This window comes from Crinia signifera, chromosome 2 (genome assembly GCF_055691185.1).
Source record: "Crinia signifera chromosome 2, ASM5569118v1, whole genome shotgun sequence".
NCBI lineage: Eukaryota > Metazoa > Chordata > Amphibia > Anura > Myobatrachidae > Crinia > Crinia signifera.
The window spans coordinates 217787110-217843465 of NC_139218.1; the positions used below are offsets into that span (position 1 = coordinate 217787110).

General features: G+C 43.8%; 1 protein-coding gene and 1 pseudogene across 1 annotated transcript; both read left to right on the forward strand.

Moving 5' to 3' along the window:
• Positions 1-18477: 18477 nt before the first annotated feature.
• Positions 18478-47500, forward strand: PPM1D (protein phosphatase, Mg2+/Mn2+ dependent 1D). Its single transcript, XM_083173739.1, has 6 exons — positions 18478-19097; positions 30989-31214; positions 31643-31767; positions 35744-35931; positions 42474-42713; positions 44860-47500. Exons 1-6 carry the CDS (start codon positions 18704-18706, stop codon positions 45391-45393), a joined length of 1707 nt encoding a protein of 568 aa, XP_083029865.1. The 5' UTR covers positions 18478-18703; the 3' UTR covers positions 45394-47500.
• A 5400-nt stretch (positions 47501-52900) lies between these two features.
• On the forward strand, positions 52901-53020 carry LOC146060907 (U2 spliceosomal RNA; annotated as a pseudogene).
• The last annotated feature ends 3336 nt before the right edge of the window (positions 53021-56356 follow it).

Below are 56356 nucleotides of genomic sequence, written 5' to 3' on the forward strand. Positions count from 1 at the left end.
GATAGTGTGTATATTGCATCCAATATATACAATAGAATTATTACTGTACATGTCAACGTTAAAAAACCAACATTTCAAGAAGGAGGCACCATGTAACTCTCCAGTTATTATGGAACTAAATATCTAAATATTCGCTGCAAATATCCTTGCCATACTGGAACCAGTAGTACCTGAGATATTACAGGTGTCATGGCCTAAGGGCATAACTATTATTAATATACGTGGCCAGCCGCCAATAATTAGGGTTTCCTGTCTGTCTAAATGTGTGATTACTGTTTCGCCCAGGGATCGATACCAGCGATATAATCGCATCCACAGGACAGACTTGCGACATCTAAAGATCGCATTAGCTGTTGGCAGTGCCGGGCTGGGGCATGAAGGACCCATGTGGCGAATGCAGTGGTAGGGGCCCCCCATGCTTATGGTGTGTGCAGACTACAGAGGGGGTGTGGTCAGCCACTGCAAAGGCTCATCTAAGCTTTTGGCACATGCGTGGTCTGGGCAGCTGGTTAAATATAGTGTGTGCAGGATGATGTACCAGGTAGACATAACTAGTGCTGCAGTTTTATAATAGTAACACTAGGGGGTGCACAGTTAGTAAATACTGTGTATTGTGTGCGCTTCACTTGCTTTAGCGTCAACAAAATGGCGTCAGCAGTGGGGACATGACATTTATGTCAATTTACATTATATTTTCATTGCTTTCCTCTGACGTTACACTGCTAGTGCAATCTGCAAAAGAGCAGCGGAGCGCCTTCTCTCCTCCTCGGCTACTGGAGCTCATGCTCAACTGGAGCCACTCTCCCTACACCCAGGGCCGGCGCCACCACTAGGCAGCTCTAGGCCACTGGAGGGCGGCATTTTTGGAGCAAGTCCCCCCGCCGCCGCATCACCTGGAAACCCCCCGTGGAATGACGCTGCACCTGGAAACACCCCCCCCCCCCTGTGTGGAGCGGCACCCCTTCCCCCCAGGAATGAAGCTGCGGCAGCACAAACACGGCCGGGTCTTCAATCTTCAGCAGTTTCTCCTTCAGCGGCGGTTATGAGGCAGACCCCGGAGCTGAGGAGAGAACAGCAGCGGACAGTCCCGGCAGACAGTCCATTACAGATGGGTGGCCCGGCGGTGAGTAGGGAGTTGATACAATGACACCCCCCGATACAATGACACAGCCAGGGCACCGGAGCGCCCCCTTCCCATCCCTGACTAGGGTGCTCCGGTGCCTTGCACCGGCCCTGCCTACACCCCTGTCTATGACAGCTGCACAGGAATCTCATAACCTCTATTCATAGGACCAGAGCTGGAGTAAGTGCCTTATGGGCCTGGAGCTAAAAATGTTCAAGGGCCTTTTCTGGAGAAGACAGGGGCAGATTGGCCCTAGACCTTGCAGGGAAGACTCCCAATAATAAATGGTAAAAAAACAGCAGGGCAACATATTCTATTTATATATACATATTATGTGTAAACAGAATATATTGTTTATTTAAAAAAACAAAAACAAAAAACAAGCAGTGCATACATCAATACATAAAGAGTTTCACTTCACCCGACTAAAGCGTTATGATTGAGAATGGCTGAAGTCTGGGAGGGAGCTTTGTAAGGAGGGTTGTGATATCATTGTAAAAGCTGTAGGCCAGCGCTACCATTAGGCAGCTTTAGGCAGCTGCCTATAGTGCTGGCCACTGGAGGGCAAACTTTGTTCAGTCTAGAGATGGCCATCATTGCCTTTGCCATCGGTGGCAATAGTGCAATAATGTCACTCTATGCAGTGGATGACCATCAATGTTTTTACCTATCGATGGTCATCCATTTTCTTTGACTGATTGACCTGTGGGCCAATCAAAACATGGGGCAGGGCTTCACAGGCGACAAGGGCAGAGCAATCCTCCCTTTCCCAGCCCCTATGTGAAAAAAAGAAAAAACAGAACTATTCATTTAGGCTTGTAGGAAACCATCTGGTTCGCCGTCATCGATGGGGAAACTATTCTACAACATCCATCAACCATCAATAATTTTGAATCATCAATGGTCGATGGCCATCCCTAGTCCACTCAGCCCAAGTGGGTCCCAATTTGTACAGTTTCCGCCTGCACCCATTACGTCCAACAGCAGCCAGGCAACTGACCCCAAACCCTCCACAAGCACAGGGTAGGAATAGCTGGGATAGAAGTGCGTGCGACGAAGCCCCCTGCACCGGCGGCATCGCATGTAAAACCCCCCCACCACCACCTCGATCCCACCAGTTACTGTAATTCTGAGCTGCGCTCTGCCTCCATGGCCTGGCCACCTACAGGAAGCTTAAAGCAGGGAACTAGCGGCCTCCCGCTGTGGTACGTTTACCACATTGTCTAGAATTGGCAGCACTCTGGACTAATAAAATAGCAACATTAATTCAATGTGTCAGCATTTTATTGTGCTTTTTTAAAGTTCAGCTGAAAAAAGCACAATAAAGCACTGAAACATTCATACCCCTTTCACACCAGCCACTCTGCAATTTCCCAGAATTTTTGAGTGCCAGGTCATTTTGCCAGGTGCAGTTTTATTGCGGGTGGTGTGAATGGGGTCTGCCCCATTTACACCAGCCGCAAATTACTGGGTTAAAACTTTTCAACCCGGTAATTTGTTGAAGAACCCGGGTTTTTCGCCCAATATCCACAATTGGCATGCTGGACTAATAAATACTCTTAAAACAGCATCAGCAAGTGATACCCCTTTCACACCAAGAAGCAAATTACCGGGTTAAAGCTTTTCAACCCAGTAATTTGCTGAAGAACCCAGGTTTTTCGGTGGTGTGAAAGGGTCAACACGGGTCTTAAAACCCAGCACTCAAACCCTCGTCAAGAGCATTTTTATAGCTAGTGGCTAGTGTTTCTCTTCCATTTTGGATAAGACACTTGTTATTCTGGAATTTTACAGTAAGTCCTTTTTCTGCTAAATTCTTTACTGACAATAGCGCCCCTTCTAGCTTAGGAACGTATAGTACATCTGTTATTGGTATCTGTGTGTAGTTGCCATTACCGTTGGAGCATAGGAATTGACCTTCCCCTTTACCTTCTGCAATGATGTTTGTTCCATCTGCCAGGTAGATAGTTTCCTTATGGTTCAAATCAAGTTCAGTGAAGAAGTCCTTGTTATTTGTCATATGACTAGTTGCTCCTGAATCTACATACCATTTGTCTGACAATTGGGTTACTGTCGCTTTAAATGTCCCATTCCAGTTATGTACACATGTTTCTGTGAGTGTGGCTTTGGCTCTTTGTTTGTGAAATCTTTACTTAAATGACCCAAATTCCTACATCTAAAGCATGCTCTTGCTTCTTTAGTGTGTGGCTTAGTGTCCACCATTTTAAGTGTTTTCTCTGTATCACTTTCAGTATTACACTCTGTAAGCTCCTTTCTGCGCTGATACTCCTCTATGAGCCTGTTCTTCACAAAGTCTAGTGTGATTTCTGCTTCAGGTCTCGTTTCTAGTGCATTTATTAGAGCACTGTATGTGTCTGGTAAACTGCACAGTAAAATAGCTACTATATGGTTGTTTTTAATTTCTTCTCCCATTGATCTGAGCTTTGTAGTTATCTCTAGTAGTGCATTAATGTGTTCTTGCATTGTCTTGTCTTTGTTAAACCTCATCTGGTATAACTTTCTTAATAGGAATAGTTTGCTGTTCAAACTTGACCTTTCATGCACTCTCTGCAAAGCTGTCCACATGTCTCTAGCTGTATGTTCATCACGGATGTGAATAAGTTGATCATCCTCCACTAGTAAGCTTATGGTTGCTCTAGCCTGTCTGTCCTTCTTATTCCACTGCTGATCCTCTCATGCAGGTCTGTCTGCACTTATGACTTCCCATAAATCATCCCTTGTTAACAGCATTTCTATTTTAAACTTCCATGTCTGATAGTTTTCATTAGAAAGCTTGCTTGCAGCTAGTCTGAGATCTGTGTAATTAGCCATATCCCCTTTTGCATGAATCTCTCTATTCTTCTGTAGTATTAAACTTGTTTGTACTCACAGTTTTCCTCAGAGATTCTCCTGGGTGATTCTTGTGTATTTTTACACAGTCTGCTGTCAGCGTCTGCTGGGACTTGTAGTGCTGCGCCTTCTCTAACTTGCAATACACTCTGGATTTCTTTTATCTTGTATATGCTTCAGCTTGTGTTGACTCCAGTCTGGGCCCATAACCTGTTGGCGTTTCTGCGATGGAATCTATCAATGATGTATGCAGCGGTCAGCTTCACATAAAAGATGGTCACAGGTGTTACCTTGCAATCAGATAGGATGAGTCTTGTAAAGGTATAACTTCTTTATGTATAACTTAGTAACAGGATCAATATAACATTACATAACATCAGCATTCAGTGGTATCTTGTTCACACAAGATGTCTGCTACATGTGCTTCTCCATTCCTCTTCTTAAGACAACAACAAACAGGAAACATCAGAGAGATACAGGAATATACCAGCAGAGAAACAATACATATGACAGTATATCGCCATCGACTGTCCCTCCAGTGTACATACATATGTATATGCATATGAGTGAAACCCACAGTCTGTTGCACATATTCCAACATCATTGAGCCCAAAAATATGGGGGGCAAAAAGCGTAGGGGTCCACCGTATTTCTCAAACCAGCCCTGGACTCTTGGACCAGTCCTGGTTCCAAATATATGAGGAACAAAAACACTGTGGGTCCTCCATATTTTGGAACCAGCACCGGTCTCCAACAGCCCCCCGGTTGTATCATGGTCACTGTGGCTGGTCAGCCCTGGATGGGGTACCTGGGAGAGTGGGGCCCCCCAATAAAGGTGTCCCCCCAGGCTTCACCCATCCAGGGCTGTAGCCGGTATCCGTGGGCGGTGGACATCGGGCTGATACGTGTGAAAGTGTAAAATGCTTTTTACAGGTAAACTACAACTCCCAGTAGGCCTCCCCCACATGCTTGGACTTGGTGCACCATTTTCATTCCCCATCTATGGCACTCTCTTTCCCCATCTGTTGCACTCTGTCTCCCCCCCCCCCCCCCCAACTGCATCACTCTGTCTTACCTCCCCTATATGCACCACTGTTTTCTGCCCATCTGTGTTGTTTTGTCCCCTCAACAGTGTTGCTTAGTCTTTCCCCTATCCAAACATTTCTGTTCCTCAATCCACACTGCTCTGTCTCCTTACGCCAATCAACACCACTCTTACCTCATCTGAGCAGCTGTCTTCTGCTAAGACCTTCAGTTGCATAGACTGCATCTGTGAATTAGCTGCTCCACCATTGTGTGAGTGACAGCAATCTCACTCTGCTGAATCTGCAATTTATCACAGGCTATGATGGCGTACTATATCTGTATTGTGCAAGGAACACATCTTCTTTTAATGATCAGAATTTCATTGTTTATTGGAGTTTGAGTGGAAAAGTTACCACAGGTTTCTGAAATGCCAGATCATGTGTAAGAAGCCTTAATGCGACATGTGAAACCATAAGTTTTTTTGTCTGTGGAATTTTATTGCTCTTTTTCAATTTATATATTTAACTCAGAAATGTAAAAATTCAGCACCATTATCCCCCCCCCCATAGCCAGGACAGAGTTGCACAGTTTTCTCCACCCCTTATAGACAATAGCACCATTATCCCCCCCCCCCTCGCTCCCCCTCCTTATAGGCAGAGTAGCACCATTATTGTACCCCCTCCCATAGCCAGGGCAGTGGGTACTTATGTATTTGCAGGGCGCCCGGCTACGCTACGCTGACAACTTACCTTAGGCTACGTTGTCAGCACCCTGCTAATATGTTACTTACTCAGTGTGGGCGGCTTGAGCAGCGGGTTTGGCGGCCTGAACGGCGGGCGGCGGGGCTTCAGCGGCGGGCGGGTGGAGTGGGGAGATCCCAGCAGCAACCGTAATTCAGTGCTCCCCCAGCGGCACTACGCTAATTGCATACATTGCTGCCGCCAGGGACTGTCATGGCGGATGCGAGTTCGGGGAGCCGAGTGCCGGAGGAGGGCAACACTGGCGCCGGTGACATCGTTGAGGGTAAGTATAATGCACTACACACACACACACACACACACAACACCCACTAACACAATCAACTCTCCACTATCCACATCATACCCCCATTATCCACGTGGGCGTGGAGTTAACTTATAAAGTGTGGCGAGTACAGCGAGCCACCGAGCCTGCCACCACGCTCGGCACACTTTATAAAATTAACTCCACGCCCACGTGGATAGTGGGGGTATGACGTGGATACTGGGGATATGAACCATTATGTATTAGCACAGCTCCAGTTACGTAAATTACGTAGTTTGCATAAGTTACATAGTTTCCGTAGACAGCATAGTGGTGTATTGGTATTCTCAATATACCACTATGCAAACTACGTAATGGGCGCCATGCTAATACATAAGTACCTGGCAGTGTAGCACCATTATTCTTCCCCCCTCCTTAAAGACAGAGTAGCACCATTATCCCCCCATAGTCAGAGCAGCATAGCACCAGTATTTTCTCGCTCCCCCAACAGACAGAGTAGAAATATTATTCCCCCCTCCCAAAGTCAGGGTGGCATAGCACCTTTATTATCTCCCCAACCCCCTCATAGATAGATTAGCACCATTATCCCCCCCCTTCCCTTAGCCAGGACAGCATAGCACCATTATTCTTTCCCCTCACAGACAGAGTAGCACCATTATTCCCCCCTTCCCATAACCAGGACAGCATAGCACCGTTAGTCTCTCCCAGACCCCCTCATAGACAGAGTAGCACCATTATTCCCCCCACCCCCTCATAGCCAGGACAGCTTAGCACCAGTATTCCCCCACCCACCCCCTCATAGACAGGGTAGCACTGTTATCCCCCCCAACACCCCCATAACAGGACAGCATAGCACCATTATTCTCTCCCCCCATCATAGTCAGAGAAGCTGCCCCCACCATATGTCTCATCTGGCTCTGCTCCACAGAGTCACAGAGAGACAGTGATCATCTGGCCGTGTCAGTGAAGAAGCAACAAGCAGTGCTGCTATCAGTCATATACTCACTCAGCGCTGCTCCGGATGTCTCCATTATTCTCTCCCCCCACCCATCATAGACAGAGTAGCACCACTGTTCCCCCCTTCCCATAGCCAGGACAGCATAGCACCATCATTCTTCCCCCCCCCATCATATACAGAGTAGCAACGTTATTCTCCCCCACCCCCACCCCATGGCCAGGGCAGCATTATCATTTCCGACTCATATAGACAGACATAACACTAATGTAGACCACATAAGAGGATGCACAACCCAACACATGTCTGATGTCATACCTCTTTTCCAAGTGGGGATGTTTAAAACTTTTACAGGGCATAAGGATTATCCATCGTACTGCAGCACCCGAAATGTCCTCCTGCTTAAGCCAGCACTTGTCCAGGCCCATCTAAAGTTTTCCAGTGACCATCTGGATGATCCAGAGGAAGATTGCAGGGGCAAACGCAGCATTTTCAAAAGGGGGTTTCCAGAGGGGCGGAGCAAAGCACAGAGATATACACTTAGGTGACCCAGTACATGCCGGGTCAGTTAAAGTATTATAGATAGACCAAATATATATAAATAATAATAATTACATATATATATATATATATATATATATACATATATATATGTATACACTAACACATATATATATTATACACATACATATATATATATATATATATATATATATATATACATACAGGGGCGTCAACAGCAGTGTAGACCCCTGGGCATAGCAATGTATTGGGGCCCCTACCGATCCTCCAGTGGTAGGGGTGGGGGAAGCTTTGATGTCCCGCGGGTGGTAAGGGGTATTATATCAAGCACTCAGCATGTAGGGCCTGGATCAGTAATTTCCACTAAAATTAACTAAATACCCCTTTACTGCATGGGGTGGGAGATGGGGTGGAAGAAGGGGGCATTGGGCTGAATGAAGGGGCCCTGATACATAACTTCCAGGGTGGTAGAGGATGTTTAATACGCAGAGGAGGGGTGTATAGTGGAGTGGGCTTATTATTCATAATTTTCTGGTGGGAGGACAGCTTGCTTGACTGCAGATATCTCCAGTTCCCGGAAATAGATTTCTTATATTTTAATGGAATTAAAAACTAGAGAATCCCACCTACCAAATGCTGTTGGGGACGAGGGGATCAGAGTTCAGGAGACAGAGCTATTTGCCAACGAGTATATAAAACTACATACCAGGTGTGTGGAGCTGGGGCAGTAACCAGCTGCTGGAAGGCTGATATCTCTGGTTTTGGGAACAGTAGAGACAAGCTACAAAGGGGGAGAGTCCCAGCTTTTGGAATATATCCTCAGAAAAACTATAAGTCAGACAGAACATGAAATATTTGACTGGGGAGAGCAATTAACAGGCTTGGATGGGGACCACTGCTTTGAAGTCAGATATCTCCGGTTCCCAAGGGCCGATTTTTAAATTCTTGTACCCATGGAAAGAGGGGACCATCAGCTTTCAGCCTAGGGCCCTTAGACTCATGGGGGGGTTTCTGGGTACTCAGAACCCCCCCCCCCCCCCCCCTGCGTGCGCTACTGGATTGGGAGAATGACATGTGATTAGATGAGAGCAAAATATAACTTTTTGGTATAAACCCACTGTGAAGCATGGGGGCGGAAACATCATGCTTTGGGGCTGCCTTTCTGCAAAGGGGACAGGATGACTGATCCGCATTGTTCCGAAGTGATCCAGGAATAAAATGTGGAAAAAAATCATAATGTGTAATACAAATTATAATAAAATTATTCAAAAAAATGTCTCTTTGTCTATCTGTGAAGAAGAGGGTGTACCCCACTCACACAAAGGATGTGAATAAAATGTGTTGAAAGGTTTATTTATTCTGTGATTTTCCTTTACCCAGGATATATTTCAGAAGAGTGTACCCTCACTAACATGAACACTGAATAAATGAAGTATAAAAAAGGTTTCTTTTAGGTCCCCTCAAGTGTCACAAAAAGAATGGTGTACCCCACTCACTATTGGACAGGATGTTGCACTCCCATAAAGGTATCTTTATTCTTAAACCACCAGGAAATAGATATTCTCAAATCACAGTGATGTGTATCTATTTTGAATCTTTTTACTGGCAAGTGAATAAGGCCACAAGTCAGCGTACCCCACTTATTTTTGTTATTCAATTTCCTTTTTTTCACTATTGAGGGTTTTTGGTGTTAACCCTACCAAATTTCATAGCTGCTTTAGCGCAGACTGTTAGTCACACATTCCACACAATTTTCGATTTTGTAAGTTTTTCACCTTTTTGTGTTTCTGATCATTTGCAGCACAGTCCATTCTTTGCAAGATTTTTGCATTTAGAGACAATAGGTTGTCCACATTTCAGAAAGCGTTCAATGAAGTACAAGATTAACTTGAGTTAATTGATGAGGTCCTGCTCGTGTGTCAGCAGTTCTTAGGCTCCAGGCTACCCAGTGCTTCCAGCGTTACCATCTTCGACTCCATATTTCTTATAAATTATGTGATGTGATTTATTCAGACAGACAGGTAAAGCATTGGAGGCATGAGAGCTGAGCTTTTATGCTTGCAGCCATCGTTCAAACTGGTATCATAGCTCCTCCCATCTCAGTTACAGCTCTCAGCATAGCTCAATTCATTTTACCAATATATACCTTCTAACCTGTAGCTATGGCCACAAATAGCATGGGGATGGTTTCATATATGGGAATATGCTAACTATCTATTTAAATAATTTACATATGTGGTGGAACACTAATTTCAGCAGTTCTGTCGGCTCTCTGAGGTAAAATATCATGTTGTAATGTATATATTTAAATACTATTCACTAGCCCTTATATTGACAGAAGCAGATGAGAAGGTTTCAGAATAGCTTGTTGTTGGTAGTCTTTGATTGACAGGAACAGAATATGCCAATGAACGAAAGCCCCATTAATATAAAATCTTCATATGGCTTAGAAATAAAATAAAATTCAATCTCAACAGCATCAGTGACTATGAACTTCCTAGTCCTGATAACTGTCAGTCACCGTCGACATCCCAGGTCTACCACCAGCTATTATGCTCTCCAGAGTCCTGACTGTCGACATCACAGGTCGACCCATGGCTATTGTGCATTACCAGAGACTTTCACCACCAGTGTCCTGGCTGTTGACCAGGGGTGGCCAACCAGTCAGAGGTAAAGAGCCGAAAAATATCCGTAGTCAAGTTAAAGAGCCAACATACGTGCGCCGAAGGCAAGCGCCCAAAAAAAGGGGCGTGGTCTATTTGGAAGTAGGCCAAGCCCCATTTTTGTGTCTATGCCAAGCCAGATCCACACAAAAAAAAAACACTGAAACAAGCCAAATCCACATAAAATACACTGAAACAAGCCTGATCCACATAAAATACACTTCGAGAAGCCAGATCCACATAAAATACACTGAGACTTGCCAGATCCACATAAAAGACAGTCCACATGAAAAAAGCGATCAGCGGGATGCAGCGAGCGGTAGTTAGAGCAGCGGGGGGAGCGGGCCTGCCACCTATGGAACTGACAGCTCCTCGGTTAGGGGGATGCCACGGTGGGCAGGATGTACTCACCCTGACCCTCCGTGGTATTTTCACAGCACCATACTCCCTGATTCCTCAGGCAGAGGAAGATAGGGGAGTGCCCCAACTCAGAGGAGGAGCAGATTAAGATAATCCTAACACAGAAGTATAACCATCTTTGACCCATGACTGCAGATAAAGTGCCCAGACATCAGCTGATCTATAAGGTGGTGAAAACTAGAAGATTTTAATATACCCTCAATTGTCTCTGTTTTAGGGATAACGGCATAAACATGACACTGCAATAAAATAAATAAAATGGAACAACTAATACAACTTGGATAAAGAAGCCTGATGCCCACGATACCTATGTCCACAGAATGCTCCTTCCTCTGTGCAGAGAGGAGTGGCACCAGGGTAAGAACCGGCTACATCCTATTGAAGTCATAGTCACTCTGGGCCAAACGTCCTGTTCCTTACACAGTGCAAGGGCAGCATATCTATTCAGTAGGATAGCTTTCCCCCCCCCGCTGCCGCTCACTACCACTTGCTCCCCCCCCTGCCCTCCGCTGCAGCATGGACTTAAGAGGCAGAGGAATACTTACCATTCAACGACGTCCTCCAGGCCCGCGATCGCGTCCTCTCCTTCTGTCATGCGGCAGCACCTCCCACCTCTCATACGCAATATGACGTTCTGACTTCACATCGCGCAGAGCGGAGCCAGCGTAATGGGCTGCTGTGGGGAAGGCTGCCGGGAGCCTCATCAATGTATGAGATGGGAGTGGGAGCAGGAGCCGCACATTAGCAGGGGGAGAGCCGCATGCGGCTCGAGAGCCGCGGGTTGGCCACCCCTGCTGTTGACTATCTCCAGCGGCTCCCAGGACATCAGCATCTCCAACCGGCTCCCAGCTCCAATATATTTATTGGAAGTTTGCCAAACTGTAGGCATGTGAACCTGCAGCAACAGTAGGACTAACTGACGGATGTCCTTTGCTTTGGATTCTGGATGGAAAACATTGCAAAAACTGTGTTGCTATGGACAAGTTTTCCACCAACTTGTTCTCCGACTCTGCTTTGAATAGCAGGTCATCTAAATAGGGAATGATCACAATCCCCCTGAGTCTCAGTGACGCCACCATTATCTCCATCACTTTTGTAAATACCCTTGACGCTGTGGCCAGACCAAAGGGTAGGGCCTGGAACTGCAAATGAGTCTCCCCTATCGCGAAGCGAAGAAGAGACTGATGTTCCTTGCATATTGGTATATGTAGATATGCATCCTGGATGTCCACGGATGCTAAAAATTCCCCTGGCTCTTTGCTGCCAAGCACTGAGCTTAGAGACTTCATTCGGAAATGATCCACCCATAGGTGTTGATTTAGTGATTTCAGATTTAGAATGGGTCTGACTGACCTGTCTGGTTTGGGTACCAAAAAGAGTATTGAATAAAAACCCTTCTTGTGTTCCTCCTGAGGGACCGGAACCACAAAGCCCTTCACTACGAGAGACGAGGCCGCTTCCAGAAGAACCTTGCGTGCCTTGGCCTCCCGAGGTAAAGGGGTTGGCAGAAATCTCTTTGGAGGACTCCCCCTGAGATTTATTCGATAACCTGTAGAGACTATGGACAGAACCCACTGGTCGGCTGATGGAAGATTCCATCTGTCCCGATACTGCAGGAGGCGACCCCCCACTCTGAACCCAAAACAGGGAGCCTGTATCGTGTCATGCGGAGGACTTATCCTCCCCTTTTGACACTTGCTTCTTACTGAAGGCTCCAAACCTGGATTTGCCAGCCTTACCTCTACCTGCCGGGAATCTACCTCTTCCCGCCTGTCCTCTGCTGGAAGCTCCACCACAAAAGGAAGAGCGAAAAGTAGGTTTAAACGCCCCAAACTTAGAACCTGTGGCCTTAGTGGTGGTAGGCAAGAAGGTACTTTTACCCCCCCGTGGCCTGTTTAATAATGGCTTCTAGTTCAGAGCCGAAAAGCAATTCCCCTTTAAACTCCAAAGTTTCCAGGGCTTTCTTAGATTCTCTGTCAGCATCCCAGGCCTTCAGCCAAAGGGCTTGCCTTGCTGACACAGAAGTAGCGGAAACCTTATATGCCATCTTGGCACCTTCCTCCCCAGCCTCAGTGATGTACTCTGCAGCACATCTTTGTTTTTCTGTCAGGAGATATGCCTTCGGATCAGGCCGCAGCTGAATAGCTAAAGCCTCAGCCCACTTAATCATAGCCTTCGCTACCCAAGCTGAGGCAAAAATAGGGTGGAGTGTAAATCCCACTCCCTCAAAAACAGTTTTTAGGCAACCTTCCACTTTTTTATCCACCGGATACTTAAAGGCTGCTCCACCTTGGACCGGTAATGCTGTGGCCTTGGATAGTCTAGCTACCGGTGCATCCACCAACGGGACTTTCTCCCACAGTTTTATATGTTCCTCTGGCATGGGATACATATTTGCATACCTCTTGGACATAGACACCTTCTTGTCAGGAACTTTCCAAGCCTCCCCTAACAATGAGACCATACCAGGGTCCGAACTGAAAGTAATGGCTTCTCTGCGCATTTGTTTAAAAATGCACTGAGCTTGAATTTTATCTTCCTCTGACAAATCCAAATCCTGTCTAACAGCCAGGATAAGATCCTCAATTCCCGGGACAGAAGCCTCAGCCTCTTCCCTAAGGTCACTAGACAAATTGTCTGCACACACACCATCATCATCTGAATCTACCAATAACATAGGTGGTGTAACTGAAGGCTGTCTAGACGATTTTGGACTATCAGGGGCTTTAGCAAACTTTTCCATGACTGCATTAATTTTAAGCACCCCATGTGCAGTGTCCTGCATTACCTGCAACAACATGGGGTCCCCTTGCGCGGGAGCAATGGACCCTTGAGAGGAAAAACTGGGGCAGGAGATCTGATTAAACTGTCCCTCTGTCTATTCAGTGCCTCAATCAGAGCATTCATAGACCTCCCCAAGGCTGCAGCCCACGCTGGCTCTTGCACCCCGGGCCTGTGTATTGCCCGGTACAGACTGACAACCAGGGCAAGGCTCCCCTTGGTCCATCTGTCCACATGAATATTTTACCCGGCAAAAATTGCAGTTAAAAGACATGTACTGCGCCCCCTTACAGCAACAGCCTCATCACCCATGTCAGTCATTATTAACTCATGGTGCAAAATGTCAGGCAATGTACAAAACAGTATATCCTGTTGTACTTAGCTGTCTGTGCCTCCAGCGACTTCTCTGCTTCAGCGGGGGTAGCGCTTCCAGGAGACTTCAACCTTGTGTGCAGCAACAGGTTAAGCTAGCTTTATTCACTCTTCGGAGAAAGAAAATAGCGCCCGCACACAAGTGGGAAGGGACCAAGTCCCTGCTTCAGCGGGGTGGGAAGCCTGAATTGGCACCCAAACCCCCTTTAGCCGCTCCCCAATCAAGTCTCCTCACCTCCTTGTGCCTCCCCTCTGCCGGGATCACTTGGAGTCGCCCGGCACCGCCAGAAACCTGTGACAGCCTTCACCTCCCCGGAGGGATTTCAGGCTGTAAGCCCTTCCAAGGTGGCGGCCGCCATCGCGGGATGTCCTTCCCCCACAATCCCCTTCTGCAAGGAGCCGGATCCGGAGCGCTCCCAGGGCCCAGGCAAACCCCAGCAATGCTGGGGTTAAGAGCTGTGCAGCAGGTGCAGACAGACACCCCTGCACACAGAGCGCTTACAGGAAGCGCTTCTGTCAGCCTCTGCTGCGCTCTAAAAAAAAACCTGCACTAACACTGTTGTTAATAAAATAATAAAATCCTAACTAGTGACAAAACCAGAATAAAAAAGCCAGCTGCAGCAGCAGCCTGTCAGCCAAGCACCCACTCCTGTGGGCACCTAAAACGAACTGGAGAATGCTGGGGATGCAGAAGGGGAGGAGCCTGCAGCTAGAGGAAAAAGTTCAGCTATATGTGCCTTGGCTCCTGCGGACCCTTTTACATCCCAAGGTTAGATGTGTCACCGGACTGGACGAAAAAGAAAAGATCTTACATATATACACACCACCTCCATCTCCAGGACTGAGTCCATCAGCTTCCGGCTTTGGCCCGGTCTGTGTAACGACTCACCATTGTGACGCTCACTAGCCGGTCCATGCCGTGGGGATAGAAGCAGTGAGGAGACTCCTGAAAACATGTAATCTCTATGAGGGGCCAAGCATACAATTTTTTGGGTCCCAGCCCGCCCACTCTGTACACAGCAGCCAATAGGCGCTGTGTATAGCCTTAACAAATGGAGCGCTACCTTGCGCCTTGAGCCACATGACACACGTCGCCGTGCTGTCACTCACTCTCACTGCTGACGAAGCAGCTTAGTTTTATTTAGGGTGCCCCGCAGACCCCGCCAGTTTTGGCTTCCCCAAGACGCTATTGTTACGCCACTGGATGGAATGTTGCTCATAATAACCAGTTTCTACTAGGGATGGCCATTGACTATCGATGTTCCTAAAACATCGATGGTCAGGACCTAGTACTTGATGTCTTGGGCAACGATAGGCGAGGGTTGATTAGTTTTACACCATCGATGGATGGCATCCGATGGTGATGATGGCCTTGTGCGCATGCGCTGGCTGCCGCTCGGCTCTATGTATTCATAAAAAACACCCCCATGATGGTGGACCCTGCCCCCCTCTGTCCATCATTCAAGGTCCACCGCCGATCCTGCTCCCTCCTCGGCATGCCCCACCCCCGCCGCTACTCAGCTGGGTACCTGAGACTGGACTACGTACGGTTCCCCCAGCGGCAGTGTCGCAGACAGGAGGTGCACACATGCGCAGAAGAAACTTTGCTGAGATCATTCTCTAGTTAGTTTCTACTGTACCTGTGAGCACCTCCCAGCGGGGCAGCCTGCCTCGTACCTCTGTGCATGTGCGGCTAAGCGATGGCAGGAACCATTGATGGCCGGTGATGAACAATGGCAACCATCGATGTGGGATGTGTCAATGGCCATCCCTAGATTCTACTTATTTATTTAGCACCTTCTAGAAGATAACAGATCAGTGGCGGTTTTTACCTACGGGCTGCAGCCCCTCCAGGTAAAATCCACCCCTGTTCTCTGCTTTAGTGAAGCCAGATGCTCTGGCTTAACTGTGACTGGCAGTGACTTCCCATTGGAAGTCCGACCTGTTTCCCTCCCCCCAGGTCACCTCTGCATAGGCTGCTGAGCAGCAGCCCATAAAAAACAGTTTCCACGCATTTGCAGTACAAGGACGATACTGCGCCGGACCCGGGACCATGAATATGCTTCTGTGGGCTGCTGCAAAAGTAGTACCAAACAAAATACTGCGCATGCCCTGGCGGATAGGAGCGGCAGTGGTGGGGACCATAAGTGCAGTGACAGCAGCGGAAGGGGAGGCCTGCATCTCAGCAGCCCCCCTCCTCCGCAGAGGTAGGAGGCACCGCTGTAATAGATCATATAAGCTGATTGGTAGCTATGAGCAACATTCCATCTTCAATAGAACGCCCATCTTACTATATCTACCTGTGTCTAATCAGTATGGCTATAGAAACCAGGTTCTGCACCTGGAATAAAAACTTTCTGCTGTACTGACCACAAAAAAAACATATGTATACCAGCTAACGGTACAGTATAGATCTTTGTATAGATCTGGTATAAATCTTTGCCCATGGAATTGACCATATATCGCTGGTTCAAATCATTTCTCGCTGGCAGGTCACAGAGAGTTTCATTGGGAGTATACTCTTCACCACCAGTGCCTTTGTCTTGTAGTGTCCCACAGGGTTCTATACTATCTCTCATGCTTTTTGCAGTATACATGCTTCCACATAATCAGACATCATGGCCTGGTCTACCACTGCTATGCAGATGATACCCAACTGTACCTGTCCTTTGCTCCAGGCACCGATAACACAAGAACAACCTTAAATGGCTGCCTAGCTGAGCTCCGGATAAAACAGAAATCCTGATATTAATTCACAGGACAAGACGGCAGCATAGCCAACTGACAGGTCTTAAGCTGGGGGGCACAGCACTAAAAAAATCTGATCATGTGCGGAATCTTGGTGTTGTCCTGGAAAATGGCCTGACACTTAAACATCAGGTGTCAGCCACAATCAAATCCTCATTCTTTCATCGGAGAAACATAGCCAGAATCAAGCATTTAATTCCCTCAGAAGACCTGCCTAAAGTCATACATGCATTTATATCATCACGACTAGACTACTGCAATGATCTCTACCTGGGTCTTTCAGCAAAAGAATTGCACCGCTTGCAGCTGGTACAAAATGCAGCCACCAGACTATTAACTAACCAGCCCCGCTCCAGCCACATAACTCCCATTCTCTATGCCCCTCACTGATTACCTGTAAAATGGCGAATTGTTTTCAAGATTGGCTTACTCACTTTCAAGGCCTTACATGACCAGGGCCCAAGGTACCTGCAGCAGCTGCTGATCCCTTACTGTCCTACTCGATTACTACGATCCACTGAAGAAGGACTACTAACAGTACCCAGAATCTCCCTGAATTCATCTGGGGGTCGAGCTTTCAACTTTTTTGCTCCAACTTTAAGGAACTCTCTTCCTCACACAGTGCGAGAAGCCCCCACTGTAGAATCCTTTAAAAATAGACTAAAGACATACTTATTTAAGCAAGCAATTCACTGACATCTACTGTTAAGTTTGTTTTGTATTTCGAGCTGTAAAGACAATGGTGAAGCACTTTGAGTCCTATTGGGAGAAAAGCGCTATATAAATATCATTATTATTATTATTATAATGTCGAAACAAAGAAATGTATACCCCTTTATATTCTTCAAAAAAACATAATTGTTTTTTTCAAAGCTATGTTACACCCAAAGCTAGCATCCCTGCCTGACATCATACACGAACCTTAAGGTGGGCATACATTGAAACGATTTGGTCCGATTGCGATCAATCGGCCCGTTAAATCGGACCAAATAGTTTCTTCATGACATGGTGTCGGGTCCGATGAGCGGTCCCGTGCGTATCGGACCCGGCCCCAGGGGTCGGACCGGCGGGACATAAGATCCGTCGCAATTGGTGGGGCGGGTGGCGGTGACCAGAATGATCATCGGTGTCCTCTGTGTCCAGCGCCGTAGCGGGCGGGCAGCAGCCGCGGCAATTACAACTTTAAAATAGCATGTCAAATGACTGCCCGGCTAATGATTGGCTGAGATAGAGCACTCTCAGCCAATCAGTGGCCTCCCTCTGCAGCTGCTGATTGGCTGAGAGTGCTCTATCTCAGCCAATCAAAAGCCGGAGAGTCATTTGACACATTATTTTGAAGATGTAATAGCCGCCGCTGCCTGCCCGCTGAGGCGCTGGACACAGTGAGTCTGATTAATGCTGCTGCCCCACTCCTTCCTCCCCAGCCGGCCACTCATTTGAGAGCCGCTGCCGCCCGCCCCCACTGCTCCTCACCGCCCTGCAGCTCCCTGTTATTTTTTTTTTACATGTGATAAATCGCATGCGATTTATCACATGTATAAAATGGCACCTCAAGTCCTAATCGTATGTGAGCCTCCCGGGGAGCTGCCGGGCGGCTCGGAGGAGAATTGGGTCCGACTTGTCCTAAAGATCTATGTATGGGGGCCGTTAGAAAGAATAAATACAATTTTTCCACAAATTATCAGATTCTCACAAAAAATGGTTGACATTTTTTTTTTTATTGTATTTAAATATATTTGCAACGCAGACGTGCTCTGTGAATGGGAACAACCTGCAACACAGAAAATAGAATTGCCTATTTTGGGCAGCAAACATTTTAAAATGGACATCCATCACCGAGAAAGTTCGAGAACCGCTCTCTATGCAGAGCTCCCCCACTCACACCCGCCTGTGCCATGGCACCAGCAGCAGCTGCCTCCCCCACTCCTGCATTGGCACTGGCAGCCGGTGCGCATGCGTCGGGGCGGGGCTGCGCGCGACACACACACACAGCTGATGCTGGCCACAGGGAGGTGACGTCACGGCGGCGGGGAGACAGCGGCTCGGAGCGGTGAGAAACATAAACAATAAGAAGAAGCGCGGGCGGCGGAGGCAGCACATCCCGGAGACGCGTTACTCCCTCCCGGCGCACTGATCCACAAAGCATCATTGCTGGTAGAGGGAGCGCATAGTGGCGGCTGTGTGCGTCGACGTTCACGGGACACGGCAACAAAGGAGGGAGCGATGGAGAGGCCCTTCACCCTGCGGGTTAGCGTCTCCTCCGATCAGGGCGGAAGGAAGTACATGGAGGATGTCACCCAGATCCTGGTGGAGCCGGAGCCCGGCGAGGGCGAATCACTGTGGGAGGAAGATGAGGAAGAAGCGGTGCTCCCCACTCGTACTTCCGCCCACGGCCGGGGGACCCCACTCGGAGCAGGTGCGAAGAGCGGCCAGTCGGTGGGCTTCTTTGCCGTGTTTGACGGGCACGGAGGGCGAGAGGCCGCTCATTTCGCCAGGGACCACTTGTGGGGGTTCATTAGGAAGCAGAGGGGCTTCATGTCCCGGTATCCAGAGGAGGTGTGCTCCGCCATACGCAAGGGCTTCGTTGCCTGTCACCATGCCATGTGGAAAAAGCTCCGTGAGTATTCTGGGTCTAAGAGGGTGCCTCCTGTCATTTGTCCGATGCCTCTGTGACGGGAGGGGATCCCCCACACACATCATACTGAGGAACGAGGTGCACAGTGCCTCCCCTTATCACATCTATTATGTGCCCCATCCATCCATGCCAGGGGGTCCACCTAATACGGTGTAGAGAGGTATATAGTGCCCCTCTTTATCCCATCTATTATGTGCCCAACACCTCTGACAGGGGATCCCCTACATGTATCCATCTAAGGCGAGATGCGCCTAGTGCTTCCTCCTATCTCTTACCTCTGTGACAGGGGATCCCCCACACACATCATACTGAGTAGAGAGCATCTATTATGTGTCACATCCCTCTGACAGACAGAGAGCGAGAGCGGTTTCTGGCTGCAGCGGGCACCCCCTATTTTGTGTACTGCAATTGAGGCTCTTCAGCAGCTCATATTACTGATAGTTGTTACATTATTAACCCAATTTTGGGAGGTAAACTGATGCTACTGCTTACAGTACAGTTTGGTTAAGGGGCAGCTGTTTTTAGCACCATGAACATTGAAGTGAAACAATTACTTTACTATGGCTGCATTGTGTTATTGTTTGCTTAGAGCTGAACTGTCCCTCATTGTGTTATGAAAATACAACCTCTAGTTTTAGGAGGGGGGAGTTACTAGTAGCAAAGGTTTCTCCGCACACTGTTTTAATCTGCCAATATTTCACTCAATCCTTTTCTTTGGAATTGTAAGATTGACAGTTCATCTTTCCCTCTGTATACACGGGGCGATGGGAGCTTTGTGCTGAGCGCTCTGTCACTGCCTGTGTTCTCAACTAAAAGAACAGGGGCAATGGCTAGATCTAGCATGCAGTATAAATGGGCATACATATGGGCAATTTCACATGGCGATCTGACTCCATCGCTAAGCAATGGCGCAGGGATCGCTTTGTGTGGATGCCCTCCCAGCGATGGCGATGCGCGGTCCCGCTCTTTGCCATCACCCACTGGGTGAGACAGTGCATGCACTGTCTTTCCTGCTTAGATCAGAGTTTTGTCTTTTAGCATAGGTGAAATTCTGCTCTGTGCAGATCACTCAGGGCACATCGTGGGTGTGCATTGATGTTTGCTGAGTAATCTGTGCTTAAACACAGGTTGCTCAGCACTGGCTGCTCCATCTGGCTTTAATCTAGTCAGGTGATCCTGTGCATCACGAGTGCCATACACTCGGAGTAATCTGTGCCTTATTTCGCTGCGCGACCATATTGCCAGCAATTGGAGTGTGCACCGGCGATAAATCACCGGGTGCGTGCTCCCGTTTTCAGCCCCCTAATGGTTGCTGGTCGGAGGAGCCAACCAGCAACTTCCCCTGCCTCATCTCCCGGCACTGTGCAAACGGGACACTGAGCAATATATTGAAAGCGACCATATTGCTCCGTGTGTACACAGCTTTAGGAAAGAGCAGGTTTTAAAATAAATAGGACAAAATCTGGATTGAATTGATAGACCAGGATAAAGGGTCAGTGAGGGAGATAAAACAAATGTTTGGAAGGAGCAGATGTAAAGAAGTCGGCAAAATATTAACTGAATAAGTGTCCCTAGTTATTTCAGACCTTGAGTCTGTGTTTTTGTGCTTTCTGTATTACACAATCGATTTCCTAGATGAAGTGGTTTAGTTACAGGCTGACAGGATTCTTGCCGGGGCATGTCTATGTGAGCAACGTTTAACTGGTTTTTGACGTCACACGTATATTAGGATTGCCTTGCATCATTGCACAGCTGTCAGGGTTTTGCTTAGCTGTCATTTTATGATGCTGTATAGGCCATAATACTGTATATTAATTGGGTCATGTAATGTTCTGCTAATGGTGCTATAAATAAAGTTATTCTCCCCTACCTATAAATGATAGATCAGTTCTGGAATGTACAAATCAGGAACTTTAAAGAAATAGCTTAAATAATTGAAAAGATTAAAATAATCTCTTAGTTTACAATGACATATGTTACATATTGTGTGTTTTGTAGTTTTCGTTTTGTCCATTTGTAACCAGTTTGTCATTTTCCTTTTTGGTATGTATTTTGTGTACGTTTCTCTTCATAAAATAAATACATTACTATTGCTAGTGTGAAGACTGCATTTCCCAAGGTACTATTTGTACTTCTCCCTTGAACATGTCAAATATATTTTAACCACAATATAACCCCATGTAGGGGTTCAAAGCTAGATTTCATGAATACATTTCTTATAATTACTTTGTGTTTATCCTTTGTCTACCAATAATTATAGGTAAAAAACAATTTATGTATATTAATGATTAGAGATTATATATTAAAAAAAATCCATATGTATTAAATAATTGGGTACTTGTGTATTATCACGGCGCCCGAATTTACTACGTACACAAACGTAGTGAAATCGCATTGCATGCAGTTATGGTATGGCATGCGAAGCGATTTTGATGCTTATAATTGCATTTAAGATACTATAGCATTAAATGGCATTTAATTTATTAATGCGCCCCCCCAGTATCGACGTGATCCCGAAGCGTGTCGGTACGCGTCCGACCGACCTTTTCATACCCCCACTATCCAAGTCGGCGCAGAGTTGATTTTATATAGTGTGGCGAGCCACCGAGCCCGAAGCGTGGCGAGCGCGTGTGTGTTATGTTACATGTATTACGCGTCCCCTTGCGGGGCTCGCTGCGCTCGCCACAATATATAAAATCAACTCCATGTCGATGTGGATAGTGGGGGTATGAAAAGGTTGGCCGGACACGGGACTCGCCACGCTTCGGGATGACGTGGCTAGTGGGGGGGGGGGGGCAAAATAAATGACATATGGCATGCGATGCGATTTTATTTTATTTTATTTTTTTTTTTTTTTTTTTATCGCATCCTATCTTTTTAATGGATTTACTGACACAGAGCAGTGACTACATTAGATCGGAATATCGCATGCCATACAATATGGCATGCGATTTCACTACCGTGAATAGCCCTCTACGCAAATGGAGTAGTTGGCGCTGTGATAATACACAAGTACCAATAATTGTCAGCTTAAGAAATTTTATGTGCATATACATTGGTGTTTGGTGTAGTGAACTGTCATAAGCCATCAATCACAGCTAGTTCTTGAGGCCAATGTTGCGGCAGCCATAAGGAAACTAACTGACCCTCAAAGACACTTGAAGGGGGGTATAAAAGAGCTGTCTGCATTGTTGAAAGCAGACTGCAGTTTGTTCTGCTTAAAGAGGACCCCTCTCTGTGCCAGCGCCAGTGCTGCAAGCACCAGAGGAATTCAGTTGTACTATACAGAATTCCTTTTTACTGTTTCAGTTAACAATTATTAACAAAAAAGACCTATAGTCACATTCTGGCATCTTAATAAGTAGACTGAAAATAGGATCTACAGGAAGCCATTGGGTATCCAACAGCACTATCTTTTGGAGTAACTGTACATATGGAAATATATCTATCACATACACACACATATATATATATACACACACACACACACACACACACACACACACACACACACCTGGACCGGCACTACCCACGATTTGGGGCAATATATGGCTGCATGCCCTTGCTAGAAGATATAGAAACTGGGTCTTCCACTCCAAACAGTAACCAGAAGACAGCATGTCACTGCAGCGTGAAGAAATTATATTGGAGCCTCGACGGCTCGTTTTTGGGAATACACCCCTTTCTCAAGAGGCAAAACCAATACAGTATGCACAAATGATCCTACCTTAAAAAGGTAAAAAGTTTGGCGCAATCAGCATGTCCCGGGAATCACGGCCGCGGCCCAGGCACCCAGAGATGTCAGCGGTTCCCACCCGCGTCATCATCTCCATGGTTACTAGACGTCACAGTCCCGTACCCGGAACTACCACTGTCAGCCTCAATGCACAGTCATAGGCTCCTATGTAGATAGCAGTGCTCTCACGACCGCTAACCACAAAGAAATCCCTCTGTTTTAAGATCGGGCTTATGGAGCTTATTGACGGGGGAGCTGATTTTAACCAAACATTAAATAAACTACAACAAAAAAAACAGAAGATAAACATAGAACAATGCATACATAATTATACATGTATAAAAATAGTTCAAATTCTTATAAGTATGCAACAAATGGATGTAAGCGCAATCACAGAAGTAGTGTGTATATATATCTCAATTAGGGAAACAGTAAATGGATAACGTAAGGGAAGGTACAATTGAAAAACAGGAAATATCATCATACCAAACCACCTATTACATGAAAGTACTCCACACGATCCTCTCATTAAGACCGTGTGGAGCTACAGTATCAAGTCTGTAAATCCACATCGCTTCTAATTTTAAAACTATTTTTTATATCTATCGCCACCTCTATTAGAGGGAGGTACACGGTCAATGACCTGATACTGTAATGATGCGAGCGTATGACAATAATCACAAAAAAACACACAGCTGGTCAGCTTTTTTGCCAGCCAGCGCGGCTTTAATAGCCGACCTGTGCATCGCCATGCGTTCCTTGAATTTTCGAGATATCCCAATATAATATAATCCACATGGACATGTTGTTCTATAAATCACAAACTGTGTCGCATGTCAATACATGTTTGATATAATATATTTGGGATGTGGAAGTTTGGGATGTGGAAGGGTGTTTGAACCTATCATCCACAATCAAGTATCTGCACGTCGTGCATCTCGGGCACTTATAGCAGCCCGGTTTCTTATGCACAATATTCGGCTGCGGATGACTAACAAAGCCAGTGACATTGGTGTGCACTAATAAAATAAAAAATAAATGTATGTATGTGTACGTACGTACGTCCAGCACTCACATAACCAATAGAGATCTTTGAACGGGTGCCCTCAGAGACAGTGGCAGCTGCCGATTTTATATGTTGCAGAACAGCGGCACTCACGTCACATCAATAAGCAGATACTGTAGTCTGTGGTAATATCAACGTTCCGCTAACTTTTATTAGCGTCTTCAGGATATGTATAACATTAAAATCACTCCCCTTAAATAAGGAGAATCACCCATGTGCAAGCAGACGCCGGAGCCCGTCTCCGCCTCCAGCCACTATGTCAAGGGGCGGGGCTTCACGTGCCTAGCCTAGTCCCGATGTGAAGCCCCGCCCCTTGACATAGTGGCTGGAGGCGGAGACGGGCTCCGGCATCTGCTTGCACATGGGTGATTCTCCTTATTTAAGGTGAGCGATTTTAATGTTATACATATCCTGAAGACGCTAATAAAAGTTAGCGGAACGTTGATATTACCACAGACTACAGTATCTGCTTATTGATGTGACGTGAGTGCCGCTGTTCTGATCTCTCTCTCCCTCTCCCTCTCCCTCTCCCTCTCCCTCCAAGAAATACCAAAACCGCGCCTTAAAGGAAAATAGCAGCACCTCTGATTGTCCCCTGTTAGCCGTTACCAAGGAAGTGATAAGGTGCGTACACACGGGGCAATATTGCTCAGCAATCATATTGCCCTGTGTCCCTTTTTCAGAGATGGTCGCAGATGAAAATTTAAACACTGCTGGGTGAAGAGGCAGGGGAAGTCGCTGGTCGGAGGAGCATGCTCCTCCGACCAGCGACCAATCAGGGGCTGAAAACGGGAGCGTGCACCCGGCGATTTTGTCGCTGGTGCACACTCCAATCACTGGCAATATATTCGCACAGCGACCATATTCCCAGCGATTTCAGCCCCTATCACCCCCGTGTGTACACAGCAATAGAGATAGGTTCAGAGTGCGCTATAGATGAACACACAATTTAAAATGATAGTATTTAACAAAATATTGCCTCAAGGGCTACACGACATACATGATGACACAATCAATGTACAGAATAAATGATTTGACAAAGAATTTTTGGTCTTTCCAATAGAATTGCAGGCCCAACGCGTTTAGTCAATGAGGTGATTTCATCAGGGGCATTGGAAATGTTGAGTTTAGAAAGACAAATTTGCACTGTAAATAATACAAACGATGTAATTCAATAATATACAAATGAATAAGGATAATGCAGATGGAGAATAGGAGAGTGGAGGACAATAGAGGGAAGCAAAAAACTATCTTAATAGTCACACAATACATAAGTAGCCATGTCACTAGGTAAATTAACCAATTAGTGATTGAGCATCTCCAAGATTTATATACAATTCACACATATCGCTCAAAAAAATGACTGAAGTCCCAAAGGGGTGCTATGAGGACATAAGCGGCACACTGTCAACATATGACAAAATAATTTTAAAGCTTATGCCTTCTTGGAAGGGAGAATCTCATACAGATTGAAATAGCGAGAACTGTGTTCCCAGAGAATGGTCTGTACAAAAATAGATCTAAGCATATAGTTGTATAATTAAACCGCCTCCTATTTAATTAAGCCATCACCTATTCCATATTATAGTGGTAGAAAAAAATAACAATCGGACTTGCATGTCCCTGAAAAATAATGGATTTAAAAATCCATCCAGTTCTGTAAATCTTTGTAAGTACCTTTCCTGGCGTTCCACTTTTTAAAATCACTGTCACATATTAGGATACAATGTTGGAATATGTTTGTATATTGAATGGGAATCTTTTTTTTTTTTTTTTTTTTTTTTTTTTTTAAGTATTGATGGTACATGGATCTTGGTGTTGATGGTACCCTCATCTAACTCCAAAAGCACAGAGTTTCTTCAGGCAGTATTTTTAAATCCATTATTTTTCAGGGACATGTAAGTCCGATTTGTTATTTTTTTCCACCACTCTAATATGGAATTGGTGATGGCTTAATTAAATAGGAGGCGGTTTAATTAATTATGCAACTATATGCTTCTCTCTTTAGATCTATTTTTGTACAGTCCATTCTCTGGGAACACAGTTCTCGCTATTTCAATCTGTATGAGATTCTCCCTTCCAAGAAGGTATAAGCTTTAAAATGATTTTGTCATATGTTGACTGTGTGCCGCTTATGTCCTCATAGCACCCCTTTGGGACTTCAGTAATTTTTTTGAGCGATATGTGTGAATTGTATATAAATCTTGGAGATGCTCAATCACTAATTGGTTAATTTACCTAGTGACATGGCTATTTATGTATTGTGTGACTACTAAGATAGTTTTTTTGCTTCCCTCTATTTTCCTCCACTCTTCCTATTCTCCATCTGCATTATCCTTATTCATTTGTATATTATTGAATTACATCGTTTGTATTATTATGTACAGTGCAAATTTGTCTTTCTAAACTCAACATTTCCAATGCCCCTGATTAAGTCACCTCATTGACGAAACGCATCGGGCCTGCAATTCTATTGGAAAGACCAAAAATTCTTTGTCAAATCATTTATTCTGTACATTGTCATCATGTATGTCGTGTAGCCCTTGAGGCACTATTTTATTAAATACTGTCGTCATTTTAAATTGTGTGTTCATCTATAGCGCACTCTGAACCTCCTATCTATATTTTTTTTTTTTTTTTTTTTATCTGTTATTTTATTCACAGGAGGCAAGGAATAACTGGAAAATTCACCAGTGAATTGGATGACCATATAACCTGCAGAAGAAGTTAGATACCTGTTGATTTAAGTAATCCACGCTTGCCTACCTGACCCTCTCCATGAGGGAGAAAATGCACGTGGGCTTCCCTGGTAATGTATGATTGCCATCACTTGTGGTGAAACACCTTTCTTTATCAATGAAGTAGCTGACCACAGGTGCTGGCAGTCATACATTACCAGGGAAGTCCAGGAACAGAGCATTTTCTGCCACATGGAGAGGGTCAGGTAGGCAAGTATGAAGTAATAAAGAAGTGGGTAACTACGTTAACCGTAGGAGGCGCAGAGGTGTGAGTGGCTTTGTCAAGCTGCAGTACGGTGGTGGGGAGTGTCAATCCCCAAGATAAATGTGGAAAAAAGGGGGGGGTTGACTGCGCTGATATCCAATATTTAACAAAATTAATACTTAGACATTTCGAGTACATATATATATATATATATTTTTTTTTATTATTATTATGATTCTAAACAATATAAACTTCACAACATTATAGGTCAGATATTGGCCATTCAAAAACTTTAAAAATAGGGGGAGGGGAAAGCGAATTTAAAATTGACTGAACTGGTGAATATTGTAAGTCCATACGGTACCGTATTTTTGGAGAAACCGATCCAAATTCCTCTTATGTAGATTTGCCAGGAAAGAATCGGGGGTTGCCTCTGGGTGATGGTGCGGCCCAGGATGGTGTCCACAATGAATCAGGGGTTGCCTCTGGGTGATGGTGTGGCCCAGGATAGTGTCCACAGTGGTGTAGATTGTCAGAGGATCAGGATAGGAACACTCTGCAGTGTTTCTGGACTTTCTTTGTATTCAGTCTGATTAAACCACCAATGCGTTTCACTCCACTAGGGAGCTTTTTCAAGGTGTGAAGTAATGTCTAAGGGCAGTATTCAATGACAATATTTTCTCCGTGCATGGCGAGAGATTTTTTCTCTCGCCGTGCACTCGCCGTGTTCCGGAGCCTCCTGCTCCCACTATTCAACGTATGTAAGACTCGCCGCCACTCGCGGCGAGTCTTAACCCCTGCAGCGGACGAGCGTCCGCGGCAGGGAGCCGTGGGACGGTGGCATCCAGGGAGATTAAAGTCTCCCTGGATGCCCCAGAACATATGTGGAGGGTAGGGGGCCCCCCCCGGGACCCAGGCAGCACAGGCTGCCCCCCCCTATAGCCAGCGGGGGACCCAGTATTCACTGTACCCGAATGTGCATCGGGTGCAGTGAATATATGAATATCTAATGAGCGGCTCGAGCGCTCCGGCCCCCTGCTGGCTGCACTGTGTAAAAAAAAAAAAAAAAAAAATTTTAAAAAAAATATTTTTTTTTTATTAAATATATATTCATGTGCTATAAGCACATGAATAAAAATAACATGCCCCTTCACAGAAAAAAAAACCTGATTTTTTTTTTTACACCAAAATTAAAAAAAAAACCCTTTTAGATTAAAAGTTCACATTCCAGCTCTCCATCAAAAGATGGAGAATTTCTACACGGAGAGAGACGGCGAAAATTACTTAAAAAGACGGCGAATATTTCACATTGAATAGGGTTGCTCGCTTTTGGAGAGCAAAAGTCTCCATCCAAGGCGAGAAAAGCACAAACTCTCCATAAAACACGGAGAATTTTTCTCATTGAATACTGCCCTAAGTATACAAATATGTATCTGAATTTATGGATACAGTATATACTAAACGCAACTACATATTAAGCTAGAATTTATCTCAGATGGCCAACCCTAGGATCTCCGATATCCACAAGGAAGATACAAAAATGTATTCCCTACCCTAATTGAATTATGGGGAGAATTGTGTATGTATCTAGTCTCCGAAACACTGTAATTTGTTGGCAGTGAGTGAAACGACATCTTACCTCTCTGTCTCACATGCACAAACAGAGGCAAGTATTTGTGCATGTTTGTTTAAGGTAGCAGACTAGCTTCCGAAGCATTAGCTTTGAGTGGGCTTACTAGTATCTATATATCTTTCTGATTATATAATTCATTTTAACATTGGTATATTAGTTGACTGGTGAGAAGGAAGCAATAACTTGTTTATATCCATCCATCGGTCTTGAAAACGGAGTAAAATCCAAAACGTTGACCAGAACCCTTTTGTGGCGTGTTTTCTTTGAAAATTCCTGTGAGAGCTGCCATACCCCCTCCTCTGCATTGATTCTACACACCGCACCCTGGTCAGTTACCATCTCTATTGTTGGAGTGCCCAGTTTCCCAGAAATTAAAAAAATAGTGCACATGTCCTTAGCTGATCAATGTGGAACAAAGTAGTCCCCAGATATCTCTATTCAAATGCACTTGAAATAACTTTTTCTCACCGGCTGCTCCTAGAATATGCCTTACAGGCACCTGGATGGGTGGGTGAGATTTGTCTGGAAAAACAAACAGGAGCGCTCCATAGTGCGTGTATCAGCAGTATAAACGTTATTATTTCTTTAAAAATCTACTCTTTTTTTATATGTGGTATAAATCACGTACCAAGATCAGCAGTTACAGCATGTATCTCGAGGTGCATACTATGGAGAGATATCTATCTCAGTATATTACACTGTTTGACTATGCACTGTATATGATTATTTTATGTATGTAATATGTTTTACTGAATATTGGTGGTGTGAACATTTTCATCTGAACCCAATTAGAAGGTAACAAATAGAAACCAATTTCCCAAGTTTGGTGTTTTATTCAGTGAAATGTAATTACATTTTTATTTTTTGTGTTTTTACATTTTATGTTCAGTACATGGCTGTGCATTAAATACATGAGGGTATAATACAGAGTTAGGGTTTACCCAGGTAGGCCCTATCGACAGAGTACTAAAAATATATGCTTGGGTTGAGTTGAGGCACTAATTAATTATATTAAGTCAGCTAGAGAGGAGAGTGGGTTACATTTGGAGACAGAGATATGGTGCCAGTCGCACAGGACATTTAATCATTAACGCGGACCCTCAGGAGACTGACATAGCCTAAATTGGCATATTGGATGAGGGTGTGCTACCACACGACAACGAAATATGAACACACATTAGAGAGAGAGTTTTGACCTTGGTGTGGTGCACCACACCAAGGACAAAACTTTCTCTCTCTAGTGTGTTACATTTGGAGATTCCACTTGAGATCCATATTAAACACTCTGTTAGAGATTATATACTGCGACCAAAATGACTCAAATTTCTGGTGGCAAAGTTTATGAATGGTGTATCAGAAAGGAAATTGTTCCCGAATTAATTTGGGACCTCACAAACACCACTGATGGAGCTGTAATGACTGAAACGTCGTTTCTCTTTGGAGTATAACAACAAAAACTTGTTGATAAGCACAAGGGGGAGAATGTACTGTATTACGAATAGCAACGATTTGAACTTTGCTTTGTTACCTACAGTGGTGGATGTAAGGCCTAAAACTGAACGCAGGTGGAAAATTATCAGGCCTGGAAAGGAAAGCAATGAAAGAGCTGTGGAGCCCTTAGCTGTAAATGACATTCAATCCCAAACTAATGGAGTTCCTTCCACAGATATGGGATGAGATGGACAGTCTGGGTTTCAAGGAGAAGTTATGGAACCAAGTAGAAATTATAACTGATAAGGTAGTTCGCAAATTAGAACACTGGCATTATTTGGGTAGCTTAAGGATCTTGTATCTGGTATCTTTCCTGTACCTGTTGGCATAGAATCCTATAAAGCCTGGAGGGAGGTGGCAATTCAGCAGTTAGAAGAATGACATTACCCTGACCATGTAAAAAAGAGGACTGTATAATGTTTTTAAAGTAATCCTGATGCCACTGTAACTGACTATTTCCAGGCCTTGAAATATACCTATGGGACATTGGAAGATTAAGGAGATTTGGTTGATAGATTCAATCACACTGATCAGGAACAGGGGGAGAAGTTGTCTTGGTTTATAAGTAAATAGGGGAGCTCAAACAACTGACCCAGTGGCTCAACATTTGCGGTGTACTTCTGTGTTTTTAGAAAAGTCCTAACCTTAATGATCTAATTAAGGAAAATACCCATGAGGAGGCCCTGATGGCCAGCTGAGAGAACCCTAAATCACAAGCTCAAAGTGAACACAAATTGATACAGGAACAAAACAAATAGATGCATCTTCAGAAAGAGCTTTTGTTAGCCCTTTTAGGTATATTACAGGGTTTCCTAGGTAGGCTCCTGCTAATAAGTACTAAAACTTGGGTGGATCCACTTAACCAATTATATTAACAGTCAGTTACAGCGAAGAATGTTTCAAAAATATAGAGAAAAAAGTTGTGGTTTTTAAACCTTCTTAAAAATTGTAATGACGAAAAAAAAATTATTTTGGATATTAATTATAGTTTTTTCTCCCTTTAGCGGAATGGCCAAAAACAATGACTGGACTACCTAGTACCTCAGGAACTACGGCTAGCGTCGTTATTGTGCGTGGAAATAAGCTATATGTGGCCCATGTGGGAGACTCTGGTGTTGTATTTGGATTGCAGAATAGTCCCAAGGAACTGGTAAAGGCTGTAGAGGTGACTCAAGACCACAAACCTGAACTCCCCAGGGAAAGGGAGAGGATTGAAGGACTTGGTGGCAGGTACTGAATAATTACCTACTTCAATCAGTACATCTTAAAGGGACTGAGTTTGGTTCAACTTACAGTTTACACATTAAGTTTTCCTGTAATAAATGTTTCCTGGACATTTTGAGTGGATACAATCATCATGCATATAAATATATTGACAGGAAAACATGTGTTGCCATCCCTAGACTAAAAGTTCTGAACCAGTAATAAATTCTTGGGTGTATTTGATTCATATGGGATAACTTAGGGGTGGTTATACTGTGTACCATTGTAGAATTCTACACAGATGTCACTGGCAGTAAATGGACATTATGCTAAAAAAGCAGCCGTATACCCTCTGCAAAGAAAGGAAAATAATTTTGGGTACATTTCCAAATATATTACTGCTTTTCTTTTGTAATGAAAGTGATTACTGCTAAACTTTGTCATGTTTTATGTAGTGTAATTAATAAATCTGGCGTAAATAGAGTGGTGTGGAAAAGACCTCGTTTGACGCACAATGGCCCTGTGAGGAGGAGTACAGTGATTGATCAGATTCCATTTCTGGCAGTGGCACGTGCCCTTGGTAAGTGTTTTGAATTATTTGACTTGTGTAAAATAAAAACTTAATGTTTCAGTTTCGCAAATGTATTCAAGGCTGGTTTGTGTCTGTATAAAATGTGTGACATGTTCTGTGACTAGGAGCATTCCCACCAGCTGCATACATGATTGCTTATGTTGTCAGATGGCAGACCAGCTTACAGACACTAGTTTTCCTGCCAAAATCACTACTGTCGTGTTTTTTTTTTTTTTTCTTCTCTCCTTTGCTACCATTTGAAATTGGCTCCAGTGTTGCTACTCTCTTCAGTAGCGCAGTTATGCAAGCTGCTTTGGCAGATTATAGCAACCGTTCCCCCTCCTTTCCTGGCGGTACTGGGAGGAGTGAAAAAACTGTTGCTGGTTGGCCTGGGAAGCATGCTCTGCGTTCCTCCTGACAATGCCCTTGGCAATCTCCATCTTCAGGCAGTTTGGCAATGGACACACTCCTAACTGCTTACACATCCCAGGGTGGCCAACTTGTCCTCCAGTGTAATTTCTCCTCATACTTCACAGTTCAATGTGTAGCTTTAATATATTGGGGAGGACAGAAAAAGGGTGTGTCTGGTTGGTGCACCAAAAGGGAATTTAATAATAAAACATGACTTTTATTGGTTTCATTAAAATAGTTGTGAAGATATATTTAAAAAAAAAAAACACGAAAAACACATAGGACAACATTGAGTGATTTAAAAAGGATATAATATATCCTCACCTAGTGGGACCCCACTTCACACTGTCCCTGAATAATTTTATAAAGCACGGTGGTTGAAATTTAAGAGTGGAAAGGTTATGTCTGGTATTGACAGTTTTACAGTGTGTATGCTTATCCAGGATGTAACAATTATCAGATACAATGTATATATTCCTGGGGCTCACTATGCAGTAGCGATAAGCGCCTGAACACGGGTGTGATCCCGTTTCAGCGCTACCGCTGGCTGGCTGGAGCTGCTAGTTCCACAGCCTGTGTTGACCGCAGAGCTGTGTCTGAGGTGTGCCGCCGTGCACTACCTCGCTCTTGCGTGTCAGATCAGACAGGAGTGTACACGGCTCTTGCGCTAGAGTCCGTGTCACTGTACTACAGGGAACAGTGTGCTACGGATACCCTGTGTCTCCACCGGCCTAAACAAATCAAAATACAATCTTATGGGGGGGGGGGGGGGGGAAGGGAAGTGGGGTTTAACACACTAGGTGTGCAGTCAAGCGTACGCTTTTGCAAGAGCTTCTTCTGGTCCTGAAGAAGCTCTTGCGAAAACGTACGCTTGACTGCACACCTAGTGTGTTAAACCCCACTTCCCTCCCCCCCCCCCCCCATATGATTGTATTTAGATTTGTTTAGGCCAGTGGAGACACAGGGTATCCGTAGCACACGGTTCCCTGTAGTACAGTTACACGGACTCTAGCGCGAGAGCCGTGTACACTCCTGTCTGATCTGACACGCAAGAGCGAGGTAGTGCACGGTGGCACACCTCAGACACAGCTCTGCGGTCAACACAGGCTGTGGAACTAGCGGCTCCAGCCAGCCAGCGGTAGCGCTGAAACGGGATCACACCCGTGTTCAGGCACTTATCGCTACTGCATAGTGAGCCCCAGGAATATATACATTGTATCTGATAATTGTTACATCCTGGATAAGCATACACACTGTAAAACTGTCAATATCAGACATAACCTTTACACTCTTAAATTTCAACCACCCTGCTTTATAAAATTATTCAGGGACAGTGTGAAGTGGGGTCCCACTAGGTGAGGATATATTGTACACTTTTTAAATCACTCAATGTTGTCTTATGTGTTTTTCGTGTTTTTTTTTTATATCTTCGCAACTATTTTAATGAAACCAATAAAAGTCATGTTTTATTATTAAATTCTCTTTTGGTGCACCAACCAAAGACACCCTTTTTCTGTCCTCCCCAATATTCATTCTGTGTCTATGGCAGCACACCCTTGCATATTGAAATATTGAATACTAATAGTGCACAAAGAGGGTCCACAAGCATAATAAGTTTGTGATTTCTGTGCGACTGGCACAGCTCTCCCCAATCTCCGTGTAGCTATAATAGTCTGTCTCTATGCTGCACTTATATGGTAAGTACAAGCATCCTGTTTGCTTTAATTGCACAGGTTGCAAGAGAGACTTTTGGTGTTTGTGCTAAATATAAATGGTGACTTGGCTTAAGCAGCTGTATGTTGGGCAGTTGAAAATGCTTTCTAATCTTGTTGTCCAAGGTCCGGTTAGGCAGCTACAACAGATTAACAGCAGAATTTCTTATGGTTTAAGTACCTTGCTCTTCTATCCTACCATAGCCACAATCCTTTGAATGGAAGACATTGGGCCTTATTCTAGTTCACTCTTTCTGACAAATTCCTTCTTAGATGGACAAAACCATGTGCACTGCAGGGGGGGCAGATGTAACTTGTGCAGAGAGAATTAGATTTGTGTGAGGTATTTTGTTTCTGTGCAGAGTAAATACTGGCTGCTTTATTTTTACACTGCAATATAGATCTCACTTTGAAGTAAAACCCCACCCAAATCTAATTCTCCCTGCACAAGTTACATCTTTTGTCCATCTAAGAAGGAATTTGTCAGACAGAGTGAAGTAGAATAAGGCCCATTGTGATCTTTTTACCGTATCTCTTCCCACTTTCCCATCTTACTTCACCCACAACCTTAATTTCCCTCCAGGCCTTGAATCCCAAGATCTCCGATGTGGGTTGGTACAAAGAAAACCAATTAATTCACTAGGGAAATATTACAATTCAATAATGGATTAAGATTACCATTAACAGGTGTTTTGAAAGTGCTTTTTTGTTAAAGTAATATATATAAAAATGAGACAAAATCTGCACCTAAGCAATACAATTTATTTTTTATAAAACATGACCAATAAATATTACCTAAAGATCATTCTAAAACTAGTCCTAAATTATTAACGTAAGGTGCTCTTCAATAAACAGTGTTGCCGAATATAATTTAAATAGAATACAGTAATTAAAATGTATTCCCAGTGGGATCCTCCTAAAGGAGGATGCTATGTCCACAGAAGTCTTTTTATATATCGCAGCAATTTAGATGCAAAGTGTAGAAGTCTTATCAGTATGAACTAATGTAGCTGTGTGTGTGAGGCTACAGATTCTGGCAGGCATCTGTTCAAAGCTTTCAATTAGTGAGCTTATAAGTATTACTGGTATTATAATTTGAACAGTCCACCTCCGCAAAGGTATTACACGGCTTCCATGGCATAATGAAATTCTCTGCAGTGCTAATGCAATTTTGACGTACCCCACCACATTATCAAATAAGGAACTTTATGCAGTATTTATTGGATATGTTGTATCCCTTTTATTACAAGTGGAGGGGTTGTGGTTTTTCATTGAAGATGTTTGATCTAGTTCCAGTACTCTGTCTGCCCATTGGTTCCTTCTGAAAGAGTGATTTTTTTGACTTTTTTCCAAGACTTCTGGGTACATATGCAGTTGTCACATTAGAATTGCACAAGCTTGGGGGCCTAGGCAAATCCCTGGATCCTTCCTAGTGGGAAATGGTTTGGCTGCTCACACCTATATCCAAACAAAGCATTTTGTTTAGATAAATCTGTGGTATAGGTTTCCACGTGTTCTTGGCAAAATGTTTGCTTGTACTGTGGCATATCTGGTGATGCCTTAAAATCCAATTATTTTGGAAGGATGTTATTTCTGTGCCCAGGGAAGTCATGGGGGAATACGCTCTGTGGTAGGTTTTGCTGGGGCAGGACAAACCTGCCCTAGCAACACCCACCACTCAAGGGGTTAATTCCTGTATTACAAATCAGTTGTTCATGTCATACTGTGCAAATGGAAAATGCTACTGCTGTCTATAGGAATTAGTCTTGAAATGGGCAGTGCATTTTAGAGAAAGAAAGCCCTTTCTTAGTGAATTTACCTAGCAAAAGGATTGCTTATTGTTCTGTTTGGGTTTTCTTTAGGTGATCTGTGGAGTTATGACTTCTACAGTGGAGAGTTTGTGGTGTCTCCAGAGCCTGATACGAGTGTACACACAATTGATCCTCAGAAGCACAAGTTTATCATCATTGGTAGTGATGGCCTTTGGAACATGGTATCTGCACAAGATGCTGTCTCATTATGTCAGGACCAGGAAAAGACTAATGTATCTGTGAGTACTTGGTTGCTGTTCTAACCCCTGGCCCTCCAGCTGTTGTGGAACTAAACATCTCAGCATGCCCTGCCACAGATTTTATATAATGCATGGCTAAACTGGGGTGAGGCATACTTGGATGTGTAGTTCCACAACAGCTGGAGGGTCATGAGTTTGACATCACTGTTCATATGTATATATTTTTTTCATGTTTGCGCTCTTTACATTCTAACACATTCACTGTTTTTTTTTTGTTTGTTTTTTTGCCATTACCCACAAATTATTATTATGCAATGTTTTTAGATGACCATATATCTACTATGTGTTTTGGAAACATCAAATGCCAAAACATACTTATTTACACAAAATTTCTTAGACCCAAATATGCACAAGCAGAATTTCTGTGGTGACCTGCATCAGGGAGTCCCCACTGATTGCCTGGACTGGTGTGGGAACAAGGGTCCGGGTGTTATAATGCCAAAGTTCCGCGGCAATGAGGGAGGCCGTCCCTGAAAAGGCAAAACCATGCCTTGTAAACAATTGCATCTTTAACCCCTTCCTGACAGAGCCAGTTTTTGCGTTCCTGACAGAGCCCTTTTTTTCAAATCTGACATGTCTCACTTAAGTGGGGATAACTTTTTTTTGCTTTTACTTATCCCAGTGATTTTGAGATTGTTTTTTCGTGACACATTGTACTTCAAATTAGTGGTAAATTTGGGTCGATACAGTCTGTGTTTTTTTGTGAAAAATACCAAAATATCGTGAAAAAATGGAAAATTTAGCGATTTGCAAAATGTTAAATTTTCTACTTGTGAGACAAATAATCTTACCACTCAAAATAGTGAATAACTAACATAGACCATATGTCTACTTTATGTTGACATCATTATTTCAACTTCCTTTTAATTTTTTGGGACACTAGGAGGCTTACAATATGAATAGCAAATTCTCAAATTTTCAAGAAAATTTCAAACACTGATTTTTTTAGGGACCAGTTCAGTTCTGATGTGACTTTGAGGGACTTGTATGTGAGACACCCCCATAAATGATGCCATTTCAAAAACTGCACCCCTCACAGTATTCAAAACAGCATTTTGGAAGTTTGTTAACCCTTTAGGTGTTTCACAGGAATTAAAACAAAGTGTAGGTGAAATTTCAAAATTTCTTTTTTTTTGCAGATTTGCAATTTTAATACATTTTTCTAAGGAACACAGTACATTTTACTAGAGAAATGTGACTGAAAATTGATTCCCCCAATTCTTTTGTTTTCATAAATATCCTATATGTGGCCCTAGTGTGCACGGTGACCAAACCACAGGCTTCATAATAGAAGGAGCACCTACTTGATTTTGGAGCCTCCTTTTTATGAGATTATTTTTTAGGCACCATGTAGGTTTCTAGGCACCATAAGATGCTAAAAGTTAGGAACCCCCCCACAAGTGACCCCATTTTGCAAACTACACCCCTCAGGGAATTCATCTAGGGGTATAGTGTACATTTCAAACTCCCAGGGGTTTCACCAATTGTGGTACAACTGGGCAGTGAAAATGAAAAATTATTTTTTTTACACAAAAATGCAGTTCTGGCTCAAAATTTTTCATTTTCAGAAGGTATGAAGGAGAAAAAGCACCCCAAAATCTGTGCCCCAATTTCTCCCGAGTACGGCAATGCCTCACATGTGACCAAAAAATACCAGTTGGGTGCATGGCAGGACTCAGAACGGAAGGAGTGATTTTTGGATTTTGCAGCTCAGATTCTGGTGGAATTTTGGTGGGTGCTATGTCGCATTAGCAAGACCCCCCAAGCACCAATACAGTGGAACCCCCCCACAAGTCACCCCATTTTGCAAACTACACCCCTCAGGGAATTCATCTAGGGGTATAGTGTACATTTCAAACCCCCAGGGTTTTCACCAATTTTGATACAAGTGGGCAGTGAACATGAAAAATTACATTTTTTACACAAAAATGCAGTTCTGGCTCAAAATTTTTCATTTTCAGAAGGTATGAAGGAGACAAAGCACCCCAAAATCTGTGCCCCAATTTCTCCCGAGTACGGCAATGCCTCATGTGTGACCAAAAAGTGGCAGGACTCAGAAGGGAAGGAGTGATATTTGGATTTTGCAGCACAAATTCTGGTGGAATGATGGTGGGTGCTATGTCGCATTAGCAAGACCCCCAAAGCACCAATACAGTGGAACCCCCCCACAAGTGACCCCATTTTGCAAACTACACCCCTCAGGGAATTCATCTAGGGGTATAGTGTACATTTCAAACCCCCAGGGGTTTCACCAATTTTGATAAAACTGGGCAGTGAACATGAAAAATTACATTTTTTTACACAAAAATGCAGTTCTGGCTCAAAATTTTTCATTTTCACAAGGAATGAAGGAGACAAAGCACCCCAAAATCTGTGCCCCAATTTCTCCCGAGTACGGCAATGCCTCACATGTGACCAAAAAATACCAGTTGGGTGCATGGCAGGACTCAGAAGGGAAGGAGTGATTTTTGGATTTTGCGGCTCAGATTCTGGTGGAATGAATGGTGGGTGCTATGTGGCATTAGCAAGACCCCCGAAGCACGGTGAAATTATGAACCTAATATTCCATAGATGTGTGGTATATTTTAAAACACTCCTTTATACATAGGCCGGGTTTGTCGGGGCAAGTGTCACACTGGAAAATAGTTTGCTTTCTTATTCCCTTTTTATAGCAAACTTTGCACCTTTTTTGTGTCCTGCCCTTTTTTCCAGTGGAGGGGATTTCATCAGGAAAATGCTGCCCTGGTACAATACGGGGGCCAGTACTAGAAGTACTGGGGCCCTCTGCCTGCTGGTTCCCAAATATTAGGCCCTTTATGACTTCCTCTTGAAAGTGCATAAATGTCCCCCTCTGGCCGGTAGAACGGAATAGCACGTAAGCGTTATACAGTGCCATCTGGATGATATACACGGCCACCTTCTTGTACCAGATTTTTGTTTTCCGCAGGGCACTGTACGGCTTCAGTACCTGATCTGAAAGATCCACTCCGCCCATGTACCTATTGTAATCCAGGATACAATTAGGTTTGGAGGTGTGGGTACTGGTACCTCGTACAGGGACGGAGGTGGTACTGTCTCCGTGAATTGTTGTCAGTATAAGGACATCCCTCTTGTCCTTATATTTGACCAACAACATATTTTCGTTGCATATTCCCCTGCTTTCACCCCTTCTCATTACTTGGGCAATGTGCGTTTTTGGGAGGCCTCTTTGGTTCTTGCGCACAGTACCGCAAGCTGCTGTACCTCTTGAACCAAGGGCCTTAAACAGGGGGATGCTAGTGTAAAAGTTATCCACATAGAGGTGATAACCTTTATCCAGGAAGGGGTGCACTAAATCCCAGACAATTTTCCCACTAACACCTACGAGGGAGGGGGGGCATTCTGGCGGTTGAATTCTTGAATCCTTCCCTTCATAAACCCTAAACCTGTGGGTGTACCCTGAGGTGCTTTCACACAGTTTATACATTTTTATGCCATACCTTGCCCTCTTACTGGGAAGGTACTGGCGGAATTTAACCCTTCCTTTAAAATGTATAAGGGACTCGTCGATACAAATAAATTTTTCAGGGATGTACACCTCTTCAAATTTGGCACTGAAATGATCAATGACCGGCCTGACTTTGAATAGCCGGTCAAAGGTGGGATCATCTCTGGGTGGGCACTGTGCATTATCGGTGTAATGTATAAATTTAAGAATTGTCTCAAATCGAGTCCGGGGCATGGCCATACGGTAAAATGGAGTACTGTACAGAACATCTGTACTCCAATATTGCCTAATTTCTGGCTTTTTTACTATGCCCATATGAAACACCAGACCCCAAAACGTCATCATCTCTACTGCATCTACAGGGGTCCACCTAGCAAATGATGACGTGGGGTTTTGAGCAATAAACTGCTGGGCATATAAATTAGTTTGGTCCACCATTAAATTTATAAAATCATCAGAGAAAAATAATTTGAAAAAGTCAATTTCTCTGAGACCTGTGGAATCAAATTGGATTCCTGGCATGGCCAAAAACTCAGGAACCTGGGGCTCAAAATTGTCTGGTGGTGGGGTCCATACTAGATCAATTATTGGGGGGGGAATCTCAGCTGATCTACGGGGGCGTCTTTGAGGGGGTCCCTCATCACCAGAGGAGGAAGAGGAGCTTAAGACGAATCCTTCAAATTCCCCGCTTGCATCACTGCCTGTGTCAGAGTCAGAGGCAAGCATGGCATATGCCTCCTCCACTGAATACATTCTCCTGGATGACTGGGAGGACATTTGGGAGGACATTTGGGATGCCATTTTTATTTTTGTGTTACTGGTAGTGAAATGTTTCAACACGTGTATAGTGTAGGGGGGGGTACAAACTTTATTTCAATCCGGGGGGTATGTAGTGTGTATGTGGTGCAGAAAAAAAAAAATACTTTATACCAATAAAAAAAAAAAAAATGAAGGGGTTAAAAATAAAAAATTGAAGGGGTTAAAAAAAAAAAAAAAAAAGGTCCTGCGCCAAAAATTGAGCACAGATGTTGGTCAGTAACGTCTGTCACTGAACAGCGCTCAAAGGCAACAGGAATCTGATCAAAAAAAAAAAAAAAATTGATCAACCCTGTGCCGAAAAAGCTGATCAGTGATGTACGTCACTGATCGGCGCACAGTGGCCACAGGACACCCACAAAATCAGTGTGTGTAAAAAAAAAATTAAAAAAAGACCCCACAGCACTCACAAAAAAAAAAAAAGGTGATCAGTGATGCGACACTGATTACCAGTGAGGGACAGCAGGTGCACAACCTTTGGTGCAACTGACAGTGCAACTGGCAGCAACTGACAGGTATATATATAAAAAAAAACCTCTGCGCCCCCAAAAAGTTGCTGATCAGCACAGATATACTGATCAGCACAAAAGGGGGGGTAGCAGACACAAAATATACACTCTCTATCACTCTCTGTCACTATCTCTCTCTATCTCTCTATCTCTCACTATCTCTCACTATCTATCACTCTAGGACACTGCAGCAGCAGCACTGACAGTTATATGTATAAAAAAAAACTGCACGCCCAAAAAGGGGGGGTAGCAGACACAAAATATACACTCTCTATCACTCTCTGTCACTATCTCTCTCTATCTCTCACTATCTATCACTATCTATCACTCTATGACACTGCAGCAGCAGCACTGACAGTTATATATATAAAATAAAACCCCTGCACCCCCAAAAAGGGGGGGTAGCAGACACAAATCTCTCTATCTCTCTACCTCTCACTATCTATCACTATCTATCACTATCTATCACTGTATGACACTGCAGCAGCAGCACTGACAGTTATATATATATATAGAAAACCCCTGCACCCCCAAAAAGGGGGGGTAGCAGACACAAAATATAGCTCTCTCTGTCACTATCTCTCTATCTCTCTCTATCTCTATCTCTCTCTCTCTATCTCTCTATCTCTCTATCACACTGCAGCAGCAGCAGGAAGTCTCAGGAAGTCAGATCCAGGAAGCGTCCAGCACGCTACAAGCAGTGATAAGGTGATCAGGTAAGGTATTTGCAAGGATCAGGTAAGTATTAGCAAGGATCAGGTCGGTATTCACGGCAGGCAGGCACGGTGACCGTTCTGCACGCTATTCCAGACCGGAATGGCGTCTGCAGCGCAGTCACCGTCAGTTTAAATGTCGCGCCTTGGCTGTGATTGGTCCGTGGGTCCCACGGACCAATCACAGCCTTGGGGGCAGGTGGGGTGAGGGTGGGGTGAGGTGTCATCGTCACCGATGACCCCCTCATGCCCCCTGACGCCCGGCAGTGATTGACACCTGTGTTACCGAGCGTCCGATTCGCTGGTAACACAGGAAAACGCTGTGAATGGCTGTTCACACTGAACAGCCAATCACAGCGATCGCCGACGGGGGGGCGACATCGCAGCCCCCCCTGGGCATGCAGGGACATGTCTGCTGTCAGGGACAGCAGACATCGTCCCTCTGTCACTGCGTCTCGAGACGCAGTGACAGTTTAAACTCATGACGTACATTTATGCCATGTGTCGGGAAGTACCTCCCGGCCATGACGTAAATGTACGTCAAATGTCGGGAAGGGGTTAAACAAAATCTTAGTTTGGACAGCATCCCACATGGGTGCCAAACTTGGGTTGCATTACATCCAGCCCAAGGTCTTTAAATATATTTTTGTGTGTGCTCGTGGGATTTTCTCTCTGCAGAGCATTGAGGCTCATCTCTATGAAGAGCTTGCCTCATCCTTTGCGGAGAGGGTGTTATTAGTATGCTTTAATTAAAACCTATCAAATGGACCTGTCCCATATATTTTGTGGGCTGAACCAGTAGGTTTCCTGTCCAGTGACCTCTGAGACTGTGCCTAACGAATGTTAGTGAGGTACTTGCTTCATCAAGTACATTTTCATTTTTTTTACAGTTAATTTTCATTCTGTTTGAAAAATGGCTGCATTTTCGCATACAGAAAATGTTCACCTCTCCCTTACAATGTTGAAGAATTTGATTTGTTTATCCATTTATTCCAGGAAGAGTTTGGCCAGTCTTCAGCAAAAGTCCTTGTGAGTCGTGCACTGACACAGTGGCGACAGCGTATGCTCCGAGCAGACAACACTAGTGCCATTGTTATCTGTATCTCCCCTCCATCAGACAAACCGAAGTCTTGTGCTAATGAAGAACTATTTGTTAACTTATCTGATGGTCCACGCTACAACAGCCGGGATATGTACCTCATGTCAACATCACCATGCTCCACACCACCACTCAAGGTAGAGAACATGCAGGATAATCTTGGTGCTCTTACCTTGGAGGATTATCCTTTTAACTTTCAAAATAGTCTGTTTTACAGCTGTTTCCGACTGGCATTAATTACATACATTTTACTGGTGATTTTTAGTGGTTTGTTTTTAATAAAGATGTAAATGTTCAGGCTTAGAAAATGAGGTTACTCATTGGTATGGAATGGTCTTTTCAATGGACCAGCTCAAATTTATCAGTGTACCTTTTTAAATAAACCAAGAAAGACAGCTTGATATTGAGCACTGACTGAATTTTTCTGCACTGCAGCTGTACCAGAAAGGAGGAATGACCTGAACCCCTTTAGAATAAGTTCCAAAGAAAGACAACATATGGAACAGCGCTGTGCTGAATAAAGATACAATTTATTAAAAATGAACACAATATTGTGGCCCACAATTAAACAAACAAGACTTACAAACACATATTAAAAAATTAATCCACTCCCCATCTCGTTAAACCGGTTAGTTGAAGCATGCAATTTTAGGGATTTTTTCCTTTTTTAGATAACCAGTTAGTAGGGTTAATTTTAAGAGTCAGTCCCCACTTAATGTGCACATTAAAAGTGGTTAATACTTAAGTTAGATTCCAGAGGTGTCACAAAAGGTGGGCTCCGGCTTGCAGCCACCAACAAACTTCCTCGACCGCTGGTGCAGTCCTATTAAACAGTCATATCCGGGATATATTATCTGGTTCTGTCTATTGGCAGCCTGATGCGTCCCCTTGTCTCTTTGAGAGGACAAGGAGACGCATCAGGCTGCCAATAGACCGAACCTAATAATATCCCAGATATGACCGTTTAATAGGACTGCACCAGCGGTCGAGGAAGTTCGTTGGTGGCTTCAAGCTGCAAAAGGTGTCACCTTTTGTGACACCTCTGGAATCTAACTTAAGTATTAACCACTTTTAATGTGCACATTAAGTGGGGACTGTGACTTTCAAAATTAACCCTACTAACTGGTTATCTAAAAAAGGAAAAATCCCTAAAATTGCATGCTTCAACTAACCGGTTTAACGAGATGGGGAGTGGATTAATTTGTGTTTGTAAGTCTTGTTTGTCTAATTGTGGGCCACAATATTGTGTTCATTTTTAAGAAATTGTATCTTTATTCAGCACAGCGCTGTTCCATATTTTTTTTCTACCTTTTTAAATAAATGAACGTTTTACTACCTGAGCGAGTACCTTATTAAACATGATTTTTATACTGCTGGCAACACATTCAGGAAGAAAAAAAAGTACTAGGAGTCATGTACAATTTGGATTGGCATGTACATATTAATATAACTCCATTTTACCACACTTCCACCCTGCCCCAATATGGAAAAAGCACAATTTTAGGCTTCTGTATAGGTGTGCAATCTACTGTATGTCCCATTATACTTTTTTGTTCATTGCTGCATGGTTTTTTTAACTTGACCATGCAAGTATTAGGTTTCCTATGTAATGTAATATATTCTGTCTGTGTTCTTAAACATTTGTACAATGATAGTTAACTACTGCAATTACACGTTTCTAATGTTTTGTAAGGATATTAAAACTATAGCCACCTGATAAGATGGCCCACACCCTTATTTTTTATATGCTGTACATACAAAGCTTCTATTATGACAAAAATTATGTTGATGCAGTTAATGGTAATTGAATGTGTGTGTGTGTAAGCTGATCATTGAATAGACTTCTAATTCCATTGTTGTCTTAGCTTAGTATTAAGTTTGCCTATTTTTAATATCTGAAATCATAAAAATTGCTTTAAGTCTGTTTCATACATTGGTAAATCTATGTTAGTATGGTTTCTTTTACAATAAATCAAGAAAATTAAAGGTTCAATTGTGAAGAAAGGGGCTGTATTTAAAATGGAGTAATCTCACTAGAGATTTTACACACACATTTAGACAGACCACAACATAATGCCCCTTTTTTATTCATTTAAATAAAATCGTATTTGAACCCACTGGGAAACTAATCCATTTGTAAGGCTAAGAACACATTACAACTGCCTGTCTTATGAGTCATTTTAGGATTTTTTTTAGATCATAAAAGGGTATGTTGGCATTTAACACAATTGTGATATTTCTTTATATTTTGTGGCTTCTAATGAGTCTTTTATTTTATTTTAGCTGTTGGAAGATGATCCATGGTGGAGACTTACTCTTTCTGACCCTCTCCCAACCCTTATTCGTCGAAATGCCTTTTCTGATAGCTGTAGTAAATGGGTCTGTGAGTCAAGCAAATCTAAATCCCTTGTTGCATCATCTACAGTACGAGGGGATTCGGACAAGTCCGAAGAGAAGAGTAATCTTTCCCAGTGGGCTACTGGCTCCTCCAGCATCTCTCCTATATGTCTCTTTCCTGGGACCTCTTCACATGTTGGGACAAGAAGTTCAAAAATAACAGCTGCTAATTCTCTTAAAACTGAAATGGAAAAACTAGCATCGTTAAAAAGAACATTGGAGGAGTCGAACAGTGGCCCTGCAGTGAAAAAGCTGAGAAGAAACTTCACCAGAAATGGGGGGGTGCAGCCAGAAGGCCCATCGACCACTCCGAAGAGGAGGAGTGCAGACAGAGTGATTATGAGACGCAGCCTTAGAGGCCAGAAGAAACTTGGACATCCTTTATTACACCAGCCCAGAAAGAGTATATGTGTGTGCTAAATGCTCTCATGGTCTGACTTGTATAATGTGTCAATTTTATTAATTTTTATCTCCTGTCCTAGAAACCTAATGGAACAGATTATTATTTTTTAACTGTAATCCTTTGTGCTCTTTTCCTTTCGAGCCCTTTACATTCTGGAATATTCCTGAACTAAACAAACATTCTGCACAATTAGTTATCAAGTATCTTCCTTTCAGATGCAGGTTTATATAGACTTCAAAATCTATAGGTTTCCGATATGTCACTTTTTGTATTTACATGAGCCATTTTAGGGTCCCCGGCCTAATTTGGTTTCAAACAATTTTTTTAAAAGCTGTACATCCATGGCCAACTTATGGTATAACATTTTAATTTTATTTTCAAACCATTACCATGATCATATAATCAGAACATTATTCCTGGATTGTAGTAGAGCGGCTTTTTAAACTTGTAATTATGGTGAATGAATTTTCTTAGGCACATTATACTAGCCCATTGTACACAAGTGATTTGGGCGTAGTTAATTGCTTAACCCTAGTGGACCTTTTCGTAATGACGCATGTGAGGTTTTTAACATTGCAATCTTTTTATATTTAGCAAGACGTGGGGAACAGTCTTAAACATTTTCTCCCCCACCCATACAATGGCATGACTCCAGACTTTTACTATTCTAGCATAACAATAATTCCTGATAGGTGTGTAATGATCCCATCTAGAACAAAACAAAATGGCTGGAAAAGAACTGGGTTGGGGTAAAAGAAAAATAATCACCTTTTCATCTGGATTAATGCATTTGGGGTTCATTATCCAAGTTAGCAAAATCTAATGGCCATCCATCCTATGCCATGTTCCAACTGGTAAAATATTATACTAACCTCATAGGGATTTTTGGTTAAACACTTTGGGGGGTATGCAATCTGGGGTTACGGTTGCCTGTTCCCGCCGACAGCCATGATCCTGGCCCTTTTGCGGTCAGATCGACTGCATAACGACAGACGGGATTCAATGTCCTGCCTGCCGATGGGCGCAAAGGGGGCGTGGCCGTGAAAATGGCCATGGATTGTCGATCTACGTCCTGGATCACGACAATCCATGGCAGTTATCGTCAGAACGGGCTCGACAGCTTCTGAAGTCGGACCCGTTCTGACGTGATCCCACATCAATGCAGTTGTTAATGACAGCATTGATTAGGGAGCAGCCGCTATTTGCCACGTCGGAAATAGCTGCGGCACATTGCATACCCCCTAGTGATCATACAGATTTAAATGTAAAAACTGTCCCACATGGGTTTGTAAGTATACATAAATATACTGTAGTTTCCACCCAAAGAAATTATGGACAGAATAAGGTTGTAAGTAGTGTCACATACCATTAGTAACTTATAAGCTACCTTTTTGAATGGAGTAGGGAATACCTGGTCATTTTGTAGGGAAGTGTAAGTCACACTACAAATTGGCTGCAAGCCTAGTCTTTGTTTATTGTCTCTTATCAGATGTCAGTGTGCAAGCAGATTTGAATTAAGAAATAAAAATATTTTATAGATCAGTTCAAATAAATACTTATTTACATACCCACTCTTAAGAGATCATGAAATGACAGATTTTTTTTATTTTTGCCCCGCTTTACATTTTGACCGTTTCACTTTTGTAGCAGGGATATTTTACAACAGATATAACCTATTTTCATAAACACAACTATTCAGTATACAATAAATCACTAGCATTTTTAAATCATCCACTATATAAGGTCTAACCTTTTATAAAACATACAGAAATGTGCATATGCAGAAATGTTGGGTCTCTGATCTTTTTTTGTTCTGCCACTGGTTGGTACTTTTGCCTGGTTCTACAGTATAGTTAATGTTCTTTTTTTGTTAGTATTTTTAAATTATTTTTATTTTGTATTGTTTGCTGAAAATATCTCCTGAAAGCTTGCATGTAAAAGCATAATTCCTTAATATATGATTCTTTTTTTTCTTGTTCCACTGTCAAAATAACTTGCGCATTTACCATTAAACTTCCAAACTGAATTTATTTTACTTTAACCTGTTATGCAGGAGGTGGCGAAATATCATTTTATGACTTTATTTGTATATTATGTCCACATTTAATAAAATTCCTCAATAATTCAGTTTCCTTTTGATTTTATTACTTGTACAAAAATGTTTTGTAATATAGTGATTCCGGAATTAGGATTCCCCATATAACTTACTATGAATTTATGGTACTTGTGAGTTATCCGGGCTGCCGATTTCTAAATCGGGTCGGATCGGGCACATCGCATCGCATCGCATGCGACCATCGGATGCGATGCGATGCGATGACCCGATTTTTCCATAGGAATCAATGTTAAAATGGACTGAGTCCATTTTAACATGGAATTCAATGGGAAAAAGGGGTCCTTTTCATACCCCTACTATCCAAGTGGGCATGGAGTTGGATATAAACCTGTGGCGAGCGTAGCGAGCCACCGAGCCCGAAGCGTGGCGAGCGTAGCGAGCCACCGAGCCCGAAGCGTGGCGAGCATAGCGAGCCACCGAGCCCGAAGCGTGGCGAGCATAGCGAGCCCCGCGAGGGGACACAGAATACCGTCCCCTCGCGGGGCTCGCTTCGCTCGCCACGCTTCGGGCTCGGTGGCTCGCTACGCTCGCCACAGGTTTATATCCAACTCCATGCCCACTTGGATAGTAGGGGTATGAAAAGGACCCCTTTTTCCCATTGAATTCCATGTTAAAATGGACTCAGTCCATTTTAACATTGATTCCTATGGAAAAATCGGGTCATCGCATCTGATTGTATGCCTTAACTTAAGGCATACAATCAAAAAATCGGCAGCCCAGATAACTCACAAGTACCGAATTTATTTTCATAACTAAATGATCATTTCTCCTATATTTATATAATAGAAAAAAAAACTACAATTTCATAAAAGCTTGTATTATAGGTGATATTAACAGAAAATCTAAATAGAGCAATAGTTGCTGCAGCAAAACTGAATTATAACAGTACATTATAAAAGTATATACTAATTATAACATTTTACTAGGCCAACTTCTTTGAAGAGAAACTGTGGGATCAGTTACATGAGCTATCAATTGGCCCATCTCATCCTCCCCTTTGCCAGTGTAACATAAGGCCTTATTCTAGTTCACTCTTTGACAGAATCTTTCTTAGATGGACAAAACCATGTGCACTGCAGGGGGGCAGATGTAAAATGTGCAGAGAGAATTAGATTTAGGTGAGTTATTTTGTTTCTGTGCTGGGAAAATACTGACTGCTTTATTTTTACACTGCAATATAGATCTCACTTTGAAGTAAAACCCCACCCAAATATAATTCTCTCTGCATAAGTAACATCTGCCCCACCTGCAGTGCACATGGTTTTGTCCATCTAAGAAGGATTTTGTCAGAGTGAACTAGAATAAGGCCCATAGTACCTGACCCTGGAACCCATTATTCTTTCTAATGGCATCCTGACATCATATTGCAAGGTGATCAGAAATTTTCTATGATCTGTATCAATATATAGCAATCTGTAGCCCACTTTTTTTTTTTTAGCAGAAATATGAAATGCCTGACTCAATAGGCTCACAAATATCATGCATAGTGATGTAGGTGGTCTAACTTCCACTGATTCCACAATCCATATTGGAATATCACAGAGCGCTGATGAAATAAACCCTCAATCCCAGGCACACGTCCAGGTGTGTGTCCTGATGCCTTATAGGTTATAGTTACTATCTTATTAGTGACTGGTCAGCATAAACCATATAATCTGCAGCCCCTCTGTCTCAAAGGACGGGTGCACCAGGGCTACAGTGAGTCTCGTTCTCTTATACAGAGGCTGTCATGGCTCAATATATTTGAAGCTGGCCACACTGGCTATACTGTAGCTGTAATTAGGGACACACTGAATTGTTGTCCGTCCCATTCTAGCGAACAGCAGCCGCCACAGTCCGTTATACTTGTAGCTGGCTGCACAGGGTGTTCCCAGCTGGTGCCACGTATGTGGCTATCCATACCTGCAGCTTGTTGCGCTGTTCGCATGTACTCTCAGTGGCAAAGTTACTCGTGCAGTGGGAGACTTCCGGGAAGGTTTAGTTGTGGGAACCTGTGTCCTCGGAATAAAAAGAATCTTTATCCTTAATGTGCGTCACCACATTCTTTCACAAGTCAATGTAATTCACAGACCGGTCACGCTGGCCCTGCAGCACAGCCGATGCCAGCATGTCTGGCTGTATACATGCAACCTGCCGACTGCCCAAATACCAGCTACAAGGACTGATCTCACAACTGGACAAGAGAATTCAAATATTGGAGAAGAGAAAAATAGTTGGTGGCGTAGCACACGTACAATAACTAATATTTTATTAAAATTATTTATATATATATATATGTCATAAGTGTCAAGTTCGGTCAGGAACATGTTGGCATTTAATGTGGTTTTGCCTGGTGGTAAAATCCTTTTGGGCTCCAGTGCTCCATGCTTTGACTGTTCCAGGAATTCCCCATTGCAGTTTAACACCTAGGTATGGGTCATAGGGTCGACAAGAGGAAGGGAGAGAAAGAAGGCCAACCTGGGTTGGTTAGGAGCTCCTGCCAGGAGTGGTTTAATCAGAACCGCAGCTGCTTGAGGGAGTAGTCAGCTCCCAAATGCAAGAAAAAACAATAAATAAAATAAAGCAGCGCTGAATTTACAATGTAAAATATTTATTACATACACTAATAAAACATTAATTAGACATTAAAAATATGAACCAATTGATGTAAAAGGAATATTGGATGGACCCAATGATTATAGTCACCGATATTGGGGTGGTGTTTCGAGACCTGTTCTGATCCTGGGACAAAATGGGGGAGGGAAAGTCCTTATTTGCCACTTGGTGGTGTCCTGATGTTGTTGTCACGGACTGCAACCGATGGCATAGATGGAATTAGCCGATCGGGAGTCCCACTGCTGCGAGTGGTCAGGTATCCAACGGTGTTTTGTGGCTTGAGACTTCCGAGATGGTGGGTTTCCGATCAGATGATTAGGCAGGTAGGACAGTCCTTTGGTGAAAGGGTTAAAGTCCTTAGGGCAATGTGGGTCCAAACCAATGTATCACCAATGCGTTTCGCAGTGCCTACTGACTGCTTTGTCAAGGTGTCCATTAGGGTCTCTGGGAGCCATTTTTATACCTGGCTTCCCATAGGTTCATTTGCATACCATATTGGTTCAATATCACAAAAAATATATAAAAACATAAAATAAACTTACTCGGAGACAGTAATATAAATCCTTTATCTAAACCACATGTTTATATACCAATTCGATTCTAGCAAAGAAGAGAAAGTTAAAAAAACTGATTATAAATAACATGTATAAGTGATATACATGTAATTTATAATCAGTTTTTTTTTTTTTTTAACTTTATATTACTGTCTCCGAGTAAGTTTATTTTATGTTTTTATATATTTTTGAACCAATATGGTATGCAAATGAACCTATGGGAAGCCAGGTATAAAAATGGCTCCCAGAGACCCTAATGGACACCTTGACAAATCAGTCAGTAGGCACTGCGAAACGCGCTGGTGATACATTGGTTTGGACCCACATTGCCCTAAGGACTTTAACCCTTTCACCAAAGGACTGTCCTACCTGCCTAATCATCTGATCGGAAACCCACCATCTCGGAAGTCTCAAGCCACAAAACACCGTTGGATACCTGACCACTCGCAGCAGTGGGACTCCCGATCGGCTAATTCCATCTATGCCATCGGTTGCAGTCCGTGACAACAACATCAGGACACCACCAAGTGGCAAATAAGGACTTTCCCTCCCCCATTTTGTCCCAGGATCAGAGCAGGTCTCGAAACACCACCCCAATATCGGTGACTATAATCATTGGGTCCATCCAATATTCCTTTTACACCAATTGGTTCATTTTTTTAATGTCTAATTAATGTTTTATTAGTGTATGTAATAAATATTTTACATTGTAAATTCATCGCTGCTTTATTTTATTTATCGACAAGAGGAAAGTCAAGACACCTGAAGGTCAGTAACAATCCATCGTTTCTCCCAACTCACTGAATGGTATAAGTAACCAGTCTAGAACACTACATGATGATAGAATTCAGAGATATTGGTTACATATAGTTGCTCAAAATAGGTGTATGCCCCCAAGCCATCGTCAAGGCTTCTCTGTATATTGGGGGTCCCTGGTGCTATATCTGGGTGCGGCACCCCAAAACAGCATAAGCTAGAAAGCCCAGAGTAGCACACCAGTGAAAATATTATAGTGTTGATAGAAGTTTGTGACAGGAAGCCGAAGCTATATATATAGAAAGTGAGAGAGAAAAGAAAAAATATAACTAATGAAATGTAATTAAAATATTAAGAGCCACCCAGCCCAACTAGTCCAGGGGCACTGCACCCCACACCACCGTTACCCTAAATTGGGTCTACAATTAACCAGCAAGTAGCCACATGATAATGGCTCCTTACGTAAATATATCTAGGCATGTCCAAACTGTGGCCCTCCAGCTGTTGTGAAACTACGCATCCCAGCATGCATTGCCATAGTTTTAGCATTCCCTAATAGCAAAACTGTGGCAAAGCATAATGGGACTTGTAGTTTCACAACAGCTGGAGGGCCATAGTTTGGACATTAACTAAGAGCTACCTACTTTGGAGCAACCCCATAATACTCAGTGTGGCATATCAGGACCTGCATCTCTTCCTAACGCAGGCTCCTTTCTGCCTTTCATAACATACATATACAGTAGATAGTGTCAGGTGTTCAATTAGTTTAGTAATACCCATTCCCATGCCAGGGGCTGGAAAGTGCCCTATGATGGGAGCAGAGAAACACTTGGTCGGACACTGATCGGTCGGCTGCTTGGAGTCCGAGGCTGCACTGTGCCCCCGGGGAAACTCGGGGGTGCCGAACATGCACGGGTGATCCCAAAATCACCATGCACTAGTAAGCACTAGCACTGCGCACTTCCCTCTAGGTTAGCTCTTCACGTCCTTACCTCGTCCTTTTGGATGGGGTAGGACAATTTTTCACACCCCCACCCCGGCCTTCTGGCTGGGGTCTTCTTTATTATTTATTTATTTTCCTTCTCACGTTCGTCACTTTTCACGTTTTCTGTTTTTTTTTGTAGTTTGTCACTTTTTTTGGTTAGTGTGGTCGACCCTTTTGGGCCTTCCATTTCCCCAATGTGCCGAAGCTCTCGCCCTTTGGGGAGAGCTTCAGTCCCCCCGAGGATGACCCCGAGCCGCAAGGCGGAGGGAAGTCCACCGAGGGTCTCTCCAAACCTTCGGGTGCGGAGGACCCACCGTCCTAACCCTTCCGGGGGTTGAGGAATTAGGGTCTCTCTAAGCTTCGGCAAAGAGGACCCACCGTTCCCTATTTTCCCCTCTTCGGCCTTATGGTTGAGAGGGGTTAGGGGAAAAACGGGGCCCTTCTCCTTCGGGAGATAAGCCCATTCGATCGCATGGCTCCTTTGCACGTGTTTAGGCACAGCACTGGTGGTAGGGAGCACACCTCGGGCTCCTGAGTTTTTTCAAACTCATCTGTTCTTATCAGTTTAATATCTGATACGCCCCCTATCTGGGGGCCATATATTAAATGGATTTTTAGAACAGGGAGATGGAAAACAAGATTAAAAATAAATAAATAAATTAAGTAATACCTGAAGGTCAACATTGGGTTAGAGCAGGCATGTCCAACCTGTGGCCCTCCAGCTGTTGTGAAACTACACATCCCAGCATGCCTTGCCATAGTTTTAGCATGCCCTAATATCAAAACTGTGGCAAGGCCTTCTGGGATGTGTAGTTTCACAACAGCTGGAGGGCCGCAGGTTGGACATGCCTGGGTTAGAGCAACCTAATTTTCCTAGGTCAGTGATGGTTAACCTGGACATTCCAGCTGTTGTTGAACTACACATCCCAGCATGCTCTGCATCAGTTTTAGCATGGCCAAATAGTAAAACTGATGCTGGGATGTGTAGTTCAACAAGGTTAGCCATCACTGTCCTAGGTGATACTCCCTAGAAGAGTATTGTAGCGGATAGAACATCAGGACCTAAGCCGTTATTGAAGGATGGTTGAGAGGTTTTGATAAAGTTTTGGGCAATACAGATGGAGGTGTGGTTAGCATTACTGCCTCACAAAAAATTAGGTAATAAGTTAAATTTCCATCCTGGCGCTAACTGCGTGGTGCTTATATATTGCATAGGTTTCCTCCCTCAATAAAAATAATATAATTGGGTCCCAACAAAAATTAAACCTATTGTTTAAGTACATGTGCATGGACTAACTAGATTGCAGATCTTCTGGTCTGGGGTGCATATTAAAATTGCGGGAAGGCTAGGGAAGAGACTGGATGTACATATGGAATGAGGAGCATGCAGATTGCATGGGGCCAGGGTTGGGTGTGATTTCTCGAAACCGCAATGGAGCAAGCATGGAGAAAAAGAGGACATGCAAGGATGTTTCATGGGTATAATGTTTGTTCTGCTTATGTAGATAGATCTTCATTTAAGTTGCATGTATAGTTCAGTGATATAAATGTTGGGTACTTGTGTATTATCAGGGCGCCCTCGAAATCGGCCGAAAATCGCATGTAAAAATCGGATGCGATTTTGCGGCCGATTTGCATGCTGTTCCATCATTGCACACCCCCGATTTCCATCGTAGTGCATTGCATCGCATGCAATATAGCGGCATCCGACAGGAGACAGGCACATACGTTTCTTCAACCAGGGTGTGCTGGCTCCTCCCCTTACTCGCCAGTTTTAGAAAATGTGCCCTCAGGAGAGGATGCACACTCCTGGAGCTCCAGAGCGTTTTTCTTCATTTTACTTTACTTTATTATTTTGGGGTTGCTGTTTGGGCTAAACAGCTTCCCTGCTTCGTGGGAAGGGACAGTTCCTGACCTCTTAAGGTACAGAACTGATCCCTGCTGCAGGTCCACTGACCTGAGAGGGTGCTTCTTACCGCGAACATCATGCTGCAGCGTGCACACCCCCAGCATGCCACACACCGCTGGCTCAGCCTGAAGCCGTCGAGTGGTGCAGGGTACCCCAGTTTATGTGCGGCAAGATGGTGGCATTGTACCTGCACAGGGACTGCTGACAGCCCCACTGAAACTGGATGCCAGGGACTCCCACTGGACCACCAGGGCCATTTGATGGGCGGGGCTTAGCTCAGCGCGGGACCAGAGCCTCTATGTGTGCCTATACATTGCTTCCTGCTTCTTCTACATGCTTTGGGCGCCATTTCAGCATCAGTAAATCACTCCTCAGCGGTGCAGCTTTGGGAGAGAGAGATTCTGACAGCAAGTATAGCGCTAAACAACACATGAGTGTGCTTCACAGCCACTTGAGAGCACTGATATATATTATATATGTGCTTGTTACTGCCAGTCCTATCTAAAATGACTAGGTTGCAGGGTGCTGGTGTCCCAATATATCTCTGAGCCCCTCAAGTGCTTGTTAACATTGTGCACATCACATACAGATAGAGCAGAACACATAGCTATTATCTGTTTGACAATATTGTGTACCTGTGTGTTTGCAGTGTGTACAGGGGGTGTAATTTCTCTACAAAATGGTGAGAAATTTACTTGTATGATTTGCAGCAACAAGTTTGCTCAAAGTTCTACATCACAAAAGAGGGAGGGGGGAGGGAGGTGAACAAGTCACACAGTAGCGCTGGTTCTTATCAGGTGGATCGGACCCTTTAATTAATTGGGTAGAGCTACAGCCACTCAGAGGGAGGGAATGTGTACCTCCGTAGGAAAGAAACAGTACGTGGTTTGTGGGGATAATAAATATCACCACTATATTGCTCCATTCTATATATAAATAGTAGTGAGTCAATAGTAAAGATAAATCCTTTCTTTTAATAAAAAATCAAATATCACAGTAAAAAAATGCGCATTTACATGAATAATTACACTTAAAGAAGGACACACAAGACATACAACATATAACATAAAAGGCATGGGCTGGCTATGAGGCTTGCTTGTCTGTACTAATGTTGTAATGAGACAGTATTATGGCTTTCATTGAGCAATATTTACCAGTCCCGTATGGATGTTTTCATTCTCCTGAAGTGGAAGTCCATATAATTGCCGTTTCCTTTATCTGCAGGGCCGGATTTGTGCCTAGGCCCGTGAGGCACCGGCCTCAGGGCGGCACCAATTAGGGGCGGCAGGCAAGCTGACATTCTGTCAAATAGCAGCATGGCAGAGCGGGTGGGCAGCTGCGAGTGACAAGCGCCGCCGCCGCAGACATGAATTATCATATGTCGGTGGCAGCGCCGCTCGTCACCCGCCACTGCCCACCCTCTCTGCCATGCACATTAAATCACTGCTTCGTGGCTGGGTCCGACAGTCCCCCTGCGCCGGCTCCCGTCCATTGGTTACTCTACACACACACACACACACACACACAGTCTATTGGCTGCTGTGTATCCAGCAGCTGAGCTGAGCGGCGCACAGATCCTCCCAGCGCTCAGTCAGTCACAGTGTGTGAGCCGGAGAGAGACTGACAGAGACACTGTGCTAATCACTGTACTAATAAGTGTCTCCCTCCGGGTCCTCCATACAGTGAGCAGTCCAGAGTGCTTAAAAAAATATTAAGGTGGGCTACAGTTAAATTTTAATGAAATATATAAACAATGTATATACATATATGATTACATTAAAATATGGGGGGGGGGGGGGGGGGGACGACGACAAAAATGTTGTGCCTAGGGGCGGCTTGACTCCTAAATTCGCCCCTGTTTATCTGAGCTCTGTACTCCTCTTTTTGCAGGCAATGCTGTTTTGCTCCCTTCAATAGGGGACAGGCTCCAGGTATGGGCGTTCACCAAATAGTTTCCCAAGTCCACAGAGAGATTTTATTGTAATCCAATAGCTGGGTATCTGGTATCTGCGGGGCTATAAGCAGGCTCCAAAACGCGTTTCTCCGCCTCCTTGTATTCGGCGGC

What these genes read in the sequence shown, in the direction of transcription:
- PPM1D (XM_083173739.1), top strand. Translation starts at nt 18,704, where the DNA reads ATGGAGAGGCCCTTCACCCTGCGGGTTAGCGTCTCCTCCGATCAGGGC. An exon ending in TGCCATGTGGAAAAAGCTCC is followed by an intron (nt 19,098 to 30,988) that starts GTGAGTATTCTG and finishes TTCTCCCTTTAG; the next exon opens with CGGAATGGCCAAAAACAATG. An exon ending in AGGAAAAGACTAATGTATCT is followed by an intron (nt 35,932 to 42,473) that starts GTGAGTACTTGG and finishes CATTTATTCCAG; the next exon opens with GAAGAGTTTGGCCAGTCTTC.